General features: G+C 46.9%; 1 protein-coding gene across 2 annotated transcripts; it reads left to right on the forward strand.

Annotated features, from left to right (window-relative positions):
- Nucleotides 1-40,355: 40,355 nt before the first annotated feature.
- MTDH (metadherin) lies at nucleotides 40,356-58,652 on the forward strand. Of its 2 annotated transcripts, XM_069957320.1 has the most exons (12): nucleotides 40,356-40,894; nucleotides 46,505-46,606; nucleotides 47,017-47,101; nucleotides 48,085-48,243; nucleotides 48,666-48,881; nucleotides 50,202-50,288; nucleotides 50,630-50,728; nucleotides 51,638-51,762; nucleotides 52,934-53,053; nucleotides 53,721-53,822; nucleotides 55,241-55,400; nucleotides 56,518-58,652. In XM_069957320.1, exons 1-12 carry the CDS (start codon nucleotides 40,532-40,534, stop codon nucleotides 56,586-56,588), a joined length of 1,689 nt encoding a protein of 562 aa, XP_069813421.1. In that variant the 5' UTR covers nucleotides 40,356-40,531; the 3' UTR covers nucleotides 56,589-58,652. The 2 variants fall into 2 exon arrangements, with proteins under 2 accessions (XP_069813421.1, XP_069813422.1); XM_069957321.1 differs by lacking the exon at nucleotides 50,630-50,728.
- Nucleotides 58,653-60,948: the final 2,296 nt, after the last annotated feature.

Consider the following 60,948-nt stretch of genomic DNA (forward strand, 5'->3'; position numbering starts at 1 on the left):
GGGACCATTTGCCTATCAAAGAGAAACATCGGCCAATCCCTCCTGCCAGCTATCAGCAGGTCAAGAAACTGCTCAAGGAGATGAAAGACTCTAACGTTATCCAAGAAAGTCAGAGTCCGTGGGCTGCCCCTATTGTCCTCGTGAGGAAGAAAGACGGTAACATCCGGTTCTGCGTGGATTATAGGAAGATAAACACAATCACCCACAAGGATGCCTATCCTTTGCCCCGGATCGAAGAGTCTATTGCTGCTTTGGGGTCAGCCGCCTACTTCTCCACCTTGGACCTCACCAGTGGGTACTGGCAGGTGCCCATGGCACCCGAAGACCGTGAGAAGACGGCCTTCACCACCCCCATGGGACTATTCGAATTCACCAGCATGCCCTTCGGTCTGTGCAACGCCCCCGCTACCTTCCAGCGGTTGATGGAAAGGTGTCTCGGCCATCTCAACTTTCAGAGTGTCCTGCTCTACCTAGATGATGTGATTGTCTATTCACGTACCTACGAAGATCACGTCCATCATCTGGCTGAAGTGTTCCAGGTCCTAATCGATCACGGCCTGAAAATCAAGCCTTCCAAGTGCCACCTTCTCAAACCCCAAGTGAACTATCTGGGGCACGTTGTGAGTGCTGAGGGGATACGACCCGATCCAGAGAAGATCTCGGCTGTGGAACACTGGGATACCCCTAAGACCGTCAAGGAGGTGAGAAGCTTTCTGGGATTTGCCGGCTATTACCGCCGCTTCATTCCCCACTTTGCCCAAGTGGCCGAGCCCCTCAATGAGTTACTCCGGGGTTGCCCTCGAGAAAGCTACAACCGACGACTCCCCGTCGAGTGGTCCGAACGGCAGGAGGTTGCTTTTCAAACCCTGAAACGCCTGTTGACCACGCCTCCTATCCTGGCCTACCCGGACTATAACCTTCCTTTCCGGCTTTACACAGACGCCAGCTTCCAAGGCCTGGGAGCTGTGCTGTCCCAGGTTCAAGATGGCCAAGAGAGAGTCGTAGCTTATGCCAGCCGGAGTCTTCGGGGTGCTGAAAAGAACGATAACAATTATAGCTCCTTCAAGTTGGAGTTACTAGCCCTAGTGTGGGCCGTCACTGAAAAGTTCAAGGACTACCTGGCTGCCACCCCTGTTACCATCTATACGGATAACAACCCGTTGGCGCATCTCAACACTGCTCGGCTGGGCGCCCTGGAGCAGCGGTGGGCTTCTCGACTGGCCAATTTCCAGTTTGAAATTAAGTACCGCAGTGGCAAGGCTAACGTCAATGCAGACCTTCTGTCCCGACTATCCAAGGGCGAAGAGGCCCCAGAGGACAGCGATTGGGAAGACGTAGAAATGCCTCCCTTCTATCAAAGGTTCGCTACCCAGAGTGCTATTGATGTAGCCGGGCCTGAAACGCCTTCGCCTCCACCTAGGGCCCCGCAAGACTTGGCCAGGTGGCAGACCATCCAGGAAGAGTCCCGTGTCCTGGGGGAGATCTATGACTACCTCTCTACTGGTCGGGTCCCCATGCGGATAAAGAGGCCCTATCCTGATGTCGAGCTAAGGCGACTCTGGAGGCAAAGAAAGAGGCTCTTCTTACAGAAGGGACTGATCCTGCGGAACTCTCTTGATCCGGTCTCTGGGGAGAGGTGCCACCAGATCCTCATTCCCCGACGAGACGCTAAGATGGTGCTAGATGCCTACCATGACCGGTCCGGTCATTTCGGGGTACACAAGACGGAGGCCACTATCCGACAGCGGTTCTACTGGATCGGGATGAGGGCTGACATCGAGAACTGGTGTGCTGAGTGCCCTGCCTGTAATATCTCCAAAGCTGGGGGAAGAGAAGTCAGGGCCCCTTTGCATCCAATCACCTCCCACCGGCCGAATCAGCTAGTCGCCCTGGACCATGTGAAGCTAGCCCCTACAAGATGCGGGTATACCTACGCCCTCACCATGGTTGACCACTACTCCAAGTGGGTAGTCGTGGTACCTGTCAGGGACTTGACCGCCAAGACCACTGCTCTTACTTTTTACAAGGAGTATGTAAAGCACTATGGGTGCCCAGAGTCTCTGCTGACGGACCGGGGTCCGGCCTTCGAGTCGCAACTTTTCCAGGAGCTGTGTGCCTACCACGAATGTAAGAAGCTCCGCACCACGGCCTATCACCCTCAAGGGAATGGTCTGTGTGAAAAAGTTAACCAGGTCTTTATCAACATGCTCCGAACGGCTTCAGTGACGAAGAGAGTAGAGTGGCCCCACTTGTTGGATGAACTAGTGGAGATCTATAACAATACCACTCATTGTTCCACTGGCTACTCCCCGTTCTACCTGATGTTCGGCCGCCAAGGCCAACTTCCTCAGGACCGTGCTCTTGGAGTCCAAGCTCCTGACACCTTCAACCCCCTACCTGAAACTGACTGGGTTCGGGAGCATCAGAGGAGAATCCAGGATGCCCGGGAAATTGTTGACCGGAGGATGGGGGAGGCTCAGCAGCGCCAAGAGGATGCCTACAACCAAAGGGCGAATGCCACACCACTACAAGTGGGAGATAAAGTTTGGCTAAAAAAATATCATCGCTCTCACAAACTTGAAAGCCTTTGGGAGCCTGAGCCCTATGTCATCTCTTCTATCCCTTACCCAGAGACTGATGTGTATGAAGTCAAAAAGCCAGGGCTAGCCCCACAGACAGTGCACCGGAATAGGATAAAACGTTGCACTAAGGAGGACCTACAGGGCCTTACAGCACCGTGTCCGGTATCTGCATCCACGCCTCCGGATCCCCCAGCAGCTCCAGCTAAACCTCTCTCTCTGGAAGAAATGTTCCAAGTTGAACCGTTCCTCATGGCCATAGGCTATCCAGCGGTCCCTGTACACATTCCAGTGGCCCCTCCACTTCCAATTGTGCCTCCAACAACTCCATCTCTACAACCAGACACTGGGGGTGATCTTCGACCTGTACCTGCACCAATTACTGTTGAAGAGGATCCTCCGCTGAGACGGTCTGAGCGCTCTACCAGAGGAATTCCTCCACTCCGCTACAGAGACCAGAGCCCTTAACTGTTTTTGTTGTATAACTGTTTTGTTCCAGTTCCTGCAATGTTTAAGGTTCGTGCCTGGTCCTCCTGACCAAGTTCCCTGTACTAACCAGCCATGAGCTGATGGACACTTACAATAACAAAAGGTTCTCTAGTGCCTGTCCCAGAGCCTTTTACATGGACGATGTTCCAATTGCCTAAAAGAGACTCTACCTAACAGAGACACTTAACCCATTCCTTCCTAATGCACTTTCCTGTGATTGTGTGTTCCACACAGGGTATTATTGCACTTATTTTATTATTGCACTTATTGTACTATTGTGTTCCAGTGTTATCAAAGTATTTGTATTTCCTCCTCTGAGTAAGCAAAAGGTTATTTAGATAGCCTCAGAGTAGAGCGCCTCTTTTGTAAAACAGTATATTTTCCAGTGTCAAAGTCAGATAGCTCCTCCTCTGAGTAAGAGAAGTCAGTCCACATATACCTCAGAGAAAGTCCAGTTTATGTAGGAGTGTATTTTCTCATCCAGTCTCATTATTGTCTATATTATCATATCTATAGCTGGAAAGATTTAGTTGAGCCAGTTCGTATGCAGATTTTTCTCAGATTTTCATTCAGATTTCTCTCAGATTTTCATTCAGATTCATGTGAGCCGGTTCTCCTCAAGACCTCGCAGTATTTGTTGTCTGTTGTGTTTCCCTTCCTTTTTGTTTCCAGTATTTGTTCCCCTCTGTCTTGTCCCAACATAGTAGTTATCACACATAGTCATACCTAACCTTCACACTGGTTCATACATATCGCACCTTGGATACCTTTTCGTGTGTTTGGACTGTGGAGTGCTTGTGTGTGTGATTGAGTGGTATGAAAGGGAGCTCCCCATGTATGTTTGCTTTTATTATTTTGTTCTTTTCTCTTCCAGGTATCCAAGACACTACTCAGACACGCCAAGGTAGTACACAGGTCTTCACGTTCTCCTCCAGTAGGGTAACACATTTAACAGAAAACCTACTGTCTAACTGGCTGGAATATGGAGGGTCACCCGCCAGCAGTTAAGTTGTCCTGGCTTACACGTCAGATGGTTCACGCACTAGCTACCTGGTCGCCAGAGTACGTTAGGCACCCCTAGGTGAAGTCCTGCCACTAGGGTTTCTCATTCTCTCTCTCTTCTCACCTGTGCCTTGGGCGTGGGAAACACACACCTCATCACACTCACTCTCATCATTCATTCCTGTTGTTTGATTGTCCAGTCTATTCATGTTTGCTGCCTTCTAGATTCGCCGAGGTCGGCTCAAATTTGCTAGGGAGGTATGCAGTGTCCCAGAACATGCAGACTACTACTCCTATTATGCCCATTTCTATTTCTGTGTCAATGCCTGTTCTGGTAAGTGTTTGCACTGCAACTGCTGCTGGTTTTCCCCTAGTATTCTCTGGTATTGTGCATTTTCATGTGTGTTCTCATGTATTCCTGTGTATTATTACAGTGTACAGTGGTATGCAAGGCTGTTGAACACGTGACCTGTAACCATGGTCCCTCCAATGGCCGACTAGCTCTGGCCAGGAGCAACCATGTGACCTCCCACTTCCTCCTAACAAGTTAGTCTTCCCCCTGCTTCCAAGCAAGGAGGATGTGTGTCGTCCCTCTCCTGCCTCAGAGGAGTTGGGCTTCTTCTCTGCAGCCTTTTCACCATAAGAAGAGTGACTGATTCTGCTGCTGTATTCAAGTCTTCGGCTGTTTCTGCCTGCTCAAGTGACCGGATTCTTTTCTCTCATCTGGGTGTCATTCCGTTATCTCTCCTCATCGCTGCAAGGATTCACAGCAAGTATTATTCTCAAGCTAATCCACCCAGCAACGCTATTCCTCTCATACTCCTACTCCCATCATCCGGCACGTATTCGCACAGCCTATGCAGCACCACTCCTGCTTTATTTGTCAAAGCCTGCTATATACCCGGTTGCATCCGGACAGAACTGTTGCTACTAGTTACCTCATCTATAATAAAACCGCTGTTACTGAACCCTGGCATTGGTGTCCACTAACTGGTGCCCTGACTAAGTGCAGCGAAGAATCGCATGCCCATCATCACCCGCAGATTCCTCAGACCGGCCCTACAGCTGTGCCGCCCTCAGGCCTATACCGTGACAAGTATAACCCCTGCAGCTGCCCCGGTCATTGCCCGCTCATAACACCAGCACTGCGGAAGTGGCCCCCAGGGGCCAGGGCATCGCATCAGCACTGCACATGGGCTGGATCGTTAAGGCACCTGTGCAATGTTCAGACAGGAGGCAATCTGGCTGGAGCTGCTTTATATCTTTCCTTATTCACTCAGAAGTTGCCCCAGGATCATGTAGGACATTAGGGAGAAGCTGCTGAGCCAGTGTGATAAATAACTCCCCTGGTATATGACTGGCCATTTATGAAGGAGCAAGAGTCAGAGTCGGAGTCGGTCCTGATGAAATTCAGGAGTCGGAGTTGGAGTCGGAGCTGTGGCTTACCGACTCCACAGCCCTGGGGTTAAAACTGTCCATTTTTGTATGTCCCATTTTTAGGGTATCACATTGATAGAATGGGGAGCCCTGTACCTGACTCCAGTGGTGTAATATGAGACTCCTGGTCCCCTATGCAAAATCTGTTAAAACGGCAGGTTCGGGCCAGTGACCCTGTTGATATGAGCCAGCCGCTATTTACCTTTGGAATCCCGGGCGGTCCTTCTTATTCCGGTGGGGCCCGGGATACTGTTTTTTTTTTGCTAATTGCTGATATGCTAATAAGCGTTTTCGGAGCATTTGGGGCGTTCCCCATGCTCCCAGAGCACCCGCTCGGGCCTTCTAGCCTGCCCCTCCCGGCCCGCCCACTATGCATTGGATGCATTGGATATAACTTCAATTTTTCCAAACAGACAGGTAGGTGTGTGATACCAGGGCAGTTTCTAGGTCATTTTGGCAACAGGGCAAATCTTGATAAAAGGTCATTAGGAAGAAGTAGTGTGTGTATTACAGCATAGAGCGTGTTGCACCACTACTAAATATGGTTCTACTGAATACAAAATATATAATTCAGTAACTCACAGGTGACGTCTTCTTTGATCTGAGGCGTCACTTTCCCTTTTCCTCTCCATCTGGCCATGACCACCGTGTCGATTTCTTGCAGCTACAATTCTTCTCTTCAGAACCTGCCAGACAAACATCTTAGGCTCCGCACATTTCCAGCAACTTCCTTCCCCTTTTCCCTCCTATAGGCTTCCAAACTGTAGTAATTCTGCTGTTAGGTTCAGTAAAGTCAGTAGGTATGTGAGTTACCCACTGTATGTAGGATTCCCTGCTGTGCCCTCCATATAATAATAATGTCCCCTGCTGTGCCCTCCTTATAGTAATAATGTCCCCTGTTGTGCCCTCCATATAGTAATAATGTCCCCTGGTGTGCCCTCCATATAGTAATAGTGTCCTCCTGCATTGCCCCAAAATACACATAAAAAATTACTACCCCTCTCATCCTCCTGCCCCTCCATCATCATATTACTACCCCCTTCATCCTCCTCCTGTACCTTCATCATCATACTACTACCCCCTTCATCCTCCATCGTCATACTTCTAGCACCTTCATCCTCCTGCACCTCCATCATACTACTACATCTTCATCCTCCTGCTCCTTCATAATCATACTACTACCCCCTTCATCCTCCTGCCCCTCCATCATCATACTACCCCTTCATCATCATACTACTACACCCTTTATCCTCCTGCCCCTCCATCATCATACTACTACCCCCTTCATCATCCACCTGCCATTCCATCATCATACTACTACACCCTTCATCCTCCTGCCCCTCCATCATCATAGTACTACCCCCTCATCATCCTGCTCCTTCATCATCATACTACTACACCCTTCATCCTCCTGCCCCTCCATCATCATACTACCCCTTCATCATCCTCCTTCCCTTCCATCATCATACTACTATCCCTCTCATCCTCCTACCCCTCCATCATCTCACCAGTACCCCCTTCAGCATCCTCCTGCCCCTTCATCATCATACCACTACATATGTATTTAAAACAAAAAAGTTATACTTACCTCACCTGTATGGTCCCTCTAGTCCCCCAGCGACTCCTCACCCTGCTCTACATGAGTGACATCACTCGCGCTGGCAGGGCTTCCGCGATGGGGGACGGAGCTTCCGGGACATAGTTTTGCCGGGGCTGTCTCCTCCAAATCGAGACAGTCCCGGCAATTGCAACTATGAGAGAGCGATGTGCTGGGCTCCGGAGGTGAGGAAAAGGCAGGGGAGTGGGTGCTTCAAACGGCCCAGGGAGATCAGAGGGGTCGGGAGGGAGGGTCACTCTGGCTGGTCACATCACGTGGGGTCCAGGGTCCAGCGTCCGCTCTGCTGCCTGAGGGGAGGGGGGGTTGAATGAGTGGGAGGGGTGGGCCGGGTGCTTCAGGCGGCTCAGAGATCAGAGGGGTCGGGAGGGTGGCGCTGGCTGGCAACATCCCTTGGGGTCCTAGATCCAGCGTCCGCTCTGCTGCCTGAGGGGGGTTTGAATGAGCAATGAGTGGGAGGAGCGGGCCGGGCCACCACCGGGCGCCCTCTAGCTGTCGGTACCCCGTGCGGTGGCCCGGCCCGCCCGATCCTAGAAACGGCCCAGTGTGATACATCAGATGAGTAGAGAATTTAACCAGAAACACATGGAGGGGGTCATTTTAACATAATCGTATAAAAGTGATTTTTTTGCTATCTGCTGGAGATCGCATCTCAGACCAGACCCCCGGACGTACCAATTTTGCTGCCCATGCTGCGTAAAGTCTGGGTGCAGATAAAACACTTTTTAGAGTGCGGACAATACACTAAATGCACTCCACTGTGGCGCAATCCTGGGTTCCCGCAGCCCTGGGGTTAAAACTGTCCATTTTTGTATGTCCCATTTTTAGGGTATCACATTGATAGAATGGGGAGCCCTGTACCTGACTCCAGTGGTGTAATATGAGACTCCTGGTCCCCTATGCAAAATCTGTTAAAACGGCAGGTTCGGGCCAGTGACCCTGTTGATATGAGCCAGCCGCTATTTACCTTTGGAATCCCGTGCGGTCCTTCTTATTCCGGTGGGGCCCGGGATACTGTTTTTTTTTTGCTAATTGCTGATATGCTAATAAGCGTTTTCGGAGCATTTGGGGCGTTCCCCATGCTCCCAGAGCACCCGCTCGGGCCTTCTAGCCTGCCCCTCCCGGCCCGCCCACTATGCATTGGATGCATTGGATATAACTTCAATTTTTCCAAACAGACAGGTAGGTGTGTGATACCAGGGCAGTTTCTAGGTCATTTTGGCAACAGGGCAAATCTTGATAAAAGGTCATTAGGAAGAAGTAGTGTGTGTATTACAGCATAGAGCGTGTTGCACCACTACTAAATATGGTTCTACTGAATACAAAATATATAATTCAGTAATTCACAGGTGACGTCTTCTTTGATCTGAGGCGTCACTTTCCCTTTTCCTCTCCATCTGGCCATGACCACCGTGTCGATTTCTTGCAGCTACAATTCTTCTCTTCAGAACCTGCCAGACAAACATCTTAGGCTCCGCACATTTCCAGCAACTTCCTTCCCCTTTTCCCTCCTATAGGCTTCCAAACTGTAGTAATTCTGCTGTTAGGTTCAGTAAAGTCAGTAGGTATGTGAGTTACCCACTGTATGTAGGATCCCCTGCTGTGCCCTCCATATAGTAATAATGTCCCCTGCTGTGCCCTCGTTATAGTAATAATGTCCCCTGCTGTGCCCTCCATATAGTAATAATGTCCCGTGGTGTGCCCTCCATATAGTAATAGTGTCCTCCTGCATTGCCCCAAAACACACATAAAAAATTACTACCCCTCTCATCCTCCTGCCCCTCCATCATCATATTACTACCCCCTTCATCCTCCTCCTGTCCCTTCATCATCATACTACTACCCCCTTCATCCTCCATCGTCATACTTCTAGCACCTTCATCCTCCTGCCCCTCCATCATACTACTACATCTTCATCCTCCTGCTCCTTCATAATCATACTACTACCCCCTTCATCCTCCTGCCCCTCCATCATCATACTACCCCTTCATCATCATACTACTACACCCTTTATCCTCCTGCCCCTCCATCATCATAGTACTACCCCCTCATCATCCTGCTCCTCCATCATCATACTACTACACCCTTCATCCTCCTGCCCCTCCATCATCATACTACCCCTTCATCATCCTCCTTCCCTTCCATCATCATACTACTATCCCTCTCATCCTCCTACCCCTCCATCATCTCACCAGTACCCCCTTCAGCATCCTCCTGCCCCTTCATCATCATACCACTACATATGTATTTAAAACAAAAAAGTTATACTTACCTCACCTGTATGGTCCCTCTAGTCCCCCAGCGACTCCTCACCCTGCTCTACATGAGTGACATCACTCGCGCTGGCAGGGCTTCCGCGATGGGGGACAGAGCTTCCGGGACATAGTTTTGCCGGGGCTGTCTCCTCCAAATCGAGACAGTCCCGGCAATTGCAACTATGAGAGAGCGATGTGCTGGGCTCCGGAGGGGAGGAAAAGGCAGGGGAGTGGGTGCTTCAAACGGCCCAGGGAGATCAGAGGGGTCGGGAGGGAGGGTGACTCTGGCTGGTCACATCACGTGGGGTCCAGGGTCCAGCGTCCGCTCTGCTGCCTGAGAGGAGGGGGGGTTGAATGAGCGGTGAGTGGGAGGGGTGGGCCGGGTGCTTCAGGCGGCTCAGAAAGATCAGAGGGGTTGGGAGGGTGGCGCTGGCTGGCAACATCCCTTGGGGTCCTAGATCCAGCGTCCGCTCTGCTGCCTGAGGGGGGTTTGAATGAGCAATGAGTGGGAGGAGCGGGCCAGCCCGCCCGATCCTAGAAACGGCCCAGTGTGATACATCAGATGAGTAGAGAATTTAACCAGAAACACATGGGGGGGGGTTCATTTTAACATAATCGTATAAAAGTGATTTTTTTGCTATCTGCTGGAGATCGCATCTCAGACCAGACCCCCGGACGTCCCAATTTTACTGCCTATGCTGCGTAAAGTCTAAGTGCAGATAAAACACTTTTTAGAGTGTGGACAATACACTAAATGCACTCCACTGTGGCGCAATCCTGGGTTCCCGCATCTGCACGAATTGGATGGAGCTTTGTAATGGGAGCAGAGGGGCTTGAATGTTCTCTCGCAGCTGTTCCATGAGGGAGCCTTCAAGTCCTTCAATCAACTACAGGAGGACTTTAACTTACCACACTGTTTTTTCTTTAGATATCTGCAGTTGCGCCGTGCTATTGAGACGCAGTTTGGCAGATCTCTTCCGAACATAACTTTCATTTCCTTTTAGATATGGTGTTGACTGCCTCAGATTCCAATGGTATGATTACCCTTATCTACAGAGAGCTCTTGGACTCCTTTATGTCCGGCAGACCTCTAAAAATCAAGGAGCAGTGGCAGATGGATGTGGGTCCCATAACAGATGACCAATGGTCTACTGTCTTAGCTATGATGCCTAAATAGGCGATTTCCGAGGCACACAGATTCTCCCAGTTGTTCCTGGTCCATAGAGTATAAACGATCTCAAACGAGAGCTATCTGAAATTGTTCACCATATTACACAGAATGATAGTCGGTAGTTACCATCATTACTAGGATCCTTTACTCCATCTGATCCCAGCAAATGAACGATGTGGAATTATGGTTGGTTCAGAGCTAATTCAGCATTTAGACAAATAAATAGAAAAATCGTATAAAAAATCATTATTGCGATCGTTTTGAAGATCGCTAACGCCCATCTCACACATAGGGTGAATCTTTGAAAGACTGTTTACACAAAGCGATCTGCGAATTTTTTGCGATTTTTAGTGATTTATTACAGCGCGGCACATATCTGTACAGTTCCCCCGCCCCCAGCATCTAATTACAGATGCTGCCTGGGCGGGGGAGACTGCGTTACAGGCCTTCCACGGAACACGGAACGTGGGAATACAGCCTAAGGGGACTATAAAAGTGTAATAAATAAATAAATATATGTTTTACAAAATGCCCCAAAGCCCCTCCCCCAATAAAAGTCTAAATCACCCCCCCTTCCCATTTTATACATAAAACACATAAAAATTATAAAATAAATAAATATATTATATACCATAACATGTGTAATCATCCAATCTATTAAAATATAAAATATTATTTCTGCATGGTAAATGGCGTGAACAAAAAGCAGTATAAAAACGCAAGAATTGTTAATTTTTATGACATTTTATATATAAAAAAAATTCTTAAAAACTGATAAATATGCCTGATCTACACAAATGTGATACAAATAAAAACTAGAGATCATGACGCAAAAAATAACACCCCATACAGCCCCTTAGGTAGTAAAATAAAAGCGCTATAGGAGTGACAATAGGGTCATTGTAATTATACCTATTTGCAAAAAAAAAAGTTTTACTGTTAATAACAATAGTAAAACAGTACAAAAGCTATGTAAACATGCATATCGCTGTGTTCAGACTGATCTATAGAATAAAGATAAAATGTCAGTTTTACCATAAAGTGCATTACGTAAACGTGAATCCCCCCCCCAAAATTTGAAAAATTGCATTTTTTATCCCAATTTCACCCCATAAATGATATTTTGGGGGTTCCGTCATTAATTTTATGGTGGATTGAAAGGCGCCACTACCAAGTCCACCTGTTCCTGAAGGAAACAAGCCCTCACATGGCCCAGTGGCTGGAAAAATAAAAGTTATAGCTCTTAGAATGCGAGGAGGAAAAAACAAAAACGCAAGACTTAAAATTGGTGTGGTCCTTAAGGCCATTTTGGGCTCTGTCCTTAAGGGGTTAAAAAAAAATCTAAGTGATATGTTCTCCGTAACCTATATAGTACACATAGGAAACCCATGGGGAATCTCAATTCCTGAAGATTCATCTAAGGGTTCAGAACGCTCCTGCTTACAAAAATTCTGCTAAAATAAATATACCACCAAGGATATTAACCTTTTTATATATATAACTTGGCCGGTGCCGATACAGAAATTCCGGTGGCACAATCCATTTTTTAAATTGTCAAGCGGTTCCCAGCCTCTGCGATGATGCTTTTGTTTGCATAAACAGGGAAGAAATGTAATCAAGCCCTTTTGGACCAAAACAGTGACTCAAACAGACACACATAATGTATAGCTGAGAGACTAAGACAGGATAAATTGGTAACTCATAGGTAACAGTCAGAACACATAGCCTAGAACAGGATAAATTGGTAACTCATAGGTAACAGTCAGAACACATAGCCTAGAACAGGATATATTGGTAACTCATGGGTAACAGTCAGATAGAACACATAGCCTAGAACAGGATATATAGGTAACCCATAGGTAACAGTCAGATAGAACACATTGCCTAGAACAGAATATATTGGTAACTCATAGGTAGTCAGATAGAACACATAGTCTAGAACAGAATATTTTGGTAACTCATAGGTAACAGTCAGAACACATAGCCTAGAACAGGATATATTGGTAATTCATAGATAAGAGTCCACCACAACACATAGCCTAGAACAGGATATATTGGTAACTCATAGGTAACAGCCAGATAGAACACATAGCCTAGAACAGGATATATTGGTAACTCATAGGTAGTCAGATAGAACACATAGCCTAGAACAAGATATATTGATAACTCATAGGTACAGTCAGATAGAACACATAGCCTAGAACAGGATATATTGGTAACTCATACAGTAGGTAACGGTCAAATACAACTCATAGCCTAGAACAGGATATATTGGTAACTCCTAGGTAACAGTCAGATAGAACACATAGCCTAGAACAGGATATATTGGTAATTCATAGGTAAGAGTCCAACACAACACATAGCCTAGAACAGGATATATTGGTAACTCATAGGTACAGTCAGATAGAACACATAGCCTAGAACAGGATATATTGGTAACTCATAGGTACAGTCAGATAGAACACATAGCCTAGAACAGGATATATTGGTAACTCATAGGTAACAGTCAGATAGAACACATAGCCTAGAACTGGATATATTGGTAATTCATAGGTAACCGCCAGATAGAACACATAGCCTAGAACAGGATATATTAGTAACTCCTAGGTAACAGTCAGATAGAACACATAGCCTAGAACAGGATATATTGGTAACTCATAGGTAACAGTCAAATACAACTCATAGCCTAGAACAGAATATATTGCTAACTCCTAGGTAACAGTCAGATAGAACACATAGCCTAGAACAGGATATATTAGTAACTTCTAGGTAACAGTCAGATAGAAAACATAGCCTAGAACAGGATATATTGGTAACTCATAGATACAGCCAGATAGAACACATAGCCTAGAACAGGATATATTAGTAACTCATACTGTAAAACACATAGCCTAGAACAGGATATATTGGTAACTCCTACTGTAGAACACATAGCCTAGAACAGGATATATTGGCTGGTCAGATGATATGGTAAATCCGAATCTCTATTTTACGCATTACAACATAATAACACAGAGATTACTCAGCTTAGTCACACTGCCACAAACTTGGTTTACAATATTAAAGGACCCGGCAATGCTGGAGTACATGTGAAATTACAATTAGGAGCCAGAGACTTTATATAGACATGAAAAAATGAAGAAGATGAGGGGATCCATGGAGAGCAGAACTGCTGGACCCACTGTGATACACAACAGGGAGAGCAGTGAGATGGAGCTGAAAAGAAATAAAACTATATCATTCAGGATCTATGGAAACCTGGATGGCTATAAGCTGCCACTGATAGCTGTTACTTCAGAACATGTCAGGAACTTCCCAGAGCAAGAGCAAATCCCCAGAGAAAACCTCTCCTGCTCTGGACAGTTCCTGACAGAGGTGGCAGCAGAGAGCACTGTGTCATACTAGTAAGAATACACCACTTCCTGTAGGGCATACAGCAGCTGATAAGTACTGAAAGACTTGAGAATAGAATTAAATTATAAATGTATATATCTTTCTGACACCAGTTGATTTAAAAAAAAAAAAAATCAACCCTTTAAAGGTTTAAGGTTCCTTTATGCCTTGCAGATAACTTGCCTATAATGAGCGCCATCTGTTTTAGGAAGTCGATTGAAGCTCATTTTATTTCATGTACAATAAATAATTATCAGGATAATTTGAACTAATTGTTCTTGTGACTGCTCATTTGTACCTCTCTGCTAATAGACATGTATTGTTTCTCCGCAGCACATTCAAAGTTTACATAGGCATGTAGCCGACAAAGGATCATATCCATGCCATCATTTGCCAAGGAATGTCTGCTTGTTTGTTTGTTGGATTATTGTTGGGATAAAAAAAAAAAAGAAAAATTCATTAAAATAGGAACAGAGGCAGGGACTAGAAGAGATTTATACATAGCACCTAAAATTGTGGACAGAAGGGGGAGGATACATGGAGGGCAGCTCACACAGACTAGACAGGAAAAGACTGAATACACGTATCACACATACAGCACACCCACAGGATAAGAACCTGAACCTACAAACTTGCTGCAAGGGGTTTGAAAATCAATTGAAAGGGTACTCCAGCATTAAGCATCACTTACCTGACTGCCCAACTTCTGAAACCACCCAAAATACCTTAGTTTGGTCTTAGTTTTGTAATTCCTGGTTGAGCAGTTACACAGTACTAAAATAACCAGAATGCATTGCTTTCCCTAAGCTCTCCATCATAGTCCTCCCACCTTGCCCAGTCCCCTCCCCCAGCACTTTTGCCAGTTTTCTTCTTAAAGCTGTTGCAGAGCATCTCATTTCACTGCAGACACTTATCAGGTTGCAGCTCCTGCTGTATTCCTGCCCTGTCTGCACCACCTGTAGCATCATTCATCAAAAGGCAGCATGCTGTAAACACACCGCACTCTCTCCAAATGTCCCAATAAAGATATATTTGTGTCTGTGTATATGGCAGGTAGATGGTGATGTAGGCTGGAGAGGCTGGTCAGAGATGGGGACACCAATCAGGGGGTGGAGCTAGAGCTCACAGACAAGACCCAGCCAAGTCTATGGGACATCAGAAAATTATGTGTTGTCTACAGAGAGCAGGAGGAGCCTAGGAGCTGGAGACAATACACTTTTTGTAGTTCTATATTACATCCTGTCAGGGGGAATCACACAAAAGCCGATGAAGCAAACACTACTGTATATAAGGCCCAGTTCACACTAAGCAAAAACGGCAGAATTCTGCAGCGGAATCCCGCTGTGCTCAGTGTCTTGCAGTGAGGGCGCGAGCGTCCTCTTTCTCCCCTCTCCGCTCCAAAAATTGACATGTCAATTCCTTGAGCGGAGAGGGGCGGGAGTGGACACGGACGCGCGCGCCCTCCCATTCATTCAATGCAGGACACTGAGCACAGCGGGAAGCTGAGCACCTTAGTAAGTTAAATATCTTGGGGAGTTTTATTTCAATACAATTTTCTGTTCTACCCCTTTAAGGAATGAAGATTTCATACTTGAATTTAGTGCGTCATTTTAACTGCTAACTTGTTAAAATATTTTCCCCCATTTTACAGGTGCCCATAGCCTTTAGGACTGGCTCAACATCTTCCATGGATCCACATGAAAGTGAATAATTTGAAAGACACGCACTACATGTTGACAGGTTTAGACATGTGGTTGAATAATGATAACCATGCAATGTAATGGCTACAGTGCTGTGTCCTCTACACGGGCCCCGCACCCAGATCTGGGCACTATAGCAGGACGCCTTACTTTCTTCTGATGACTTTGTTGATAAATTCCTCTTCTTTAAAGAAAATAAACAGGAGACATTGCCACCTAATGAAGTTATTTTTATCGCACGTCGGGGTCGTGAATATGTGCGTTATAATGGAGATGAAAAGCCACCAGCTGTTGTGTAACCCGACCCGAGAGTCCTCCGAAGCTCCAAAGGTTATTACTCTGGAATTAATAACAAAACATATAGAGGACTCATATCTGAGCTGCGTGAGATGAACGAAGATGTTCCATGATATACAGTATATAAGGTCAAACACAGTCATGTGAATAAGTAAGGACTCTCCATGTAAGCATTTCTATCAACTGGATCTTCATTCAAAGTAATGGAATAGCAAACAGAGATGAGCGAACCTTGAACCTGGTTGCTAGTAGCTCAAGAACCACCAATTTTCATATTCTTCAGTGACCTTACCTTACCCAAATATCTTCTGGTACATTGTAGGTTCTATGACAGTGACCTTCCTAGACCTCGATGCTGCAAAGCATCCCCGGATCATATACTTTATGCCTCCATACTTTACAGTATCAGGTTCTTCTGTTGAGTTGTTGTCTTTGGCCATTGCCAAACATATGTTCTGGTAGTGTGGCCAAATCTTATCTAGTCTGAGCACATTAGCCCAGGGGTCCTGTACTTTGCCTGGATGGTGATGAACACATGTTTGACTGGACGGCAAAGTGATTGAGGCCCCGGGAATAGTGATCCGGAGCTCCGGAATGCTGCTCCAGGATCAGTGGTAGGCTCTGCATTGCGGCGGCGGTGATGGGGATAGTCCTGGTACTACTTCCCCATCATCTGCTCATAGTATGAGCAGATGATTGAGAAGTAGTACAGAGCATATTTGGCACCAGTGGGGGGGGGGGGCGGATTGGTGATGGGCATGGCCCTGGTACTACTGCCCCATCATCTGCTCATACTATGAGAAGATGATTGGGGAGTAGTACAGTGTATAACAGTGCATACAGTTTTACATTGACAGCCATTGATTCCATAGAGTGTCCAGCAGGGGCGCACTATATATGGAAATCAATGGTACTCATTGAATTATATATATAGTGCGCCCCCTGCTGGACACTCCATTGGAATTACACCTTATTCGTGACCAGAGAATCTGAAGTTTCCCTGATCTACTAAATTAAGGGAAATAGCAGTATATGTGCATTTCCCATAATTAATGCACATTAGGAATTTGTCTAACTTTCCATAAGTAATAACATATTAAAAAATACTTTTGGCCGAACTTATCCTTTAACTAAAAGATGTTGAGTACCCCTGGGCTAGGGCTTATTTTTGGGGTAGGTATTAAATTTTTCTCAATAAACATCAATAACATATTATGCTCAATTCCTTTCTTGTACTGCACAGAGTAGCTTTTTCCTTTTTGAACTCATGTTGTCTAGGGGTAAAATGTACCATTACCTATACAGTATACTAATCTAGATTCAGCCCAAATCCGTGGACTTGGGAGGCAGGATGCGGAACTCTGGAGTGGGACCCAGAAGTAAGTTAGCGTTTTTTTCCCTGCCATGGTGGGAGGTAGTGGGGCACTTGTCCAGGACAGTTAGTAGCTATGGTGTGCTAATTCTCCGTCTGTGTGATGTCACGTGGCAAAACCTAGCGATGGAGGCGCTGACTATAACTAGGGTTCAAAGCCCTACTCCAAAACCCTGCAAAGCCAAGCTAGGGCTTATTTCCAGGGTAGGGCTTATTTCCAGGGTAGGGCTTTTTTGGAGAAACATGGTAGCAGTAAGGATCCACCTAGCTAGAGACAATGGTGCCCTGGACACTACAATAGGTCATTAATATCAGATCGGTGATGGTCCAGTACCTCCAACAATCAGCTGTTCGCCAGATATGTGGTGCTGGTAAAGAAAAACAGGAAGCAGACAGTGCCGTACACTGCGTAGTGGTCATTCTAGGTTATTGTAGCTTAGCTCTCATTCACTTCAGTGGAGGTTGATCTGCAGTAACCCAGAGTGGCCACTACAAAGTGTACGGAGCTGTCTGCTTCCTTTATATACCAGCATCACAGCTCTGATTGGTGGGGGTGCTGGCTGTTAGACCCCCAATGATCTGATCCTGAAGATACGTTATCAATAAATTTTGCCTTAAACAACTGCTTACTGATTTCTCACACGCTTTGTAGTTCATTTAACCCATATAATGTGACTAACAGGGAAGAACTTTCCCAACTTGAGTTGTATGTCAGTAGAAGTGAATGGAAAAAGCTTGCATATATTTTACTTATAAACCCCGGATGAAAGACAGCACACATGCTCCTTAAATCAATGTGGTGTATGTACATCTAATATATTCACAATCACAGCTCACACACTGTGTAAATGTAAGTGGGTTATTTACTATGCACAGCTAGTGTTCTCAACAATAACAGCTGGAAAAACAACTTTACAACAAGACTTTAATTTTCACACCTTCAATAAAACACAATAATCTTGTAATAAAACCTAGTACTACACTGTAACATTGTGTGAAGAAATAAAACATTAGCAGTACTTTACTGCCACCTGCTGTCCATTATAGGAACTGCTACACGGGAAACAAAATGAGGTCTTATTTATAAAAGAGCATCAGTTTTATGTTCCTATGGTGCTCTGCATAAATGAGTACACTCCAACAGACCTGTTTCCTTTCAGATCAAATAAATACCATATCATAAAAATGCTCCCACAAAGCAATGTTCTTTAAAACCGCTCCATTCCCAGGCTTATAGCGCTTTTATCCTTTGGTCTATGGGGCTGTGTGAGGTGTCATTTTTTGCACCATGATGTTTACTTTCTATCGGTACCTTGATTGCGCATATATGACTTTCTGATCGCTTTTTATTACAATTTTTCTGGATTTGATGCGACCAAAAATGTGCAATTTTGCACTTTGGGATTTTTCTGCAATGACGCCGTTTACCGTACGAGATCAGGAATGTGATTAATTAATAGTTTGGGCGATTACGCACGCGGCGATACCAAACATGTTTGTTTATTTATTTTTATTTATAAAATGGGAAAAGGGGGGGTGATTCTGACTTTTATTAGGGGAGGGGGCCCCCCACTTTTTTCTTTTACTTTTACACTTATACTAGAAGCCCCCCAGGGGTTAGGGTTATTCCCCCTGGGGTTAGGGTTATTCCCCCTGGGGGACTTATAGTATTAGCACACTGATCTCTCATTGAGATCTATGCTGTATAGTAATACAGGATAAATCGATGAGATTGGCACTCGATTGCTTCCAGCTACTGCAGCCGGAAGCAACCGAATGCTGAGCCGGGCGAATACACGGGGATCGCTCCTCCAGGACAACGTCCTGGGGGGGGGGGGGGGCAATCTCCACCACTAGACACCAGGAAACATCCGATTACCTGATGCAGCCGTCATCTTTGACAGCTGCATCCAATTACCTTATTAGTGGGCGCGGCGATCGGACCGTGCCCGCTAATAGCCGCGGTCCCAGGCTACATGCGGCACCTGGGTACTTTCTGGGTACAGGTACGTCCAGGGTCGCCTGAGGGTTTAAGAGGTATACCGTGAAAAAAAAAAAAACTTGTGTCAAAAAGTTATATAGATTTTTCATTTACTTCTATTTAAAAATCTTGAGTCTTCCCAAACTTATCAGCTGCTGTATGTCCTGAAGGAAGTAGAGTATTCTTTCCAGTCTGAGACCCCTCAATCTCGGGATGGCACTAGAGCACAGAGTCACAGTGCAGCACCCAACGCCCCAACCCCTGGATGGCACTTACAAGCCGCTCTGACCATCATTAAGGGCGGGGGTGGGGGGGTCAATGGTTTGCTATGTGCAAGCTACTTTGAGATGCTGCTGGAGGTGAACTGTTAGCATTGCAGCTAGTACCAAGAAGGCAGGCCTTGCCGCAGGGGCCCTATAGCAGTTGCGTGGTCTGCCTCCATGCTAGCTACACCACTGAGATGTAGTAGTTTTCCATGTTTGGTATATTCAACCAATCTGAGTAAGACTCAAAAAGATGTGGTCTAAGTTATATTAGTAACCTTGTGTTCATGTTATGGATTAAACAAATGTTTAGAGAAACTCAGTTTTGTCCAAATTTTGGACATTATTCTTATTTTCAATGAGATTAAAATCTCATTTTTCAAAGAACTGTACTGGTTTATGCTGAGCACTGTAATACAGCATTCACACAACAGTATGCCCAGAACAGTTACAACCACAATACTGTACCTTTATAACAGAAGTAGCCACAGTACCCTCCTAATAATAGAAATTACAGTACTAGCCATGGTGACCAGTAATAGTGGCAGCCTCAATGTCCCCATAATACTAGTATATGTTACATCTGATAGCAAGTTGTTCTTGTTCACTGAACTTCTATCTGTTAATAAATAATGCTAGGAATTACTAGAATTTTTACTAGTACCATCTTAACAACATGGATACACATCCAAGGTTAAAATATTCATCTTCAACGGAAAAAGAAAAATCTATACAGCCCTCATATAAGCAGGAGCCAGAACAAACCATGACTCCAGCCCATGCAGGTGCTGAGGGTTGCATGACCTGAAAAACCTGGAAGGAGAACAGTGTGAGAGTAAAATAGGTTAAAATTTGTTAAAGGGCTTATCTGGGGAACGGACGATAACCAATGCCTTCTGCACCCCGATACTCACTAAGGCCCAGGGGAAATCCGGGGGCAAGGACACCCTTCAGAATTTTTCCTGAAGGGTGTCCATGCTGGAAAATAGGTTTGGAAATTATCGGACATGTCCTATAATTCTCTGGAATTCCGGCACAGATGTCCCATAGAACCCTATGGGGGCATCCAGAATTCTGGGCAGTGCGAACTGTGCAGATTTCCAGATACAGTCCATGGCAGTCCAGGCCAGTGCCAGCAACCAGGCATGTACAAGAAATAACTATATTTCATCTCCATCAGGGGAATCGATCCAAAGAAAACAAACTGGTGATGGTCTCTAGACAGGTGATTTACTCCTAGACCACAGCCCCAACATAGGCCAGGAGATTCAACTATATCTGATTGCAGATCAGACCTCTATTGGCAGATATTGAATGACAGCTGATTGAGCAGAAGGCCGGGCAGCATTAATTATTCATGAAGAAGAGGGAGAAGGAAGGAGTGGTAAGGTGTGCTAAAGTGCGGCACAAACGCTGAGCCCCAACTCCTCTTTAACTCTTCATTACAGTAGGAGACACAAGATTGTGCGTAACCCACTCCACGGACAAATTACCAAAAGGCACCATGCTCACTAGGGGACTGCCAGTTACAGAACACTGGCAGCACCTCAGGTAGGGTCCGAATGCTGACAGATTCCCTTTAACTGTACACGTTCCTAATCAGAGCACATAAGTTAAATGTGGCACTGTGTTTGACAGGGCTAACTAGCATGCACATAAATTTTGTCGCCATGATCGTAGCTGGCGACCAGAGCTCAAGAACGTGGTTTTAATCCTGACAATATCCCCATCAAAGTGTGTGTGCATGATGCCACATCTGAACTCGATGTCCCCACATCACACAGCACATCCCTCCCCCCACCCAGTGGAGACCTCCCCAACAGCAGAACAGCACCTAAGACATAATAATGTCTTGCTAGTTCCAGGGCAAATGAGAAATATATCAGCTGTGACAGATATTGAACAAGCTGTATGTGCTGTGTGGATAAATTCCGTCGGATTCTGTCGTTAGTACGCACTCCTTTCCGTCGGCTCCATAAACACCAATCTATGGGCGGCCCGATTCCACTATCTGCTGAAAGAATTGACATGTCGTGCACTGATTGGCTGATGGGGAACAAGGAGATCCGGGAGCCTCACACAGCCGCGGTGCCGAGCAGGTAATGTATGCTCCGGGCCGGGGCTGCGGGGGGTTAAAGGGGCCGGGTCACATACTGGCAGCGAAATGAAAATTCTGCTGTGGGTATGTGACCCATAGACCTTCACACTACCAGGATCCACCACCGATTTCGCTGCAAACACGCTGTGTGAAATCCGCTGCGGATCTAGTACATGTGAAGCTACCCTTAACATGACCTAACCCACCAAACGACTATTGGCAGGAACAGATGTTAATCGGCCAAGTAGGGGCAGGTAATTAATTGGTGAAATAGGGCCCTAACACCAATATCAGCAATTTTAGATGTAGGATCACGGCTCCCTTGTATATAGATCCGAGTATCAGATAATTATCTCCTAATTTCTCGAGATAAAGGGGGTATCTATAATGACTATGGCACCTCCCTTTTTGTAGTTCATCTCTAAAAATTTTATGCCAAGGTGCCCAGCAACCCAAAACATCATCCCTTAATTTAGAGACATTTTGTTGGACAATATCAATATCAATATAATGCCATTATTCTCCCTTGGTGGTAAAAAATTGCGCTTATTAAATAGACTAACATTTTTCAAACAAAGCTCTGCTGTGTACCAAGAGATAGTCTGTGCAAAAAGTGTCTTGTCCAAGAATAGATTTATGTCTAAAGTAACATTCCAACTCTATTTGGAGCTCAAGCCAGCCAGTATCTTTCGTAGGACAAAAAAGAAGTCCCTTCTGCAGAACTCTAGATTTGATATCAGTGTAACGGCACGGTTCGTTGTTGTGCTCTTTCTTAGTGTACTTCTTCTCCTGCATCTTCTCCTGCACTTGTTCTCATCTGTACTGGGGCTTCATGGGGATTGGGCTCCCTCTAGTGGCAGATACAAGCCTGTTCACCTGTATTTAAAAGATCAGCACACAAGTTCTAGTAAATTGTAGGCTGATCACCTGAGAATATTTACAAACATAACCGCCAGACCTCTATGCTCTGTTGTTGGTGTTGTTTCAGTCAGCAACCACGTCTGTGCTCCCTGGCCACTCACTACTTTTCAGCAGCATTCTAGTCGTTTGGATCTTTGTTTCATCTCTGGCTCTCTGCTCAGCTCCACTCTGGTCAATGTCATCTCACAGAATCATTAAAGTTTGACCACAGAAGGCTCCAGAATTACTTCATTCCTTTAACCACCAGCTTCAGTAACGCCCTGGTGCCACTAGGGGAGTTCAGAGGGGGGTCGCGCAGCAGCCCGGGACCGTGGCTATTAGCGGGCACGGTCCGATCGTCGTGCCTGCTAATTAAGTATTTGCTGTCCCCAATACCTGGTGGTCTAGTGGGGGGATTCCCCCTCGCGATGTGATTGCGGAGGGACGATCCTATTGCTTTCCGTTGCAGCAGCCAAAAGCAATACAACAAAAATCTCATTGATCTATGCAGTATATCTATACTGCCTAGATCTCAATGAGAGATCAAAGCAGTAATACTAGAAGTCCCCCAGGGAAATAACCCTAACCCCAGTGGGAATAACGTTAACCCCAGGAGGACTTCTAGTATGTGTGTAAAAAAAAAAAAGTTTTTTTTATTAATACAAAATCCCCTCACCTAATAAAAGTCAGAATGACCCTCCGTTTCCCATTTTATAAATAAAAATAAATAAATGAACATGTTTGCTATCGCCGCGTGCATAATCACCTGAACTACTAAATTATCACATTCCTGATGTTGCACGGTAAATGGCATAAGCGTAAAAAAAATCCAAAGTGCAAAATTGCGCATTTTTGGTCGCATCAAATCCAGAAAAATTGTAATAAAAAGCAATCAAAAAGTCGCATATGCACAATCAAGGTACCGATAGAAAGAACACATCATGGCGCAAAAAATTATACCTCACACAGCCCCATAGATCAAAGGATAAAAGCGCTATAAGCCTGGGAATGGAGCGATTTTAGGCTGGGTTCACACTACGTATATTTCAGTCAGTATTGTGGTCCTCATATTGCAACCAAAACCAGGAGTGGATTGAAAACACAGAAAGGATCTGTTCACACAATGTTGAAATTGAGTGGACAACAGTATAACAGTAAATAACGGCCATTATTTCAATAAAATAAAACAAATAACAATTAAAATAACAACAAATATTTGCCATTAAATGGCGGCCATCCACTCAATTTCAACATTGTGTGAACAGAGCCTTTCTGTGTTTTTAATCCACTCCTGGTTTTGGTTGCAATATGAGGACCACAATACTGACTGAAATACACGTAGTGTGAACCCAGCCTTAAAGCGTAACTGTCATTTCAGGGTAATTTTTTTGAAAACATTAAATATCAACAGTACAAGCGATTTTAAGAAACTCTGTAATAGGTTTTATAAACCAAAAGAGTTTCCTTCTGGACTGAAAAAGCAATCTCCCAGCCTCCCCCCTCACTTCAGAAGAAGCAGGATTTCTGTGTCCATTATGTGGCTATGGAGAGGGGAGGGGCTGTTAGGAGTGACTGAGCAAGGAGCAGTCTTGCAAAGCACAACACCCTGCAATCTTCTCTCAGTAAGTTCATATATAAGCACTGACCTTTCTGACCCCAGAATCCTGCGGTTTAAGGGCCTATTACACGGGTCGTCAGAGGAGCAAACGAGCGCTCTCAGCCCGCTATTCAACGTGGCTGCAGCGAGCGGGTGAGTGCGGGAGGGGGCGGCGGGGAGGCTGCCCGGGTGATCGCTAGATCGTCCGGGCAGCCCATAGGATATAGTAGCGTCTGCTGCCGACGCTCCTATTCGCTGCTATATCAGTTGCTTGTTTTTCAACATGTTGAAAAACAAGCGACTGCAACGATCAGCCGACATGAACGATGTCGGCTGATCGTTGCACTCTATTCCACGGGACGATTATCATCCGTAGCGGCCTATATCGGCCGATAATCGTTCCGTGGAATAGGGCCTTTAGGTGCCCAGACAGTCTACAAACAGCTGATCTTCAGGTCACCTCTTCCTGCTCCCTCATCTCCCTCGGCCCCTCCCTCCTCCATAAGGATAGAATGGAGAGAGCAGAGCCCGTCTTCACTGGCTTCTCTGTAATGAAGACGTGTTTGCCTGATAATGCACAGATAAGAAGTCAGGGGGGGAGGCTGGGAGATTGCTTCTTGAGTACAGGTGGCGGCTTTTTTGGCTAATGAAACCTATTACAGAGTTTCTTAAAATCGCTTATACTACTGATTTCTGCAATAAAAAAAATATGACAGTTACGCTTTAACCCCTTCAAGACCAAGCCTATTTGCACCTAAAAGACCAGGCTCATTTTTCAAAATCTGACCTATCTCACTTTATGCGCTTATAGCTCAGTGATGCTTTAACGTAGGCTAGCGATTCTGAGACTGTTTTTTCGTCACATATGGAACTTTATATTAGTGGCAAAATTTGGTCACTACTTTGTGTGTTTTTTGTGAAAAACATCAAAATATCATGAAAAATTTAAAAAATTAGCATTTTATGAACTTTCAAATTCTCTGCTTCTAAAAAAAGAAAGTTGTATTACATAAATTAGTTACTAAGTCACATTACCAATATGTCCTCTTTATTCTGGCTTCATTTCATAAACATATTTTACTTTTTTAGGGTGTTACGGGGCTTAGAAATTTATCAGCAAATTACCACATTTTCGTGAAAGTTTCCAAAACTGATTTTTTTAGGGACCAGTTCTTATTTTAAGTTGATTTAGGAGATTTGTATACTGGAAACCCCCATAAGTGACCCCATTTTGGAAACTAGACACCTTAAAGAATTAATCTAGGGGTATAATGAGCATTTTAACCCTACAGGGGCTGGAGGAAAGTATTCACCATTAGGCCGTAAAAAAATGAAAAATTAAAATTTTCCAATAATATATACATTTAGATTAAAGTTTCTCATTTTCAAAAGGAACATGAGAGAAAAAGCACCCCAAAATTTGTAACACGGGTTCTCTTGAGTACTACGGTACCCCATATGTGGGCGTAAACCACTGCATGGGCACACAGCGGGGCTCAGAAGGGAAGGAGCGCCAATTAGCTTTTCCATTGCAGATTTTGCTGAAGAAGTTTGAGCGCCAGGTGCATTTGCAGAGCCCCTGTAGTGTCAGCAGAGAGAAAAAACCCCATAAGTCACCTTATTTTGGAAAGTACACCCCTCAAAGAATTCATCTTCGGGTAGGATGAGCAATTTGACCCCACAGGTGTTAGAGGAAAGTATTCAAAATTAGACAGTAAAAATGAAAAACTCAAATTTTTTCCAATAATATGTTCGTTTAGTTTGAAATTTTTCAATTTCACGAGGAAAAAGAGAAAAAAAGTACCCCAAAATTTGTAACGCAGGTTCTCCTGAGTAAAAAGGTACCTCATATGTGAGCATAAACCACTGCATGGGCACACATCAGGGCTCAGAAGGGAAGGAGCGCCAATTAGCTTTTTCAATGCAGATTTTGCTGAAGAAGTTTCTGAGCGCCAGGTGGGTTTGCAGTGCCCCTGTAGTGCCAGCGGAGTAAAATCTCGCCATAAGTCACCCCATTTTGGAAAGTGCACCCCTCAAAGAATTCATCTTGGTGTGTGGTGAGCATTTTGACCCCACAGGTATTAGAGGAAAGTATTCAAAAGTAGACAGTAAAAATGAAAAACTCGAATTTTTCCAATAATATGTTCCTTTAGTTTGAAATTTCTCAATTTCACGAGGAACAGGAGAGAAAATTCACCCGAAAATCTGTAACGCAGGTTCTCCTGAGTAGAACGGTACCCCATATGTGGGCATAAACCACTGTATGGGCACACAGCGGGGCTCAGAAGGGAAGGAGCGCCAATTAGCATTTTCTCTGCAGATTTTTCTGAAGAAGTTTCTGAGCACCAGGTGCGTTTGCAGAGCCCCTGTAATGTCTACAGAATAGAATCCCCCCAAAAGTCACCCCATTAAGGAAAGTACACCCCTCAAAGAATTCATCTTGGGGTAGGATGAGCATTTTGGCCCCACAGGTATTAGAGGAAAGTATTCAAAATTGGCCAGTAAAAATGAAAAACTTGAATTTTTCCAAAAATATGTTGGTTTAGTTTGAAATTTCTAAATTTCAAAAGGAACAGGAGAAAAAATGTACCCCAAAATCTGTAACGCAGGTTCTCCTGAGTACAACGGTACCCCATATGTGGGCATAAACCACTGTATGGGCACACAGCAGGGCTCAGAAGGGAAGGAGCGCCAATTTGCTGGAGCAAAACCGCAGCTAGTAACAGTTATTAGAATAGCGCAGTTACTAAAATACAATAAAAAAAATTAGATTACAGGTAATGTGGGGTGGTTACGGACAGTCTGGGGTGGTTCCGGGTAATCTAGAGGTGGTTACGGGCAGTCTGAGGTGGTTACGGGCAGTCTGAGGTGGTTACGGGTAATCTGGGGTGGTTACGGGCAGTCTGAGGTGGTTACGGGTAATCTGGGGTGGTTACGGATAATCTGGGGTGGATACGGTCAACATGGGGTGGTCACAGGCAACCTGCTGTGGTTACGACAACCTGGGGTGGTTACAGGCAACCTGCTGTGGTTAGAGGCAACCTGGGGTGGTTAGAGGCAACCTGGGGTGGTTAGAGGCAACCTGGGGTGAATACGGACAACCTGCTGTGGTTACAGACAATCTGGTATGGTTACAGGCAACCTGCTGTGGTTACGGACAATCTGGGGTGGTTGCGGACAATCTGGGGTGGTTGCGGACAATCTGGGGTGGTTGCGGACAATCTGGGGTGGTTACAGGCAACCTGGGGTGGTTACGGGCAACCTGCTGTGGTTACGACAACCTGGGGTGGTTAGAGGCAACCTGGGGTGGTTAGAGGCAACCTGGGGTGGTTAGAGGCAACCTGGGGTGGTTAGAGGCAACCTGGGGTGAATACGGACAACCTGCTGTGGTTACAGACAATCTGGTATGGTTACAGGCAACCTGCTGTGGTTACAGACAATCTGGGGTGGTTGCGGACAATCTGGGGTGGTTGCGGACAATCTGGGGTGGTTGCGGACAATCTGGGGTGGTTGCGGACAATCTGGGGTGGTTGCGGACAATCTGGGGTGGTTACGGGCAACCTGGGGTGGTTACGGGCAACCTGGGGTGGTTACGGGCAACCTGCTGTGGTTACAGACAATCTAGGGTGGTTACAGGCAACCTGCTGTGGTTACAGGCAACGTGGGGTGGTTACGGACAATCTGGGGTGGTTACGGACAATCTGGGGTGGTTACGGACAATCTGGGGTGGTTACAGACAATCTGGGGTGGTTACAGACAATCTGGGGTGGTTACAGACAATCTGGGGTGGTTACAGACAATCTGGGGTGGTTACAGACAATCTGGGGTGGTTACAGGCAACCTGCTGTGGTTACGGATAAACTGAAGTGCTAATAGGTAATCAGAGGTGGGTACCTGTAATCTGGCGTGGTTACGGGCAATCTGGAGGGGGTCACTGGCAATTTGCGGTGCTCAGATGCAAGGTGCGGTGGTCATAGGCGACGTGCGGTGGTCAGAGGCGACGTGCGGTGGTCAGAGGCAACGTGCGGTGGTCAGAGGCGACGTGCGGTGGTCAGAGGCGACGTGCGGTGGTCAGAGGCAAGGTGCGGTGGTCAGAGGCAACCTGCGGTGGTTGCGTGCAATCTGGGGGGTTACATGTAATCTGGCATGATTACGGGCAACCTGGGGTGGTTACGGGCAACCAGTAGTGAAGTGCTTATAGCTAATCTGGGGTGGTTACATGTAATTTGGGGTGGTTACAGGCAATCTGGGGTGATTACGGACAATCTGGAGGGGGTCACTGGCAACGTGCGGTGGTTACTGGCAACGTGCGGTGGTTACGGGCAACGTGCGGTGGTTACGGGAACGTGCGGTGGTTATGAGCAACGTGCGGTGGTTACGGGTAATCTGGGGGGTTACGTGCAATCTGACGTGATTACGGACAACCTGGGGTGGTTATGGGCAACGTGCGGTGGTTACGGGTAATCTGGGGGGGTTAGGGGTAATTTGGGAGTAAACTGCAATTATTACTATAATAAAAAGTGTGTGTTTTATTTTTTTGTATGTTTGTCACTTTTTGTACTTTATACATTCATGTTCACTGTATTACTATGATTACTGTGATATTTTCTATCACAGTAATCATAGTTCAGTGACAGAGACCAAATTGGTCTCTGTCACTTTAAATTTTCAGAGCTTGGCTGTTTGTGGAGCGCATGCGCACTTCATAACCAGCCAGGACACGGAAGAGGAAGGAGCTCCAGGAGCAGGTGAGTATATGGGGAAGGGGGGGGGGGGGGGGTGACATCACTTTTTATCCCCTGTCACCAATCATTCATGGTGACCAGGGCCGTCTTATCCATTGGGCCCTTGCGTCCTAGGGGGCCCCTGCCCTCTGGGACACACCTGTATTTTTAGCTTTATAAGACGCACTTATAAAACTAAGTGCGTCCTATAAAGCGAAGACGGCTTCCAAGCAGTGCTGAGCACCGCAAGGAAGCCGTCCTGCCCGCCCCTTCTATTGCCGCTCACTATGCATATATGCATATATGGTAGAAGTGAAGGGAATGGTGGACACACTGTTAATTACACAAGGCACGGCTGCCCTGAGCTTTATGGGGAGTCAGATATAAGAGGAAATCCTTGATTTACCTCTTAGGAATGGTGTGGATCGTCTTTAGCAGGAAAACTGTCTCAGCTTGCAGATACACAGCCCAGGCTCTCTCAGGCACTCTGCTCTCACCTGCACATAGCACATGCTAAGTGCCACCTTCTCTGTTTGTGCTAATCTAGCTGTTAGGCTTATTGCACACATCCATGTTTGGGGACTTGTGAATAGGTCACGTTATGCAGATCATGGATGCTATGGAGCATGTAACTGCAGGCTGGCATGGGGAACTGCATTGGGAGCTTGAAACCTATTCACATTTTACCGCTACTGTATTGACACAGCCGCACAGCTATGCTAAATCTTAAAGGGAACCTGTCACCCCTCGTGCCGGGGCAGAGCCCGGCCGACCCCCCGGTGCAGACCCATATACTTACCACTTCTTGGAACCGGTCCCGCCGCTATATCCCCGTCCGAAAATATGCGCGCGCTCCCAGAGATGAGTTTGATGCCCATTGAGAATGACAGCTTAGTCATTCTCTATGAGCGTCAGACTCATCTCTGGGAGCGCGCACACAGCTTGGGACAGGGATATTGCGGCGGCGGGAGCGGTTCCAAGAAGTGGTAAGTATATGGGTCTGCACCGGGGGGTCGGCCGGGCTCTGCCCTGGCACGGGGGTGACATGTTCTCTTTAAGGCTAAGGTAAGTATCTTAATTTGTGACTGTGTATCATTGTGTCTGTGTATCATAAAATCCGGCAGCCGGCAAGGGAGAATTAGATAACGAGTAGGAACTTATCCCTTCCGGGCTCCGGGATCTTGGCGCTGCACACGTCACGACCGGACTGATGGACTGTCCGCTCAGCAAGTCAGTGACTGGGGCAGGACGCTGCTCTGATTGACTGAGCGTCCAGTCCATCAGCAGGGACAGACATTTCCCCCCCCCACCCCACCCCCCATGTCATCGCAATCTATCAGAGCCTATCAGTGGGGGTACCAATAATGCCACACCATGACAACAGCCATTGTCAAAACTATATTAGTGAACAAAATCCTAAACTATGCTAAAATCAATGTCCACATGACCTATATGACCATACATTGGTAGATGCCAGCTGTATCCGGCTGTGCAGACTGTACAGATGATAACAGAGCACTTATATTCAGTGACTCAGAGATCTGAAGACTTGTTCACTATTCTTTTTATTTCATCCAGCCTGAGCCCTAACTCTTCTCTGCTATCTGTATGTCCTGCAGGAAGTGGTGTATTCTTTCCAGTCTGACACACAGGGGCAGGCTGGCAAATTTTAGCCTGGGGGGCAAGCACACAGCACTGGCCCATGAGTAGCGACCAATCGTCAGGTTACATTCACATGCTCTTAATCCGATGTAACTTAATGTTGTGGATTTTAGAAATTTATACTGATGAAATCAACAGCATCAAATCTAAACCAGATTAAGTAAGTGTGAAAAGACTCTTAAAGGGCTTATCCAAGATAACAAAAAAAGCACAGCTGCTTTTATTGCAAAAACAGCGCCACCCTTTTCTTCAGGTTCTGTGTGGTATTACAATAAGGCTTTATTCATGTCAGTGGAACCAAACTGCAAAACCTACACCCAAACTGAGGACAAGAGTGGTTCTGTTTCTGGAAGAAAGCCACCATGTTTTTCAGAGCCTGGAAAAACTCTTCAAAGAGAATCCGTCAGGTCTATATGAGGTACAGAGTGGCAGATTCCAGCAGACAGGTGCTGGGGAGATAGAGGTGACTGGACATTTAGAGCTGCTGATTACTGACTGTAAAGGTTTAATATCAGCTGTTACCAGCTGAAGTGTCATAGAGGCGGAGCCAAGCAGCAGTAGCATCTCCCTCCCCTGCTTCTCCCTGCTCTCGTTGACATATAGGGTGGTGCTGCCACTGCTGTCACAGTGACTCTTCAGCTGGTTATGAAAAGGGCAATTTAAAAAAATGAATGGCGACTAAAGATCCTGTGACTTATATCTCCCAAACACCTGTCTGGTGGGATCTGCAGCTGTGATCTGACAGATTCCCTCTAAGGGGTTATCCAGGATTCAAAAAACATGGCTGCTTTTTACCCCAAAAACTGAAAACTGATACTGAATAAAATCCACTATATAAACACAAATATTAACAATGATACCAGTATACAAAGGGCAAATAATACACCATGACACTACCCAGAGGCGTAGCTATAAGGGTCGCAGCGGTCGCCATGGCCACTTGTCTCTGAGCATCCCGAGAAGCTGCGGACGCGCAGCTTCTCGGGATGCACAGATCGCTTTGATGTTCCGCCCGCACAGTGAGCGGGCGGAACATTAAAGCGATCAGAATACAGGAGCAGGACCTGTATTCACTCCCATAGGCTGCCGGCACTTCATACCAGCAGCCTATGGGAGGCCGGGACGTGACCTCTCCGGCAGGCGTGATCATGTGACGTCATCATGCCTGCCGGAAGTCCCGTCCCTGCGGCTCGCAAGATGGAGCCCGAAGAGGAGGAACAGCGCGGATTAGGTGAGTAGGATGTTTGTTTTTTTAGGGGCACCTCTGGGGGCATTATTAGTGTATGGGGGCACCTCTGGGGGCATTATTAGTATATGGGGGCACCTCTGGGGGCATTATTCGCTCATGGGGGAACCTCTGGGGGCATTATTAGTATATGGGGGTACCTCTGGGGGCATTATTAGTGTATGGGGGCACCTCTGGGGGCATTATTAGTTCATGGGGGGCACCTCTGGGGGCATTATTAGTTCATGGGGGCACCTCTGGGGGCATTATTAGTTCATGGGGGCACCTCTGGGGGCATTATTAGCTCATGGGGGCACCTCTGGGGGCATTATTAGTTCATGGGGGCACCTCTGGGGGCATTATTAGCTCATGGGGGCACCTCTGGGGGCATTATTACTATATAGGGGGGACCTCTGGGGGCATTATTAGTTCATAGGGGTACCTCTGGGGGCATTATTAGTATATGGGGGTACCTCTGGGGGCATTATTAGTTCATGGGGGCACCTCTGGGGGCATTATTAGTTAATGGGGGCACCTCTGGGGGCATTATTAGCTCATGGGGGCACCTCTGGGGGCATTATTACTATATAGGGGGGACCTCTGGGGGCATTATTAGTTCATAGGGGTACCTCTGGGGGCATTATTAGTATATGGGGGTACCTCTGGGGGCATTATTAGTTCATGGGGGCACCTCTGGGGGCATTATTAGTTCATGGGGGCACCTCGGGGGGCATTATTAGTTCATGGGGGCACCTCTGGGGGCATTATTAGTTCATGGGGCACCTCTGGGGGCATTATTAGCTCATGGGGGCACCTCTGGGGACATTATTAGTTCATGGGGGGCACCACTGGGGGTATTATTAGATCATGGGGGGCACCTCTGGGGGCATTATTAGTATATGGGGGCACCTCTGGGGGCATTATTCGCTCATGGGGGAACCTCTGGGGGTATTATTAGTATATGGGGGCATTATTAGTTCATGGGGGCACCTCTGGGGACATTATTAGTTCATGGGGGCACCTCGGGGGGCATTATTAGTTCATGGGGGGCACCTCGGGGGGCATTATTAGTTCATGGGGAGCACCTCGGGGGGCATTATTAGTTCATGGGGGGCACCTCTGGGGGCATTATTAGTATATGGGGGCACCTCTGGGGGCATTATTAGCTCATGGGGGCACCTCTGGGGGCATTATTAGCTCATGGGGGCACCTCTGGGGGCATTATTAGTTCATGGGGGAACCTCTGGTGGCATTATTAGTTCATGGGGGCACCTCTGGGGGCATTATTAGCTCATGGGGGCACCTCTGGTGGCATTATTAGCTCATGGGGGCACCTCTGGGGGCATTATTAGTTCATGGGGGCACCTCTGGGGGCATTATTAGCTCATGGGGGCACCTCTGGGGGCATTATTAGCTCATGGGGGCACCTCTGGGGGCATTATTAGCTCATGGGGGCACCTCTGGGGGCATTATTAGTTCATGGGGGCACCTCGGGGGGCATTATTAGTTCATGGGGGCATTATTAGTTCATGGGGGCATCTCTGGGGGCATTATTAGCTCATGGGGGCACCTCTGGGGACATTATTAGCTCATGGGGGCACCTCTGGGGACATTATTAGTTCATGGGGGGCACCTCTGGGGGCATTATTAGCTCATGGGGGCACCTCTGGGGGCATTATTACTATATAGGGGGGACCTCTGGGGGCATTATTAGTTCATAGGGGTACCTCTGGGGGCATTATTAGTATATGGGGGTACCTCTGGGGGCATTATTAGTTCATGGGGGCACCTCTGGGGGCATTATTAGTTCATGGGGGCACCTCGGGGGGCATTATTAGTTCATGGGGGCACCTCTGGGGGCATTATTAGTTCATGGGGGCATCTCTGGGGGCATTATTAGCTCATGGGGGCACCTCTGGGGGCATTATTAGTTCATGGGGGGCACCTCTGGGGGCATTATTAGTATATGGGGGCACCTCTGGGGGCATTATTCGCTCATGGGGGAACCTCTGGGGGCATTATTCGCTCATGGGGGAACCTCTGGGGGCATTATTAGTTCATGGGGGGCACCTCTGGGGGCATTATTAGTTCATGGGGGCATTATTAGCTCATGGGGGCACCTCTGGGGATATTATTAGTTCATGGGGGGCACTATAAGTTCATGGGGGCCACCTCTGGGGGCATTATTAGTTCATGGGGGGCACCTCTGGGGGCATTATTAGTATATGGGGGTACCTCTGGGGACATTATTAGTCCATGGGGGCACCTCTGGGGGCATTATTAGTATATGGGGGCACCTCTGGGGGCATTATTAGTTCATGGGGGCACCTCTGGGGGCATTATTAGTTCATGGGGGCACCTCTGGGGGCATTATTAGTTCATGGGGGGCACCTCGGGGGGCATTATTAGTTCATGGGGGGCACCTCTGGGGGCATTATTAGCTCATGGGGGCACAGCAGGGAATCCTACATACAGGGGGCACAGCAGGGGATCCTACATACAGGGGGCACAGCAGGGGATCCTACATACAGGGGGCACAGCAAGGGATCCTACATACAGTCGGCACAGCAGGGGATCCTACATACAGGGGGCATCCCACACAGCGCAGTTACTATGGGAGCCTACAGGAGGGAGAAAGGAAAGGAAGTTGCTATAAATGTGCGGAGCCTAAATTGTTTGTCTCGCAGGTTCTGAAAAGATTAAACATATCTGGAAGGAATCATCATGGAGGACTGGGCCGGATGGAGAGGAGAGTTCATGGGGGAACCTCTGGTGGCATTATTAGTTCATGGGGGCACCTCTGGGGGCATTATTAGCTCATGGGGGCACCTCTGGTGGCATTATTAGCTCATGGGGGCACCTCTGGGGGCATTATTAGTTCATGGGGGAACCTCTGGGGGCATTATTAGTTCATGGGGGCACCTCTGGGGGCATTATTAGCTCATGGGGGCACCTCTGGGGGCATTATTAGCTCATGGGGGCACCTCTGGGGGCATTATTAGTTCATGGGGGCACCTCGGGGGGCATTATTAGTTCATGGGGGCATTATTAGTTCATGGGGGCATCTCTGGGGGCATTATTAGCTCATGGGGGCACCTCTGGGGACATTATTAGCTCATGGGGGCACCTCTGGGGACATTATTAGTTCATGGGGGCACCTCTGGGGGCATTATTAGCTCATGGGGGCACCTCTGGGGGCATTATTACTATATAGGGGGGACCTCTGGGGGCATTATTAGTTCATAGGGGTACCTCTGGGGGCATTATTAGTATATGGGGGTACCTCTGGGGGCATTATTAGTTCATGGGGGCACCTCTGGGGGCATTATTAGTTCATGGGGGCACCTCGGGGGGCATTATTAGTTCATGGGGGCACCTCTGGGGGCATTATTAGTTCATGGGGCATCTCTGGGGGCATTATTAGCTCATGGGGGCACCTCTGGGGACATTATTAGTTCATGGGGGGCACCACTGGGGGTATTATTAGATCATGGGGGGCACCTCTGGGGGCATTATTAGTATATGGGGGCACCTCTGGGGGCATTATTCGCTCATGGGGGAACCTCTGGGGGTATTATTAGTATATGGGGGCATTATTAGTTCATGGGGGCACCTCTGGGGACATTATTAGTTCATGGGGGCACCTCGGGGGGCATTATTAGTTCATGGGGGGCACCTCGGGGGCATTATTAGTTCATGGGGAGCACCTCGGGGGGCATTATTAGTTCATGGGGGGCACCTCTGGGGGCATTATTAGTATATGGGGGCACCTCTGGGGGCATTATTAGCTCATGGGGGCACCTCTGGGGGCATTATTAGCTCATGGGGGCACCTCTGGGGGCATTATTAGTTCATGGGGGAACCTCTGGTGGCATTATTAGTTCATGGGGGCACCTCTGGGGGCATTATTAGCTCATGGGGGCACCTCTGGTGGCATTATTAGCTCATGGGGGCACCTCTGGGGGCATTATTAGTTCATGGGGGAACCTCTGGGGGCATTATTAGTTCATGGGGGCACCTCTGGGGGCATTATTAGCTCATGGGGGCACCTCTGGGGGCATTATTAGCTCATGGGGGCACCTCTGGGGGCATTATTAGTTCATGGGGGCACCTCGGGGGGCATTATTAGTTCATGGGGGCATTATTAGTTCATGGGGGCATCTCTGGGGGCATTATTAGCTCATGGGGGCACCTCTGGGGACATTATTAGCTCATGGGGGCACCTCTGGGGACATTATTAGTTCATGGGGGGCACCTCTGGGGGCATTATTAGCTCATGGGGGCACCTCTGGGGGCATTATTACTATATAGGGGGGACCTCTGGGGGCATTATTAGTTCATAGGGGTACCTCTGGGGGCATTATTAGTATATGGGGGTACCTCTGGGGGCATTATTAGTTCATGGGGGCACCTCTGGGGGCATTATTAGTTCATGGGGGCACCTCGGGGGGCATTATTAGTTCATGGGGGCACCTCTGGGGGCATTATTAGTTCATGGGGGCACCTCTGGGGGCATTATTAGCTCATGGGGGCACCTCTGGGGGCATTATTAGTTCATGGGGGGCACCTCTGGGGGCATTATTAGTATATGGGGGCACCTCTGGGGGCATTATTCGCTCATGGGGGAACCTCTGGGGGCATTATTCGCTCATGGGGGAACCTCTGGGGGCATTATTAGTATATGGGGGCACCTCTGGGGGCATTATTAGTTCATGGGGGCACCTCTGGGGGCATTATTAGTTCATGGGGGCACCTCTGGGGGCATTATTAGTTCATGGGGGCATCTCGGGGGGCATTATTAGTTCATGGGGGGCACCTCTGGGGGCATTATTAGTTCATGGGGGCATTATTAGCTCATGGGGGCACCTCTGGGGATATTATTAGTTCATGGGGGGCACCTCTGGGGGCATTATAAGTTCATGGGGGCCACCTCTGGGGGCATTATTAGTTCATGGGGGGCACCTCTGGGGGCATTATTAGTATATGGGGGTACCTCTGGGGACATTATTAGTCCATGGGGGCACCTCTGGGGGCATTATTAGTATATGGGGGCACCTCTGGGGGCATTATTAGTTCATGGGGGCACCTCTGGGGGCATTATTAGTTCATGGGGGCACCTCTGGGGGCATTATTAGTTCATGGGGGGCACCTCGGGGGGCATTATTAGTTCATGGGGGGCACCTCTGGGGGCATTATTAGCTCATGGGGGCACAGCAGGGAATCCTACATACAGGGGGCACAGCAGGGGATCCTACATACAGGGGGCACAGCAGGGGATCCTACATACAGGGGGCACAGCAAGGGATCCTACATACAGTCGGCACAGCAGGGGATCCTACATACAGGGGGCATCCCACACAGCGCAGTTACTATGGGAGCCTACAGGAGGGAGAAAGGAAAGGAAGTTGCTATAAATGTGCGGAGCCTAAATTGTTTGTCTCGCAGGTTTTGAAAAGATTAAACATATCTGGAAGGAATCATCATGGAGGACTGGGCCGGATGGAGAGGAAAAGGGAAAGTGACGCCTCAGATCAAAGAAGACGTCACCTGTGAGTCCCTGTATGACACTTTTCTTATTTTGCAGAACATCATTTAGTAGGGGCGCCCCGAGGTGACAGCAACTACATTATCTGTACTCAGAGATACCACTGTGTTATCTGTGCTGTTACATAGGACTGCAGGTGACTGCTACATTATCTGTACTCAGAGAGATATCACTGTGTTATCTGTGCTGTTACATAGGACTGCAGGTGACTACTACATTATCTGTACTCAGAGGGATATCACTGTGTTATCTGTGGTGTTACATAGGACTGCAGGTGACATCTACTACATGATCTGTACTCAGAGATATCACTGTGTTATCTGTGCTGTTACATAGGACTGCAGGTGATATCTACTACATTATCTGTACTCAGAGATACCACTGTGTTATGTGGTGTTACATAGGACTGCAGGTGACTACTACATTATCTGTACTCAGAGGGATATCACTGTTATCTGTGGTGTTACATAGGACTGCAGGTGATATCAGGTGACTTCTCCAGGTTGCAGAAGTTCAAACTTCATTGTGCCCTGCTGACAGTTTATTATGGGAGTTGTAGTTTTGCAGCATGTGGCTCTTCAAGTTACAGCACTACAACACCCATCATTTCCAACTGGCAGTTTATGATGAGAGTTGTAGTTTTTCAGCTGGAGAGTCAAAGATTGGAATACAATGATTGGACAATGACACAGTACAGTCCATTAATTATAGGGGGCAGTAGAGCAGTACATGAGGTGGAGGCAGTGACAGGGCATTAGAACATGGTGGCACATTAGAGTCATTGGATATAACGTTAGATATGACTTTGCCTGATCGGGTGAGATGGGGGGCCCCAAGCTAACATTTTGCACCAGGGCCCATCAGCCTTTAGCTACGCCCCTGACACTGCCATCTTCATGACACATAGACTGGATATTACCACTGTACTGTTACTGTATAAAATCCATTCTAAAAACACCAGTATTCTCCCTATGCAGTGAATATATAAAGGTAGATCCAGCCTACACAGGGTTTGCAGACATTATAAGTGAGTATAGAGCAGCTACATCCAGTGACTCACTGGGGGCGTCTACTCTACGTGAATTGCAAGTGAGGTTTTTGCCTATCAAGGTTGTTTGTTTTTCCTTTTTCTTCTCCATCCAGCCCCGCTATCACAAAGAATTCCCCAGTAGTCTCCAAAGGATCTGTCAGACAAACATTTTAGAGTCCTCATTCCAGCATCATGCTATTTTCTATACTAAATCCTCATGTGTATTGCTTCACACAGTTACAGTGCTCCTCTGTGCCCCCAGTGTGCTCTGCCCCCATACAGTATTAGGCCACTCTTTTATGCCTCCTGTAGTAGTAAGGTCTCTCTGTGTACAATATGGTTTGACCCCCTTTGAGCCCTTTGTGTAGCCCCCCATAGTATAGGCCCCTGTGTAGTTCCCTATATTATAGGCCCCTTTGTAGCCCCCCCATAGTATAGACCCCCTGTGTAGCCCCCCATAATATAGGCCCATTTGTAGCTTCCCGTAGTATAGGCCCCTTTGTAGCCTCCATAGTATAAACCCCCTGTGTAGCCCCCCCATAGTATAGACCCCCTGTGTAGCCCCCCATAGTATAGACACCCTGTGTAGCCCCCCATTGTATAGGCCCCTTTGTAGCCTCCATAGTATAGATCCCCCTGTGTAGCCCCCCCCATAGTATAGACCCCCTGTGTAGCCCCCCATAGTATAGACACCCTGTGTAGCCCCCCATAGTATAGGCCCCTTTGTAGCCTCCATAGTATAGATCCCCCTGTGTAGCCCCCCCCCATAGTATAGACCCCCTGTGTAGCCCCCCATAGTATAGACACCCTGTGTAGCCCTCCATAGTATAGGCCCCTTTGTAGCCTCCATAGTATAGACACCCTGTGTAGCCCTCCATAGTATAGGCCCCTTTGTAGCCTCCATAGTATAGACACCCTGTGTAGCCCTCCATAGTATAGGCCCCTTTGTAGCCTCCATAGTATAGACCCCCCTGTGTAGTCCCCCCCCCCCATAGTGTAGACCCTCTTTATAACCCCCACACTGCAGCATTTATGTGAAAAATAAAAACAAAAATACACTCACCTCAGATCAGAGGAGAAGTCCCGGCCCCGCGGGGCTGCAGGGGTGAGCTTCCGGGGCCGGTGTGACGCCGGATGTCTGTAACTCACTGAACTTATAAGAGATCCAGCGGCCGCCCAGCCAGCCCCTGCAAGTGACACAGTGCTCTCTGCTGCCACCTCTGTCCATGTCAGGAACTGTCCAGAGCAGCAGCAAATCTCCATAGAAAACCTCTCCAGCTCTGGACAGTTCCTGACATGGACACAGGTGGCAGCAGAGAGCACCCTGTCAGACTGGAAAGAAAACAACACTTCCTGCAATACTGGCTTGATTTTTTTCTCAATAGAAGTAATTTACAAATATGTATAACTAATACTATATACTGTATATCTGATATTAGTTGATTTTAAAAAGAAATTCTCGAGTATGCTTTTAAAAGACTGTAAATATAATTCGGTGATCTTGTCAAGGAGACACACTTCTCCCCTAGTCCTTCCTTGATAGTCTCTATACAGGCAGCTCCCTGCTGTGGAACTGAACGTATGACAGATAATTGTAGACCCCCTATTTACAATAAATCTACCTTCATCCCCTTTCACAAGGAATAGTGCCACGAACTCGCTTTTGTATAAATAAAGTTTGTCGCGAACAAGAACCAGACATAACTAACGGCGCATGCGCCGCCAATTTACGTCACGCAATGTGTCATGCGCGGTACGGCGTGTTAGAATAATGACTACCCCCGCCCATACGTCGCCATGTCGAGTACTGGCAAAACGTATATGAAGGGAGATGGGAGTATTGACACAAAAATGAGCCAGTTCTGTCGGAAAGGCGCCCATTTTTATTTTTTGTTACACAAATCATAGTTTTGTTCAATAATTCTCTTTTCTTTCTTCGCCGACGGGCTCGTCACGTGACCGTCCGCACGCGCCAGCTAGTCCACGTCAGCTTTCCCCCGCTGTACCACGTGATGCGGTCGACTCCCAGTTCACACAAACATGGCGTCGGCTCGGCCGGAGTGATGACGTTGCTTCTGCGCTAGGCCTGGGCGGAGCCGGGACGCCGCTTAGCGCTCAGTGGCCGCCACTGTCTTTCTCTTTCCCTGTTGCTGACGTGCACAGGCGCCCAGCGGTACGGGCAGCGAGGGGGGCACCATGAGCTCAGGCTGGCAGGAGGCGGCGGCCCAGCAGGCCGAGGAGGTGTCTGCCCGGCTGAGGCAGCTGCTCATCACGGGGCTCGGGCTCCTGCGCTCGGAGCTCGGCCTGGAGCTCGGTCTGGAGCCGCAGCAGTACCCGTCCTGGGTGTTCCTGGCAGTGCCCCTCTCCCTGGGGCTGCTCCTCCTCTTCTTGCTGCTTCATTGTGCCACCAGCCGGGGCTCCCCCAGCACCAAGAGGGCCCCCCAGCATGAGAAGGAGCAGCCGGCCACACAGCTCAGGGCCCCGCCGCCCAGCAAGGCGCTGAAGGTGGAGGAGCCCAAGAAGGCGAAGAGCAAGAAGAAGCCGGCAGAGAAGGCCAAGGTGAGGGGGCAGGGGGCACTGCCATGCTGGAGGAGGGGGCAGGGGGCACTGCCATGCTGGGGGAGGGGGCAGGGGGCACTGCCATGCTGGGGAGGGGGCACTGCCATGCTGGGGAGGGGGCACTGCCATGCTGGGGAGGGGGCAGGGGGCACTGCCATGCTGGGGGAGGGTCAGGGGGCACTGCCATGCTGGGGGAGGGTCAGGGGGCACTGCCATGCTGGGGAGGGGGAAGGGGGCACTGCCATGCTGGGGGAGGGGAAGGGGGCACTGCCATGCTGGGGGAGGGGCAGGGGGCACTGCCATGCTGGGGAGGGGGCAGGGGGCACTGCCATGCTGGGGGAGGGTCAGGGGGCACTGCCATGCTGGGGAGGGGGAAGGGGGCACTGCCATGCTGGGGGAGGGGAAGGGGGCACTGCCATGCTGGGGGAGGGGCAGAGGGCACTGCCATGCTGGGGCAGGGGGCACTGCCATGCTGGGGGAGGGGGCAGGGGGCACTGCCATGCTGGGGGAGGGGGCAGGGGGCACTGCCATGCTGGGGGAGGGGGCAGGGGGCACTGCCATGCTGGGGGAGGGGGCAGGGGGCACTGCCATGCTGGGGGAGGGGGCAGGGGGCACTGCCATGCTGGGGAGGGGGCAGGTTGCACTGCCATGCTGGGGGAGGGGGCAGGGGGCACTGCCATGCTGGGGAGGGGGCACTGCCATGCTGGGGAGGGGGCACTGCCATGCTGGGGAGGGGGCACTGCCATGCTGGGGAGGGGGCACTGCCATGCTGGGGAGGGGGCAGGGGGCACTGCCATGCTGGGGAGGGGGCACTGCCATTCTGGGGAGGGGGCACTGCCATGCTGGGGAGGGGGCAGGGGGCACTGCCATGCTGGGGGAGAGGGCAGGGGGCACTGCCATGCTGGGGAGGGGGCAGGGGGCACTGCCATGCTGGGGAGGGGGCACTGCCATGCTGGGGAGGGGGCACTGCCATGCTGGGGAGGGGGCACTGCCATGCTGGGGAGGGGGCATGCCTGCTGACTATCAATTGGAGAGCTACAGGCTGGGGTACACTGCTGCTCCTGGCACCCTCACATCTCACTACTATAGAAACCACTGACGTGCCCATCGCTGCCCGCACTATAGATCTATGACCATGACCACCTGTACCATAGGATGACAAGTGCCCATCATTGGCTGCCCCATAGGATGACAAGTGCCCATCGCTGGCTGCCCCATAGGATGACAAGTGCCCATCGCTGGCTGCCCCATAGGATGACAAGTGCCCATCACTGGCTGCCCCATAGGATGACAAGTGCCCATCACTGGCTGCCCCATAGGATGACAAGTGCCCATCACTGGCTGCCCCATAGGATGACAAGTGCCCATCACTGGCTGCGCCATAGGATGACAAGTGCCCATCACTGGCTGCCCCATAGGATGACAAGTGCCCATCACTGGCTGCCATAAGAATGCATCAGTCAGACAATTTCTGCAACCTGAGGAGCCACAACTGGCAAAGGCTGCAGTCAGCTCACTGTGATTGATAGATGCCACCGCCACTATGTGTACTCATGTCTTGTGTCAGGGACCCCTGGCTGTCATGTCTGTCACATCGGAGCACATCTATAAGTGTCATTGAAGAGCGCTTTATGGTCAGCTGAAAATGTTTTTAAAGGGATTATCCCAAGATTAAAAGTTATGCCCTATTCTTAGAGTAGGTGATGAGGAGATGAGCCTTTGTGATGAGCTGCCCTCCCTGACATCTTGGAGCATCCCCCCACCACACTCTGATCAGCCATGTAGTCTCCCCTCCTCCTCCTCCCCTGATGCTATTTTACAACACAGAGAGAGCCCAGGCAGCTGGAGCGATGTGCTGGTGGATCTGTCATATATAGCAGCGCAGCCACCTAGGTGAAGGAGTTACAGACTCCACAGCAGCAACATGGCAAACAAATGAACTATTTAAAAGTTTGGTTAATTTAAGGTCCTACAATTAGAGCCGACATAGAGGAGCAAACAAGCACTGTCAGCACTTGTTTGCTCCTCGTTCCCCGCTCGCTGCCGCCGCTATTCGACGGGGGGCGGGGGGCTGCCCAGGTGATCGCTGACCGTCCGGGCAGCCCATAGGATATAGCGGCGGTCTGCTGCTGCCGCTCCTATTACAGAGAGTGCTGGCAGCAGATCGCTGCTATATAAGTCGTTTGTCTTTCAACATGTTGAAAGATAAACGACTTCAATGATCAGCGGACATGAACGATGTTGGCTGATCGTTGCCTCCTATTCCACAGGACAGTTATCGGCCGAATATGGCCAATAAGCGTTCCATGGAATAGGGGCTTTAGTACATTGGAGGCAAATAAATTATCAGTGTGTATGTGTCCATTGCCTTCACAAGTGTCATTGAGGGATGTGGATATTCTGGGGAGGAGGTTGTTACGCAAACAAATTCCACTCTTTTAGGCTATGTACACACTTGATACTAAGTACACTTTGTGGTATATGTTGGCCAGCCAGGAGAACGGGATGCTGACATAGATCCCATTCTCCCAGCTTGCTTACATAAACCACAAAGTTTGCTTGTCATAAAGTGTGCACCGACCTAAGGGAACCTTATAGCACAGTTATGGCAGCCTGTACTTACAGCAGCCTCTGCTGCTGGATTTCATCTGATAGGAGCACAGGGCAGCACTGCTTTGTCTTCCCTACCACTTGTCCTGCACTACATCAACCTTCTATCTGCTGAAGGGCGTGAACACTAGATGAAGCAATTGCTCCAAGTTTATTTCCCCATTGCATAAGTTTGGAAAATATATTTCTGGCTCCTATATATGACACGGGTGGATTTTGTGTGACATGAGGGTCGTGTTACATCTCTAGCTTATGGGGGCACTTGCTTTAAAAAGATTTCCTGAATTAGAAAACTATTTCTTCAAGAAACAGTGCTGCTCCTTGCCAGTGGTTGGGTCTGGTATTGCAGATTGGGGGTGTTAAAGGGGTAACTTAGAATTAGACAAAAACATAGCTGCTTCAGTCTTAAAGAGGATGTACCACCAGGTATGTCCTCTTTAACCTGACCCAGGGATAGAACAGCGCCGTCACGGGGAAGCCTGTGGCACGGGCCTTTTTTCGAACCGCGGCCCAGTTCCCCTGTACAGCGCCGTTCTTTCCATGGTTACCGGCCGGTGCTCAAGCACTGGAGGAAGGTCGGCCCGCCCCCAGTGGGAGGGAATTCCCTCCCCTCTATGACGCGGCTCCGTAAGAATCAAAGGAGCCGCGCCATGGGAGCGGGCCGACCTTCCTCCAGTGCTTGAGCGCCGGCCGGTAACCATGGAAAGAACAGCGCCGTACATGGGAACTGGGCCGCGGTTCGAAAAACTGCCTGTGACGGCGCTGTTCTATCCCTGCGTCAGGTTAAAGAGGATGTACCTGGTGCTCTACATTGGTATGTCATTAACATAGCAATCCATCTGCACTACAACATGTCCTTTCCTTTTGCGCTTAGATCATGACCCTATACACATGTACAGATGTGTGACTGGGGCCATTGATTAACATTGGTCCTATGTTCTGTTCGCAGTTACGTGTGAATAAGGCCTAAGTATAAGCTGACTGACTTTAGATTTTTCCTGTAGTTTTGGCTCTCGCACCCTCAGTGCTTCACTTTCACAAACATTACATACCTATATATTTTTATGTGGACTGTGAGGTTATACATAGCCCCCATAGGGGAGTGTAAAGTGTTAATTGTCAGGGACATGTGGTGGCACACAATTGGCTGTTGTCTGGTCTGGCTATGGGGTGGTGACCCAGAGATGACCCGCATCTCTCCCCCTCCATCAGTATGTGCCACAAGGAGCGGAGCTGTAGTTGTCAGTCTCCGGAGACAAGTAACACCATTCATGTCCTGTGTAATGTCATACTGTATACCCACAGTCTGTGCCGCCCTTTCTTCTCCCAGCAGGTGGCAGCGGAGCAGAAATGGGGAACCGTCTGCCCTCCAGCTGTTGCAAAACTACCGTTCCCATCGTGCCTGGACAGCCAGATCTTTAGCTTCGGCTGTCCGGGCCTGATGGGAATGGTAGTTTTGCAACAGCTGAAGAGCTGACTGTTCCCCATCCCTGCCATATAGCAAATCATAGACATCTTATCAGAGATTCCTAAAGTGTAAGGAACATGATATCTGGTTAGATGAGAGGCCAGATTACTGATTTTACATGGTGACTCTCCAGAGGGACATGTAACACCATCTACTAGGTTGTGACTTCTAGTAGGTGTAATGTAGCCGGTGTTGGCCGTCACCCAGTATGTGTAGCACTAGGAAGAGGTTGGCTAGAATTTTTATGAACTTCTCTAGAGGGTGATTTTATTTTAGCCGGGCCTCGTGCACACGGTGTGGTGCCGATAAGATGGACTCGTGCCCTCTGCTCCTTCACCCCGGCACGGCTTAGATAAATACGCCCAGTCAGCATTCTTACCATCACTGCTGGATTTAGAAACCTGCTCCCAGTCTTGTGAAATGCAAGACACCATCCAGTGCCTGGTATTTGACTTCTATGGGGTTACTCTCTATACTACAGAGTGTGACGTCAGCGGAGGGTGGTGTGTCCCGCTGACTGAGCCCCCCCTTCCCCCACAGCTGAGATTTATGGCCGTCATTGTGGGTCTCCTCTTACAGACATACCCAGCAGCAGCAGCTGTGTATGCAGCGGAAACCTCAGCATGTGGCCTCATTGCAGACAGTAGTAAATGGAAGTTCAGCTGTTTATATGAAAGATTGAGTGACCTAGTAAACTCATCACTTAGAGAGTCCTTCACATGCTCTGTAAGGGTATGTGCACACAATGGAATTTGGGTGGAAATTTTAAGCAGCGTCCACGCGGCGGTCTCCACATGAAGTTCCGCCTGTCCCATAGACTCAATGTCAATTCTTTGGGTGGACAGCATATTGAGCGTCAGAATATCATTGAGGCAGGCGGAACTTCAAGCGGAGACTGACGCTCAAACTCCGCTTGAAATTTTTAAATTCTGTAGTGTGCACATACCCTTAGAAAGTGTTCTGATTGGGCAGGGGTTACAAAGCTGTTGTTTTTTAGGGCTTTAAAATGGCCTATCCTTATATTGGTGGCGATCCAACTTCAATTAGTTTGAGGGGGCTGCAATGCCTGGAAAAAAACAGGCACAGCTCCATATATTGTGTAGTAGCTGTACCGGGTACTGCAGCCTCCTCATTATCAGGCACAGCTCCATATATTGTGTAGTGGCTTTACCAGGTACTGCAGCCTCCTCATTATCAGGCACAGCTCCATATATTGTGTAGTGGCTGTACCAGGTACTGCAGCCTCCTCATTATCAGGCACAGCTCCATATATTGTGTAGTGGCTGTGTCAAGTACCACACCGATGCCAATTCAGCCCTCTTTACATCAGATATCAGGCACAGCAACTCAGCATGTGCAGCGCTGTGCCTGGTAAACGGTAGAGTCCGCAGTGCTTAGGTGATCCTAGTGGCCCCTTTATTCAGCTGATCTGTGCGGATGTCAGCACTCGGATACAGATAACATCATACACATGATTGTTGTTGTTTTTGATATATGTACAGATTACCTAACGTTGCCATTTTCTTTTCCAGCCCAATGGTCGCCCTGTGGAGCTGTCAGAGGAGGTGGCGGTCCCTGCTGTAAAAAAGGAAAGTCCAAAGCAGCCTATTGATGCAGAAAAGAAAAATGAGAAGGTAACTTCCCTTGAGTCCTCTATAATGGCTGTTCCTGACATTTCTCACTGCAGCTACATTGTGAGTAAAAGAACTACATGAAACAACCCTATGTGGTGCCCTCTGTCAGTACAGTGAAGAGGGAAGCTCAGCTTTGTCTTCTCTAATCCAGTAGTTTTAATGCCAGCCCAATACCCCAGTGTATATAGCTTCACATAGGGTCCACACTCTGCCCCCCAGACTGTACATGAAGTCAGATAAGTCATATACCCTGGCATTTTATACTGGTGAATAGTCATAACCTAAGGTCTGACTTCATCTGCCATTGTTACACCATCCATAGTGACCCATTATAGAATATCACCCCTCAGCCTGCATATAATGTCTTTACAACTACAGATGATTTGACTTTTAAATATTCATTTTCTAAGATAAAGAAGAACAAAAAGAAACCAAAGGCGGATACGAAACAAACACAATCATCAGCCAGCCAAGATAAAAAAGAAGCCGAGGAAGGTGAGCCAGGATCACTACTTATAATGAGTACACTGTCATTCTGTATCTCTCCACAGCAAAAGGTGCTTTCTGACTTGTTACTGATGGATAGTCTGGAAATGGTACGTGAAACATTACAAGAAAGTTGTCACATCATTAGGTAACCGGGTCTTCAGGTACTCAGGAAGATTGAGCCAGGTGTCTCGTTGTCACTTGCCAGTTTCTGCAGGAGATGTGGCTGGTTCTGCATTAGACACACACCTGCACCTGTTGCTTTGGGTATTTAGCAGACTACAGTCATTAGAGACAGAACTTTATTGTCTGCCTTGCAGAATCTGCTGGTTGCTCCACTTTTAGATATTATCTGATAACTTAGTTATTACCTCTCAAGTACAATGCACTGCTCTCAGCAACCCATCAGCATTCTGGTTTTATCTTTAGACTCCATATTCCAACATGAAAACCTTTGGATGCCTGCAGCCTACTACATGTTATGTACATGGAGTTGACTAAAGATGCAGTATAAAGATGAGTGAACCTCGAGCACACTTGGATTCATCTGAACTGGAACACTCTGCATTTGATGAAGATGGATGCAGCCTTGAAGCTGAGTCGAAAACATGGATACAGCCATAGGCCATGAGCTGTATCCATGCTTTCCAGGACTCCCTAGGACTGCATCCAACTTCATCCATTAATAAATGCCAATCAAAATCAAATGCTGCACCCTTGGGTCTGGATGAACCAGAGTGCACTCCGGGTTCACTCATCTCTAATGCTGTACCTAGGGACAATGCTGAGCTCTCTAGTGGTAGGCAGGGGGTTTGGAGCCTTATCGTAACTTCCAACCACTATAGAAATTAAAAATGTTGCACTGAATTCTTCTCCAGAATATACCTCCAGATTATATGATGTAAAGGCATTGTGCAGCAGCAGTTACGCTTTCTGCTTTTAGTTAAAAAATGTAAGAAAGTAGGTGACAACCTTACATTTTTATTTTATAGGGAACTGGGAAACCAAAATCAGTAACAAGGAAAAAAGGCAACAGCGCAAACGTGACAAAGGAGCGGACGGTGATGTAGGCACGTCCGATAACGCCACCTCAACAGTCGAAGCCTACTCGGTTATACCAACACAGTTTACAAACGTCCGAAAATCTAAAGGTCATTGTCTTATTTTTTTTTTATTTTTTTTTTACTTTTTAGTCAGAGGACTTTGTTAGAAACTGTGAATCACTTTTACTGTTGTAAAATGTTACCTGATCTCTGTAGCCACTCTCTGGATAGGTCCATGCATTACAGGCAGTATTCTGGTGTCAGTAGGCACTGTGTAGTGGAGGTGACGGAGAGAGCTACAAGGCCACAGGTTGGGACCACTGCTATAGATTGTAGTCTAAACTGCTGGTCAGTGGTGGAGGCTCCCCGTGTATTGTGGAACTGAAGAATCTTATGTAGAATAATTTGAATATTTTTAAATCATGGTTGCAATGCATTCAAGATCAGCACGTCAGCCTGATATTACTTCTCAGACATGAATACATCATAATAGTGTACTTCTATGTATTTACTTTGTGTGCGCTTGACAGGCCAAAGTGAAGCTTCTGCGCTGAATGGAAGCAGCTGGAACGAGAAGCCAACAAAAGTGATTCCCTCCCAGCTAGTGGAAGAAAAATGGGTGACCGCTACCAATACAGCAGGCAAGAAAAAAGCTGAAGCCTGCACTTGGAAGCAGGAAACCGTAGACTCTAATGGAAAAGAATGGGGAGCACCATGGAGCGAGCGTTCAATCTTCCCTGCGATGGGTAATAAGCTTTCAGTGGTGCTGTGTTTCATTTCTTAACCCCTGCCAAAATATTTCCAACTTTTTCCCTATAAATATAGTAAGAAGCTCCATGTGCACTTCAAAGAAACTTGAGCAGTCTTGTCTTACCAGCAACAGAAATGACCGTTTATTAATGCGCTCTTCGTGTGTCACAAGCAATGTATATTTCTTATTTCACATTTCAACCCCTGTGGTTCTATATCAAGGAATCTGTAGTGAGAAACTGTAAAAATAGGTACCTGGTCACAGAGACAGTAATTTATACCACATCTTCAGTATAACTTAATGTTACATGCAGAAAAGTAGGAGAACAGGTGGAACTTGACATGTGATATAACTAGGGATGGTCCGAACCTGCCGAGGTTCAGGTTCGGCTGAACCTGAATGCTCGGCATCGGATTACCGTTGTCTGCCCGCTCCGTGCAGCGGGCGGATACAGCGGGAGGACCGCCTAGAAAACTGGGATACAGCCTATGGCTATGGCTGTATCCCAGTTTTCCAGGCGTTCCTTCCGCTTGATCCGCCCGCTGCACGGAGCGGGCAGACAACGGTAATCATTGCGGATGGTTCGGGTTCGTACGAACTCGGTTCGGACCATCCCTAGATGTAGCGTATACTGTATGATTCAACACACAAACAAAGTAAAGGAATCCACCAGTGTTTTATGTGCTGTAAGAACAAGAAGTATGGCTGGTACAAAATACCATTGTGGGGAGATAGGGATATTTAAAATGATACTAGGTCCCAAGGTGTTCTTTCAGTGATACAGGGGGGTGTATTGTACATCATAATAGCCAGATATACTGTCCTTTGGTTGCTAATACTGATAAATGTAATACAATAGTAGAAGCTAATTGGGGATGGCAGTCCCGTAGGCCTAGGAAAGGCATTGGAGATTGCTGCTGAATGCAGTGGGCAGTCGCTGGGTATTGGATGAGCGTGCACTTTAACAGCACCGCAATGTATAGTTATGTCATGGTGCTTAATCGTTTCCTGGATGCAAGAATAAGTACTGCAGAGAGTCTAGAAAGAAAAAAACAAAGCACAGATACATATACACTGTCCATTTTACAGAACTTTTATTACATGTTTCAAACTTGTGGCCCTCCAGCTGTTGTAGAACTTCAGTGTGCATCGTGCCTGGACAGATAAACCTTTGGCTGTCCAGGCATGATGGGAATTGTAGTTTTTCAACAGCTGGAGGGCAGCAAGTTTGACACGCCTGTCTTAAGGGAATGCCTGCATCACATCGTCATTGTGACTTTATAGTAACTTTTTTTTTTATTGGTCTCTTTGTCAGCCACATGGCCCAGTGTGGACTCAAGACTGAATTCATCCGAACAAAGACCACCATTCTCCACCATTGGATTAAACAATGCTGTTTCTGGTATGTTGAGTAATAATTTTATTGCCGTATCTTGGAGAGGGGATAAGTGTAAAGAGTGGGACGTTTCCCTTTAAATTGGACAGAATATGCGAGCTTGAAGTCATGTTTGATGTACATTTGGTTGGGATTATTCTGTTAACAGAGAGAAATACAATAATACAAATACAGTAGCACATGTGCAGAGTTGTGACTGATGTGCTACATATCCTACAACAAGGCCTGCACTAACTTGTACGCAAACTGTAACCAGAACAAAAGGCAAACCCCATAATGCACTTGTGGTAAAGATATGATATGCCTGCCATGGTTACTTACCAAAATTTCTCTCCTCTTATTTAAAGCTGCAGTCAATGATTCAGTTCCTCAGAAAAGTGCAGCTGATAGCCAATGGGAAGTAACCCCTGCAGAGCCCAGCATTGATGATGAATGGTCTGGCCTGAGTATGTATAGACTAGTTTTTTTGTTTTTGTTTTTTTGCTACAGTGTATATTTGTAAAGACACAAACTGAGAACTCTTACCAAAGGGTAGAATACTCTCAGCAACAGTGACGGGGTTGCTCAGTTTATATTTACAAAGAAGGTTAGGACTCACTAATAGTGTTGAGCTGACTTGCTGAACTGTTTTTTTTTTTGGCAATGTTCTCTAATCTGAAAGCTAAGCATTTGACTCCCAGCATCTTGAGAAATTGGATGCAGCCCTGGGGAGTCCTGGAAAACATGGATACAGCCATATGCAAACAGTTCGGGAAGTCTCAACACTACTCACTAATTATATTTTTGCTTATTATGTTAGGGCTCTGTTTACATCACTGGTTCATACACCTGACCTGTAGCCCTGACACATTGGTTCATACACCTGACCTGTAGCCCTGACACATTGGTTCATACACCTGACCTGTAGCCCTGACACATTGGTTCATACACCTGACCTGTAGCCCTGACACATTGGTTTATACATATAATGTGAAGGAGAAAATCCACACCAATCCACAATCACATTATATTGGATTCACCAGGGTGCACTTTAATCCACTTGCTCCCGCTTGGATACCCACCCTTAACTAACAAGTCAACTTTGGTAAGCTGATTCACTTGTGTGTTTGTGTATATATATTATCTACATTGGTTTATACACCTGACCAGTAGCCCTGACACAAGCAGCTGTACCATTTTACATATGTCATATATACAGAGTCCGTTTTCCTGTATGTTCTGGTACAGTGAATGCATACTGCCCATATGTGTTCCCAAAAGGAATCTGCATCAGACCCATAAAACTTTGTCATTTATCTCAATGTCTTTACTGGACTGTGGCCTATAATTATAACCTGTGGCCTTCTAACCTGCAGATGGTATGAATTCAGCTGACCCCAGTTCTGACTGGAATGCACCAGCCGAGGAGTGGGGCAACTATGGAGAAGAGGAATCTGCACCCGGTCCACAGAATGAGGAGCCCGAGCAGGAAGTTCCTAAGGTAACCTTTATTTATCTTCATATTTCACATGGAACAGCTGCAGGTGATATCTGTATTCAATATGCAGCGTTCTATAAAATGACTACATGACTTAGACAAAGACTGACCTGTATTGTGTTTATTTCACATTATATTGTTGTTTTACACATCAGCATTAAAGGTCTAGTGCGGTGCTACACATTTATTCACTAAATAACACACCTTACAAAGTTATACAACTTTGTAATGTGTGTTATTTAAGTAAATGGCCCCCTTCCCCATGTTGCCCCACCCCCGGAAGTGTTTTGCATTATACTCACTGAATTACTGTCGACCCCGGACGCCATCTTGGGACAATATGTAATCTTCAGGAGGCCGGCCGGACCGCTCCAGCCCTCCCTCATGCCGGCCCCCCTCTGGCGTATCATCAGCTGCTCAGCCGCGATTGGCTTAGAGTAACAATGACTACATGACTTAGACAAAGATCGAACTGTATTGTGTTTATTTCACATTATATTGATGTTTTACACATCAGCATTAAAGGGGGAGTGCGGTGATACACATTTATGCACTAAACACACATTACAAAGTTGTATAACTTTGTAATGTGTATTATTTAGTGAATAAATATTGAACACTGAAGTACCCCTTTAAAGTGACTGTTATCCCTTTTCTGTATGAGGACTTCTCTACACAGCTGTCAAGCCTAAATTCTGTTGCTTTCATACCTTACTTTATTAAAGGTTTCTAGATGCTTTTTATTGGTGGATTGGGCCACCTGTGACTTCACCGTCTAGGCCGGCCCCCTTGGTGGCCATTGGAGTGGGCCTAGGCCGTTCCCAGTGGCTTTTGCGGAGGCGGGGCCTAGTCTGTAACCTGTCTATGGAACAGCAGATAACGTGAATTAGGAATTAATGTGAGAGACTCGGCAGTGAGGGAGCACAATATGGAGTGCACAGGAGGGAGGACAACAGTCTTGAGGGAATTCTGGCAATGCATGATGGGAAGTGTAGTGGGGGTCCTGCTGAAACAAAGCCCCCTCTTCCTGCATATATGGAGCAAAAGTGTGACAAAAAAGGACTACCTGTTTAGCATGTGGAATTAGCTCTTTGCTCCATTAAACATGTCTAGTTTATACTTGTTCTAGCTTTTGGACTTGGGAATTATTATAATTTTTTTTTTTGTTTCATAGGCTTCAGATGATGACAAAGATAAAGAAGAACAGGCTGGTCAATCTGCTGCTAGTGGCAAAGCTAAGAAGAAGAAGAAAAAGAAGAAGAAGCAAGGAGAGGAGTCTGGTTCTACCACACAGGTATCGGCACTGTGGTCAAACTCCAAGGGCTTTACCACACACATCCAGCCCTCTCAAGTGAATTACAGCTATGCTGCCATCTACTTATACGACAATGCAAGGACTAGAAGAAATAAACATTAAAGAGGCTCTGGTGCTTTCAGGAGCTCTAGGACCCCTGAAAACAGCTGATCAGGGGGTGCAGGGAATCAGACGCTTGCCATCTAATATTGACTGTCTGTTTTATAGTATTTTCATAGCCTGGGAAGGTTCAGACTGTGAGAATAACGGGAAAGGCTATAAACATATTAAAGTCGCACAAATTCTTATTTGAGTTCTGTAGTCAGAACTGTTTAATAACTGTCCATGGATGCATCAGATGACCAGATCTCCTGTGTGATCGGCTCTGGTCTGTGAGATGAAATGACATTGGGCAATTGCCGCCTCGTATCTGATTAACCAGTGTAATTCTTGCAACCAGTTTTTGCATATAAAATAAACTTTATGCTAATAATGTCAATGGCGTGTTTGTATAGACATGAGCGGAATTGCTGCTAATTGTTTTAGTAAATATTCTGTAGAATTGTCCATATTCAGCTTTATTTTTGTGAAGACTAACTAGAATTGTTACTGGCTATAGGATGATGATTTGTTTTTTTTTTGTTTTTGTTTTTTTGTTTTCTTTTAGGAAGCAGAAAGCACAAAAGACGCTGGGGATAACAACAAGCAGAACTCTGTCCCAGCTCCTATAATCCCCACAGTAGTTGAAAAAAGTAAAGAACAGAAAGAGGTAAGTTCAAGAGTCAGATGCACAGTAATAAAACTTCACTATGTAACCAGTCCTGGTAATTTGCCTATAGTGTTTTTCTGCCCATAAATTGACATGCAGTGTGAATTTTATGCTCCCAAAGCATGTCAATTTTTGTTGCCTATTGTCATCTCTCGTTTTACCAATTAATTCTATAGGGATGAAAACTGTGTGTATTCTGCATCAGACATAGATTAGCAGTGGACAAAATTGTATGCCAAGTTTGGCAGCCCTCAAACTGGAGAAGCAGCGCTCACATATGACCACTGCCCCATTCTGATGGGATGGGGTCCGTTATAGAGATCACAGTTGAGTGGGGGCCCCAGCTTTCTTACTCCTGGGTCCATAATTATCCCAAATGCTTTGGATAGCGTCTACGTTTTAATGGCGGGCTAACGCTTTTAAAGGTAATCTTTCAGGTCGGTACCAGGTCCAGAGCTACATGCACAGGACATAGGTCATAGGGAGATAAAACAAGTGCCGTCCCCAAGTGCAGATGCCGTCAGCATTTTTCCTTGGAAGCTAAAGCTATGATGAGCCACAGCAGGCAGGCCTCCTCCCCCATCTCACCCTGCCTTGACTGATTGACATACAGGCCTGAGCTGCCAGTAAATTAATTAAGATGGGGAGAGGTAGAGGAGGAGGTATGCATGCTGTGGCTCAGCATCACTTTGGTGACACTTCGGTTTCCAAGAATAAATGCTGACGGCCTTTATTTTAACTCCCTGTCACCTGTCTGCCTGTGTCTGCAGGTCTCTACCTGTTACACACCTGACAGGGTCCCATTAAAGTGAATGTACATCAAAATATATAATGAAATCATCAAATGTATATATATACATAAAAACAATCCAGATTATGGAGTCAGTGCAGCACAGTGACTTTGGCTCTAATATCATGGATGCATAGCTATACTAGACCTCTAGAATTGTTGTTAAAGATCATAGCTCTATTGTGGCTCTTTCCAGTAGTCATATGGGGGAAGTGGTAGTTTGTGATTGGGTTTATGCATGTAATTTAGACATCGGTAAATCAAAAGGGTGTTCTGAGATGGTAGTATTGATGGCCTATCCTTAGCACCTGGAAGATGAGCCACAGGTTAACCAGGATTAGTAAAACATGTCCTCTTCCATAAACAGCACTATTTTTGTCTTAAGTGTGTGTGTGGTATTGCAGCTCTGTTTCATTGACGTGAATTCTACTTGTCTGTATTACCACACACAACCTGGGGACAGAAGTGGTGCTGTATTTCACAGAAAGCAGCTGTGGTTTCCTAATTCTGGATAATCCCTTTAATGAGTAATTAACTCTTACATGAGTGACAGAATTCCTCTTAAAAAAATGTTATGAGTGCGTTTGTTTGCTTATACTGGTATGTAATCATTGTGAATTTATTGTAGAAACAAACTGTGCAGGAGACACGCCTACATACTGTATTTACTGAGGCTCCTGTACCTGCCAAGCATAACAATCCTGAGAAAAACCCTCCGCGAGCGAAGCAGCCACAGGAGTCCAACACTTCCGTTACCAAGCAAAACAGTGTGTCTCCCCCTTCAGAAGGTAATGCTCCACTCAAATTTTTCCTCAACATCATCAAGTGGCTAGGGGGGTCATTAGGGAACTATTGAATTTAAAGGGAACCAATCACACTAAAATTGGGCATAAAGGTAAGGAAACGTGCTGGTACATCAGCCAGCACGCTTCCTAACCATCCCCCTGTCCCCCCCATCCCATAAACATTCAGCCTGCAAAGTTAGTAGTCACGGTGGGCGGGGTCTTTGTCAAGTAGTCTCTGGGTCCTAGGCCGGCTCCTGCGCTGTAATCACGCCCCTCCGGGCGTGTTGTAAAGCGGCGCCTGGTGACGTCACTCCGGGGGGGGGCGGCATTGCACGTCGGCCACGCCGACGTCTTTACTAAGCTGCGCATGCGCAGTACAGTGGGTGATGCCGCTGCTGTTCCACGCCGCGCAAGCGCAGTACAGCAGCGTCTTCTCAGGCTGCACTGCGCATGCGCAGCTTAGTAAAGACGTCGGCGTGGCCGACGTGCAATGCCGCCCCCCCCCCGGAGTGACGTCACCAGTTTTAGTGTGTGGTTCCCTTTTAAGGGTTTATCTAGTCATAGAAAAAACATGGCTGCTTTGTTTCAGAACCAGCACCACTCCTGTCCTCTTGTTGGGTATGGGTTTTGCAGCTTAGTTCCCTTGAAGTGAATGGAGAGGAATTGTAATATCACACACAACCTGGGGACAAGGGTGGTGCTGGTTTTGCAGGAAAGTAGCTGTGCTTTTTCTAATTCCAGATAACAAAGCCGTATAGTTGAGTCAAAATTACATAGTGGCATTGTCATGACTTTTATTCTTTACTGCAAAATCCGTGGCACCCCATGTCTGAATCCTCCCTTAGAGGCTGTTTTTACAATGTGCTGTATATATATATATATATATATATATATATATATATATATATATATATATATATATATATATATATATATATATATATATATATATACATAATTATTATATATATTTATTATTTTTTTTTTTTAATAATATTTATATTTACATTTACCCTATTCATTGGGAGATTCCGTGCACCACAAACTCAATGTGAAGCATCATTTCTTGCAGATAGATATAACTGGCCAGTTTCTAATTAAAGTCAATCTTGCTTTTCAGCTAAGTCCGAAGAAAGCTGGGAATCCCCAAAACAAGTGAAGAAGAAGAAAAAGGCCAGAAGAGAGACGTGATTTTCTTTCATCACTGGAGAAACATGTTCAGACACTCTTGAAGATTATGCTGTTTATGCAATAATTTGTGAACATGTACAGAATTTTATAACGTCTGCATTTTTAATAGTAACTGCTGTCAACATGACCTCCCTAAAGGCAGGAGGGGAATAAAAAAAAAAAAAATACTCTATTCATGGACAAGATCAAAAACCATACAGCGGCGATGGGATCGCCCAGATGATCATGTATTTGCCAACTGAGAACTTTTTAATTTGATATAGAAGAGACTTCAATTCCTGATTTTACGCAATGGTGACCTGTTTACATTCATATTGTGCCCTGTCTAGTCTCGGAGAGAGTGGAACCCGTGCTGGGCAAGTCTGTGAAACAACAGTTCTGCCATCTCATTGTTGACACTCTTCCTCATTGTCCTTCCTATTCTTTTTTTTTACTGTTGATAATAGTAATGTGACAGCCTGTCAGAGTATCATGGCACGTGTGAGCCATCAAGCAATGAGTAGGAGACTGAATTGTGATCTTGTGAATGTATGACCAGTTCCTATTATTTTATTTTTTTTTTGCTTACTAGAATCATCCTCTTTTGTATTAGATTTAGCTTTATGGTGTGTTTCCTTTTTTTATCATACTGTTATGTCCCATAAATCGTAATACTTGCACTCTTAGCCATAGTGTGGCTAACATTCATGTTTTCAGTGGTGGCTGTCAGTGACAAAGCAGTATAATTTCTAGGGCTACCATTGACGATTGAGGAGGCGTCCATATTTGTAGGATAACGTGGGCGTACTGGATTCTCTGTATGGGCGTGGCGGCTTTAGACAGCTTTAATTGACGTTGTCAAGACCTCCAATAATCAGGAATGTTTTTTACTGCCTTAACCTGTAGTGTTTAGAATCATGAGCAGAATTAGTGTTTTTATAATACTGAAATACTAAAGATACATATGTAGTCCTGAGAGTAGCCCCCACCCTTGGCTTACAACCTGTCAAATCGTGTTGGTTTAAAAAAAAAAAAACTAAAAAAAAGTGTGTGGGTTTCATCACCTTTTACCGGCAATGTAATTACATTTATTAAAATTTGCAGCTAACTTTGTATCTATACATTGTGCATGGTAAGATGGACATTGTAAATAGCCTTACCTAAAGCAGAACGCGAAACTACAAGACTACAAGTGCGGATCTAGATAGCCATACAATATTTATGACACCTGATCGGACATCAGAAACCGCAGTATAACAGATGTAACCAGTGCTACTGATCAGCTGTTCAATATACGCCTGTCTTATACGGTTACCCCTTCTTGAGGAACTTTCATCTGTGAGCTTTTCTGGTTCAAAAGTTTAGCACATGGTTTGGAGAGAGGTGATCATGCTACCTTTCAGTTTTAAATAAGACTTTGAGATCAAGTGTCAAGGAGGTGTTGCCAGACTACAGCGTCCATGCCTTCTCTCTCCCCCACCCTTCCCTGCCTTAATTGACATACAGGATAGTGCTGGAAGCTAAGCCCTATATGTCAATCGGGCAAGATGGGGAGGGAGAAAGCATGCACGTAGGGTTAGGCAATGCCTCCTGGACACTTGATCGGATTCTGATACAGAGATGACGGATTCCCTTTTAAAGGGGGTGTGCAGGATTAGAGAGAAGGTCTTGACTGTTTTCCAAAAACAGCACCACTGTGTTTTTGTTTTCCTTCTAATCCCAAATGTCTCCTGTAAGGTTGATCTAATACCAGTGAGATTGATGCCCGCCTGTTCACTGACTTAAAGCTAGATGTGCTTAGTGCCACATTGATGCCACCAGTCCCCAGTGAATAGACCGGCCGCACAGATGCCTTGATCATTGGCAGCAGATCATGTTTAGTATTTTCTTCTTTTTTTTCCTGGGGGGGATGAGGGGGGGAGGGCGTTAATGCTTGGACAACAGTTCCTAATTTTTACACAAATGTATTAAATATAGAGAATTCCAGTTGCAGGAACATGTCAGATGCGTTTACATGTTCAGAACATTTTGTTTAATTCAGTGATATTTCTAAGTTGATTTTGTTTAAATAAATTTGCAAATCCAGCGTGTGTCCCGGCTGTTGTATTTTTTTTTTTTTTTTATGATTATTTTTATATTGATTTATAAGGAGGCCTAAATCTGGAGATTAGTGACTGCTTCCTGATGTTCCATGTGGCTGTGTCGGATATTATTCAGGGTATATATGTTGTGCATTTGTAGGTTCTAGTTTTGTTGGGGGGAGGGGGTTGTGGTATAATAGTAATGCAGTGTGCACCCTTAAAGGGAGATGTGCAAAGAACTGCCATAGGGCCTACATACTATTCAGGGTAGCATTTTCTGTTTTTGCAGAAATTTCTCTGATTGTCCCATTCTCCTGGGTTTGCAGAAATCCATGCCTATTTTGCAGAAACAACCCAGTCTGATGTATGAAAGGGATTTTGGGATTCTGTAATACATTATGTAACGTTTATTTTTCCCTCATATGAATTAAAGTGTCACTATCAATGTCAATATATCAGTGTCAAATCAATAGTCCAGGCGATTTTAAGAAACGTTGTAATTGGGTTTATTAGGCAAATATGGCATTATCTGCGTTCAAAAAGCCTTTCCCCAGCCCCCCCTCCTTTCTCATCCACTTATTATCCAGAAATCCCGACTCTTACATCAGTCGAGTTGTGTCTAACCTATGGAGAGGGGAGGAGGGAGATTAGTTACCAGCAGAGAACAAAGGATTACACCAGCGTTTCCCAACCGGGGTGCCGCGGCACACTGGTGTGCCGGGAGAACCCGCCAGGGGTGCCGCGGGATCACGGTGGGAAATGTGCGCTGTCACTTTAAGCATCCCGAGAAGCTGTGGCCGCACAGCTTCTCAGGATGCACAGATCACTTTGATGTTCCGCCCGCACTGAGCAGGCAGAACATTAAAGTGAGCATAATGTAGGAGCAGGAAGTATCAGCATCCTGCTCCTACAGTCACTCCCATAGGCTGAAGGCACTTTATGCCAGCAGCCTATGGGAGGCCGGGACGTGACCTCTCCGGCAGGCGTGATAATGTGACGTCATCACGCCTGCCGGACGTCCTGTCCCCGCGGCTCGCAAGATGGAGCCCGAAGAGGAGGAGGAGAGCTTCTGCCTGCAGCCACAGCGCGGATTAAGTGAGTAGGATGTTTTTTTGTTTTTTTTAGGGGCATAGCAGGGGGCATTATTAGCTCATGGGGGCACCTCTGGGGGCATTATTAGCTCATGGGGGAACCTCTGGGGGCATTATTAGTATATGGGGCACCTCTGGGGGCATTATTAGCTCATGGGGGCACCTCTGGGGGCATTATTAGGTCATGGGGGCACAGCAGGGGATCCTACATACAGGGGGCATCCCACATTCCTACTCGCTTTACTGCACATAACACCAAACAGCGCAGTTACTTTGGGAGCCGACAGGAGGGAGAAAGGAAAGGAATTTGCTAGAAATGTGCGGAGCCTAAATTGTTTGTCTCGCAGGTTCTGAAGTGATGAAAAGTAGTTGGAAGAAATCATCATGGAGGTCTGGGCCGGATGGAGAGGAAAAGGGAAAGTGAAGCCTCAGATCAAAGAAGACGTCACCTGTGAGTCACTCTATGACGGTTTTCTTATTTTGTAGAACATTATTTAGTAGGGGTGCCCCGAGGAAAATTTTTTTTTTCTGAGGGGTGCCCCGAGGTGGAAAAGGTTGGGAAGCACTGGATTACACAGTGGGAGCTGTTCGAAAGCCGGTATTTAGAGATCAGAGAGGTCAGTGCTGACTTCAGAGGAGATAGCCCAGTAATGTAGCTGTAAATTAACTCTTTGTTGTCCTGTTTTGGTGCCTCATCTCCCTCCACCCCTCCCCTCTCCACAGAAAATCATGAAGACAGGTGGGAGAGCTTCAAACTGCTTTCTCATGATAAAAATGCTTTTTTCGTCTAATAAACCCAATTACAAAGTTTCTTAAAATCTCCTGTACTATTGATTTCTGCTTAACTGTAGGAAGGATCTGGGTTGACGTCTCTGATATGATATGATTTGTTATGTGAGAATCGAGAAGTCCTCATACATTAGACAAAAAGCTGTTTAGACAGTTCGTCTAATGTGTATGGGGGCCCTAACAAATCATAGCTTCATAGCATCGATCCACTATAAATTTAGCAACAGATGTCTGTGACCTGACCACACTACTATTACTGACCCTTAGTTTACCAACTGTTATTGAGCCCAAATCTCTATATGTTTACTGTGGTTCACTAAGGAATCGGGTAAGATCTTTCTGCTGTTCCTTGAAGACGTATGCCGCATGATTGGGTATTGCTTATGAACATTGTATTTTGTGTCTCATACGTCTGTGTTT

The sequence above is a fragment of the Dendropsophus ebraccatus genome, chromosome 2 (genome assembly GCF_027789765.1).
Source record: "Dendropsophus ebraccatus isolate aDenEbr1 chromosome 2, aDenEbr1.pat, whole genome shotgun sequence".
Taxonomy (NCBI): domain Eukaryota; kingdom Metazoa; phylum Chordata; class Amphibia; order Anura; family Hylidae; genus Dendropsophus; species Dendropsophus ebraccatus.

What these genes read in the sequence shown, in the direction of transcription:
- MTDH (XM_069957320.1), top strand. Translation starts at nt 40,532, where the DNA reads ATGAGCTCAGGCTGGCAGGAGGCGGCGGCCCAGCAGGCCGAGGAGGTG. An exon ending in AAACGTCCGAAAATCTAAAG is followed by an intron (nt 48,244 to 48,665) that starts GTCATTGTCTTA and finishes TGCGCTTGACAG; the next exon opens with GCCAAAGTGAAGCTTCTGCG. An exon ending in TGTGTCTCCCCCTTCAGAAG is followed by an intron (nt 55,401 to 56,517) that starts GTAATGCTCCAC and finishes CTTGCTTTTCAG; the next exon opens with CTAAGTCCGAAGAAAGCTGG.